The 70985-nt window shown below is 35.7% G+C and overlaps 5 protein-coding genes, 3 long non-coding RNA genes, 1 other non-coding gene and 1 pseudogene across 16 annotated transcripts; 6 read left to right on the top strand and 4 right to left on the bottom strand.

Moving 5' to 3' along the window:
- Window positions 1-5202: 5202 nt before the first annotated feature.
- LOC130496233 (uncharacterized) lies at window positions 5203-6488 on the bottom strand. Its single transcript, XR_008935340.1, has 4 exons — window positions 6249-6488; window positions 5919-6134; window positions 5631-5709; window positions 5203-5537 (listed from the first exon to the last, which is right to left on the bottom strand). It is a non-coding gene; the product is annotated as an uncharacterized LOC130496233 (long non-coding RNA).
- Window positions 6489-21662: 15174 nt separating this feature from the next.
- LOC108828703 (thioredoxin X, chloroplastic) lies at window positions 21663-22525 on the top strand. The gene is made up of 2 exons (XM_018602689.2): window positions 21663-22098; window positions 22176-22525. Exons 1-2 carry the CDS (start codon window positions 21769-21771, stop codon window positions 22380-22382), a joined length of 537 nt encoding a protein of 178 aa, XP_018458191.1. The 5' UTR covers window positions 21663-21768; the 3' UTR covers window positions 22383-22525.
- A 622-nt stretch (window positions 22526-23147) lies between these two features.
- LOC108827815 (sugar transport protein 9) lies at window positions 23148-25621 on the bottom strand. The gene is made up of 4 exons (XM_018601687.2): window positions 25486-25621; window positions 24825-25147; window positions 23968-24597; window positions 23148-23886 (listed from the first exon to the last, which is right to left on the bottom strand). The coding sequence occupies exons 1-4, from the start codon at window positions 25619-25621 to the stop codon at window positions 23425-23427; spliced, it is 1551 nt and encodes a 516-aa protein (XP_018457189.1). The 3' UTR covers window positions 23148-23424.
- Window positions 25622-28227: 2606 nt separating this feature from the next.
- Window positions 28228-29722, top strand: LOC108857375 (uncharacterized). The gene is made up of 4 exons (XR_001950346.2): window positions 28228-28413; window positions 28497-28591; window positions 28926-29188; window positions 29388-29722. It is a non-coding gene; the product is annotated as an uncharacterized LOC108857375 (long non-coding RNA).
- A 791-nt stretch (window positions 29723-30513) lies between these two features.
- On the top strand, window positions 30514-33653 carry LOC108814989 (uncharacterized). 7 transcript variants are annotated; one of them, XR_001943738.2, is made up of 10 exons: window positions 30514-30871; window positions 31063-31723; window positions 31829-31914; window positions 32049-32288; window positions 32352-32444; window positions 32547-32671; window positions 32768-32850; window positions 32918-33035; window positions 33116-33231; window positions 33362-33653. It is a non-coding gene; the product is annotated as an uncharacterized LOC108814989 (long non-coding RNA). The 7 variants fall into 7 exon arrangements; XR_001943739.2 differs by having other exon boundaries at window positions 32049-32444; window positions 33351-33653; XR_001943737.2 differs by having other exon boundaries at window positions 32049-32444; window positions 33340-33653.
- A 5572-nt stretch (window positions 33654-39225) lies between these two features.
- Window positions 39226-41979, top strand: LOC108839245 (uncharacterized; annotated as a pseudogene).
- A 2512-nt stretch (window positions 41980-44491) lies between these two features.
- LOC130497942 (small nucleolar RNA R71) lies at window positions 44492-44599 on the bottom strand. Its single transcript, XR_008936984.1, has one exon. It is a non-coding gene; the product is annotated as a small nucleolar RNA R71 (small nucleolar RNA).
- A 5617-nt stretch (window positions 44600-50216) lies between these two features.
- LOC108848836 (uncharacterized) lies at window positions 50217-51022 on the top strand. Its single transcript, XM_018622289.2, has 2 exons — window positions 50217-50580; window positions 50652-51022. The coding sequence occupies exons 1-2, from the start codon at window positions 50217-50219 to the stop codon at window positions 51020-51022; spliced, it is 735 nt and encodes a 244-aa protein (XP_018477791.2).
- Window positions 51023-52319: 1297 nt separating this feature from the next.
- On the bottom strand, window positions 52320-55045 carry LOC108858074 (probable delta-aminolevulinic acid dehydratase 2, chloroplastic). The gene is made up of 9 exons (XM_018632058.2): window positions 54767-55045; window positions 54380-54491; window positions 54189-54262; window positions 53996-54064; window positions 53832-53915; window positions 53671-53740; window positions 53367-53544; window positions 53231-53284; window positions 52320-52763 (listed from the first exon to the last, which is right to left on the bottom strand). The coding sequence occupies exons 1-9, from the start codon at window positions 55004-55006 to the stop codon at window positions 52421-52423; spliced, it is 1224 nt and encodes a 407-aa protein (XP_018487560.1). The 5' UTR covers window positions 55007-55045; the 3' UTR covers window positions 52320-52420.
- Window positions 55046-58293: 3248 nt separating this feature from the next.
- Window positions 58294-61979, top strand: LOC108838382 (transcription initiation factor TFIID subunit 15). Of its 2 annotated transcripts, XM_018611357.2 has the most exons (8): window positions 58294-58506; window positions 58848-59006; window positions 59110-59453; window positions 59561-59752; window positions 60340-60423; window positions 60835-60916; window positions 61021-61144; window positions 61554-61979. In XM_018611357.2, exons 2-8 carry the CDS (start codon window positions 58881-58883, stop codon window positions 61769-61771), a joined length of 1170 nt encoding a protein of 389 aa, XP_018466859.1. In that variant the 5' UTR covers window positions 58294-58506; window positions 58848-58880; the 3' UTR covers window positions 61772-61979. The 2 variants fall into 2 exon arrangements, with proteins under 2 accessions (XP_018466859.1, XP_018466918.1); XM_018611416.2 differs by lacking the exon at window positions 58294-58506 and having other exon boundaries at window positions 58889-59029.
- Window positions 61980-70985: the final 9006 nt, after the last annotated feature.

Raw genomic sequence — 70985 nt, 5'->3', positions numbered from 1 at the left:
CTTTTCAAGCTATTAGTCCCAGTTTTTGTATCTAATATCTACTCAGCCATGTTTAAACCAAACTCGAGTAACTGATTCTAAAGTGGAACGAATGTAAAATGGTTGAAATGCGAATATGATTTTTCAAATCTAAATATACTATTAAATCTTAAAAACTAAAACCAAGTCTCATCCCAGCTGAAAGAAAAGAAAAACTGTAAACTGTCTTCTACTTTGAAACGTGGTCTAGGTATTAGTCTGGTTATTGTTATTTACTTTCATAAAACCAAATTAAAAGTTCCTTGAGGGTTAGCTCACTCGGAAAAGTCAAAGTCCGAGCACTGGAAACTGGCGCATTTCAAAGTGTAGCCAATCTTTCACGTCTTTTACATCACAAACACGTTAATCCAATCTTTCTCCTGAGTCAGGAGGCTGTTTCCGCAAGAAGTTAAGTCAATGTCGCAACGTACTCTCTTTTCATAACCTTTTACCTCATTGTCATGTTCCTTTTATGTTCTCAGACACCAGCTACTATAGCATAAACGGTCTGTGCTTTCTTCAGTCTCAAAGTTTTTTTAGGAGGTATGTAAAGAAGTTATCAGATTTATGAATGAAGAAGATGATTACTCTGTTTACTGTAATTTCATTACTTTCTCATTGATGTTCTCGGTTACAAGAAAAGCTTATTTATACAAGTAATGAAAACTGTAGAGGTTCTAGACAGATGGCAAGATCCTATTCTTCTTCAGAATCAATGGCTGAGAATCTGTTGTACAAACTCACGCCATTAACATCTCTGCAACCCAACGTCATCTGTCCTTTGCTTTTGACTCTCTTCTTCTCATCTTTGAAATCAGACCGTTGTTTGGTCACTTGACTGTCTGGGCTTCTCACTTCTGCATTGGGCTTAGAATACTCGAGGCCCATCTTCTCCTTCTCTTTCTCTTTACTGCAAACGGTGTCGCTTAGTGTAGTCTTCTTAATAGTCCAAACTTGGTGTAGGTGGTGAGCATACGCCAAGTTTGAATCTGAGCTTGTCAAATGCCGTGTAGGGGAGAGACTTAGTGTATATATCGGCCAGTTGGTGAGAAGCAGGGACATGCTTGACTATGAGAGCTTTCAAAGCAACCCTCTCGCACACACATAGTGATAGTCAAGTTCAAAGTGCTTGGACCTCTCGTGAAACCGAGGATTAGCAGTCAAGTGAACCGCTGATAAGTTGTCACAGTATAGTTCAGGAGTTTTAAACACAGGAATCCCCATCTCCCTCATGATGGAGCACAACCAACTGAGCTCTGACGCTGTCTCAGATAATGACCGATACTCTGCCTCTGTCGAGCTTTTAGACACAGTCGACTGCTTCTTTGAGGACCAGGAGATGATGTTGTTGCCAAGGAAGGTGCAGAAGCCTCCCGTTGATCTCCTGGTTTTCGAACATCCGGCCCAGTCACTGTCGTTGTAGGCACGGAGAGTGAAGTCTGTCTGTTTACTGAAGTTGATGCCCAGTTGAGAGGTTCCTTTCACATAACGCAACAGACGCTTCAGGTTGTTGAAGTCAGCAACAGACGGAGGATGCATCTGTTGACATATATAGTTGACGGAGAACTGTATATCAGGTCTGGTTAGAGTGAGATACTACAGTTTTCCCGCGAGACTTCGAAAGTAGCCTGGATTCTCGAAGGGACGATCTTGGTGAGGCACTTTGTTCAGTTGGATAGGTAATGGTGTGGCCACTGCATTGCAGTCGCTCATCCCTGCAGCTTCCAAAATGTCGAGGGCATATCTTTCTTGAGATAGGAATAGTCCGCCATCATGAAACTTGGCTTGAATTCCCAAGAAGTAGCTCATCTGACCAAGATCCTTCATGCGGAACTGAGTGTGGATGTCTTTGAGAAACCTCTGCTGAACTTCAGAGTTGTTTCCTGTCACCAACATATCATCAACATATAGTAGAAGCATGATAACATCTTTACCCTTTGAGTACACAAATAGAGACGCATCTTTGATGCAGCAACTGAATCCAAAATCCAACAGATAGTTGCTGAACTGAGATACTTGACGAGGTTGGACTGGGTGGGCTTTGTGTTGGGTGACTTTGCGTAGGAGCTTGTGGCTTGTGACGCAGTCGAGTAGTTGCAACTGGACCCACTGGTGGTGTCAGATCATTGCTGTCTTGATGAGACTGAGTAGAGGCAGTCTGACTTTTGTACCAAGCTTCCATCAATGCAGTATTAGCAGGTGTTTGAAGATGTTTGTATGAATTTGAGTAGGGGAAGTCACTTTCATCAAATGTGACATGCCTACTAAGGTAGACTCTTCCGGTTGAGGGTAGTAGGCACCTGTAGCCTTTGAACTTATCACTGTAACCCAAGAAAACACACTTTAGTGACCTGGGATCAAACTTGTTCTTTGAGTAGTCTCTGAGTGTAGGATAACAGGCGCAGCCAAATACTTTCAAAGCAGAGTAAGCTGGAGCTCTTTTGTACAGGATCTCATGCGGGCTCAGTGTCTTGTCCAAAGCACTGTGAGGTAACCTGTTGCTCAGATAGTTTGCTGTAAAGAAAGCCTCTACCCAAAACTTATGAGGCACTCGACTTTGAAACAGCAGTGACAGTCCAAACTCAACAATTTGTCTGTGTTTCCGTTCTGCCAAGCCATTTTGTTGTGGCGTATGAAGACAGGAAATAAGCTGTTGTATCCCATTTTGTTGCAGATGAAGAAGGAATTGATTACTAATAAATTCTCCACCACCATCACATTGAAATGATCCAATCTTAGTACAAAGGAGATTCTGAACCAACGCTTGGAAAGCAACAAAAACAGAGAAGAAATCCGACTTCTGTTTTAAAGGAAACAACCAGCTATTTCTAGAGTAGTTATCAACGAAGACTACATAGTATCTAAACCCTTGGACAGAGGTAACAGGAGCTGGACCCCAGAGGTCGCAGTGGATCCGTTCAAGAGGTCTTGAGGCAACAAACGTCGAAGCTTCAAACGGTAGTCTTGCACTCTTGCCCATCTTGCACGCTTCACAATGAGACTTAGAGCTTTTATTGATCAAGATTGTCCTAGTAGATGATAGTTGTTGGAGAGTATGAGGATTGGGATGCCCCAGCCGCTGATGCCACACTTCGTCACTCGCAGCAACTTGTCTAGTTGTGAAGAATGCTTGAAGCGCTGGAGTCCGCAACCTATACAGTCCATTAGTGTTTCTTCCCCTGAGTAGAACCTTCTTGGTTCCCTTATCATAGACAAAAACGTTGTCACAATCAAAGTTAAAGCCACAAGGGTAATCCTTTGTGAACTTTGACACAGAGAGAAGTGGTTTGGCGATATTAGGACAGACCAAGACATCTTTGATAGGAATCTTACCAGAGGTTGAAGCTATGCTTGTCGAACCAGTGTGAGTGATTGGTAAGAACTCCCCATTTCCTACCATAACAGAGTCGGACCCAAGATACGGCTGAGCATTCTGAAGATGAAGCGGTGAGTTGGTGATGTGCGCCGAAGCGCCAGTGTCTGGGAACCACTCATGACCCGCCACTTCAGCGAAGTCAGACATCCTTAGAGCAGCAAGAGCGTTGTGGATCTCATCACTCTGAAAGGAGTTGTCGAAGCGGTGACATCATCTCATCGCAACATGACCAGGTTTACCACATATTTGACACACTGGTCTAGCTTCACTATCAGCCGAAACAGAGGATCTTGAGGAAACAGAGGAGGCTGAGGAGAGATGCTGAGGAAAGCCTCTACCTCTAGTGGTGAAGAAGTTGTTTCTTCTACCACGCCCGCCTCTGTTCCTTCCAAAATAGGGTCTTCCTCTGGTGGTGTTGAAGGCTAGGTGCGGTGTTACTCCTGGTTCCACAGCGTAGCTCTGAAGTCTAACGTCAAATGCTGTGAGTCTAGGAATGATGTGTTCAAACGTAGGAGTCACGGCAGCATCCATTGTCCCCTCAATACTTGTCTTGATGGGTTCATATTCTTTTCCCAGACCCAACAGAGCAGCAAAGATCTTCATGCGTTCAGGTACTGGACTTCCAATAGAAGCAAGTTGGTCACAAATGGTTTTAATCTCTCGAAGATAGTCAGCCATGGACTTCTGTTGCTTGGAAGTGGTTTGAAGTTTGCGCTGTAACTCAAAGAGACGAGAGGAAGTTGCTCTGTTGTAGTGGGTAGCCAAGGACGTCCAGATCTGCTTCGATGTAGTGCAGTCAATGACCACACTTTGTATTTCTTCAGCTAGAGATCCGAGGAGCCATGACTGCACCACTTGGTCTGTTTGAAACCATAGCGCATAGTCAGGGTTTGGGACTGGAGTTGTGATGCCGTTGATTCCAGGTATGTTGAGAGTTGTAACCGGTGGTGGCATGGAACCAGTGACAAACCCTAGAAGACCTTGGCCGTTGAGGAAAGCCTCAAACTGCCGCTTCCAGAGAATGTAGTTCTTGTCTGTAAGTTTAAGAGAAACTGAGTGGACTATGTCCAGAGTCGGAGGCGTGTAGGGTTCCATCGCCATAGCTCTGATACCATAAAGAAGTTATCAGATTTATGAATGAAGAAGATGATTACTCTGTTTACTGTAATTTCATTACTTTCTCATTGATGTTCTCGGTTACAAGAAGAGCTTATTTATACAAGTAATGAAAACCCTAGAGGTTCTAGACAGATGGCAAGATCCTATTCTTCTTCAGAATCAATGGCTGAGAATCTGTTGTACAAACTCACGCCATTATCATCTCTACAACCCAACGTCATCTGTCTTTTGCTTTTGACTCTCTTCTTCTCATCTTTGAAATCAGACCGTTGCTTGGTCACTTGACTGTCTGGGCTTCTCACTTCTGCATTGGGTTTAGAATACTCGAGGCCCACCTTCTCCTTCTCTTTCTCCTTACTGCAAACGGTGTCGCTTAGTGTAGTCTTCTTAATAGTATGAAAGCCAAGAAATTCGACCAAAGTCAAAAACTGTTCACTGGAACAGATTAAAAGCACACGTCTGACGTCTGATATGTTTAAGCTTCCTCAGCCCTTGGGTTTACATTATTAGATTCAGATTCTCAACCTTTTCGTTTAACTTGTTAAAAAAGTAGGAAAGTATTCTTCATCAGTGTCCATCAAACCTTGAAGCTTTACAGGCAAGGGATGGTAGCTAGGCATCGACCAGTCTCTATACCTCTTTCTTCTAAAAGTCTGACTATTGTTTTTGGGTACTGAATCATGAAAGATGGGGAGGAGATTATTAGTATTGTTTATCAACAGAACCGCATGAAACGTGTGTACAGAAATATAAAAATTAGGAAAGTCTTTCGTGAAATATATATATTTGTACTACTTGTTGCCTGCCTCAGTATCTATATCAGTACTATTTGGTTTCTCTAAAGTACATAAATACGTACGTGATACGTGTAAGAGAGTGATCTGTATTCTTTGACGTTGAGATTTAATAATTTGATATTTTTCTCAGTATAAACAACTATCACAATCTAAAGACTGTAAGATTCTTTACCGTGTCTTCTTCTCAATTCCCACTCCAACCTCTCCAAGCATCCAGCTTTAGTTATCTGTCAACACCAATCCCATGATTTTAAATTAAAAAAAAAAAAACAAAACTGAAAATGCGAATTGACAAAGAAACAAAAAAAAAAGGCTTCCACCTTTGAAACGGGCTTGAGTTTGAGGCAAGGGCTATCAGTGTGAGCACCAATAACATGGAATCCGTTTCCAGCTACATATCTGTTCACAAAGATAGAAACTTTAGATAAATCGATCTCACAAAATCATTCATGAGTTTGGTTACAAAAACAACAATGGTGGAGTAGTTTCTTGTGAAGAAATACTTTTTGCCGGCTTCGAGTTTCCAGTCATCTACAACCGCTAGATCAAAGATTTAAAAAGGAGGTAAAAAAAAAGAATCAAAAGCTACGATTGATTAAGAGCCCTACGATTTTAACATCTGTGAATCTCACAGTTTTGATCCCCTACCAAAACAGACTTGTTGGAGCTTGAAGTTTTTTATTTTATTTCACCAGCAACTCTCTCTCCGCTAGAGACTCTCTGGTGATTGTGAATCTTGTCACTAAAGATGACGCCGTGACAAATCTCTCCGTAACTGTTTACCGAAAAAAATCTCCGCTAAACTTCTGGCATCGAACGGAAACCTGAAACATGTTCAGAAAACAGCTCAAAGGACGCGATTGTAGACCAACAAATGGATTTTCTGGTTGATTTGAGTCAATGAATATCTGAGAAATTGGATTGAAGGAGATACGTACCACTGTAAGTTCGAGATACAGCTAGAACAGACGGCACAAAATAATTCTAAGAACAATTATCTCTTGAATCACTGAAACAATCTTTTACAAAGACTTGTCAAATCCGAAATACTCAACGCCACACACGGCTTGACACGGATCAATTCTTAATATACCCTTATGAGGAACCAACTCCTGTTGATCACCTCTATAAATCACTCACTGTCTGAAATTCCAAAGCTGCTGCTATGTTTCCGTGAGAATTACAACTTCAAAAGCTCTAACCCTAATTCTAGGAAAAAGTACAATATATATTAAATAATATTTTCCTATTATCTAATATAATATTTCCTGTATTTTAGCATCACCAAATCTTCAAATTTGTGATCTAATCACGCTCCTTTAATGCATATTTCGTCAACCAAGTATATAGAAATATTCCATATCATCACATCTTGATATTTCATTTTTATTCTTCGAAGCGTGTGTCACACACCATCCTGTGTGTGTAACACAAGTACACGAACCAAAACTCCACCACTGCAACAGCTTTCCAAGCTCCAAGTTCTTGAGCTTACATTCTCCCTCTTTTTCACTGAGTTTTACAACTCAAGCCTAAGAACAATATGCATCATACATACCACCAAAGTACTAACTTAAACTTCCCCTGAATTAAGTATCATCTCCCCCTGCTTGAGTGAAAAACTCTTTGAACAACTTCATGATACTTGTGGGGCCATCAAAAACTCTCAGTACCTTCTAGGCCATCGAACTGGTTCTTCAAACTCAGTATATTGATCACCCATTCGATTGTATGACACACTAGTATGCTCGTGTGACACACATTTCGTAAACTTAGGATACATATCATTCTTAGCTATCCAAACATGTCCATATCTTCTAGGTTCCACATAACAAAAGTTCATCCTCCAAGCTCGCTCAGTCTGGTTTCTCCTAGAATAACAGAAAGCAACAGTATGTCCGGTCTTACCACAAAAGAGACAGCCATTCATTCGCTTAGCAACAATTTTTCTGTCTTGTATCTTTGGAACCACAGTCTTTGCTTGAGTTTCATCCCTTCGTTCAGCTGAAACAACTGGGATTGAGCGTTTTACAAACTTGATTCCTTCATTCTTGTCAACCTCTTGTGAAGTCGTCCCTTTATAACCCAAACCCCAACTGATTTTTGGAGACTGCCCAATTGACAAGATATGATCCAGACTTGCTGATCCAATGTTTAATATTCTCACTTTCTTGTAGTTCTCAGCAAGTTGTCTTTCCAGAAGCTGACTCTTCTCAAGTTCTTGATTCAACAGTTGTTTCATCTGATGAAAATTTATTCCAGACTCTTGTTGAACTTGATTCTGCTCTGCAATAACTCTCTTAAGAGACTGAAGCTCGTCTTCATTATCATCCTCTCTCACCCTACACTTTGATTCACCCTTCGCATCAGTCCGTTTCATCTCTAGGGTGTTGACTTGATCTTTCAAGACAGCTTTATCCTTGATGAGCTGTAGGTTTTCGTGACTGAGTTCTGCAAATTTACCAAAGAGAACCTTATACTCGGCTAGAAAATCTGCATCTATATCACTTTCTGTATCACTGTGTGACGCAACTGAATTGGTGTGTGACACACCCGACATACGAATTTCACTCTTAGTGATGTCTTTTTCAGATCCTATAACTCCATGAAGAGACACGAAATTGAGAGCATCTTCTTTTCTCTCTGGTACTTTATCATTGCAACTTCTCTTCATCTTCATCTTTTTGGTGTTCACACAATCTGATTTTATGTGCCCATAACCATTACATCCATTACACTTGATTTCTTTTCTCTTGAATGATGGACACTCTGTTTTGACATGCCCAATACCATGACAATTAAACACACACCACTGCCTGCCATTTATGTCTTTCTTCTTCTCTAGGCAGTCTGTCGCTGGACATCTTATTCAAAAGATTCATGGTTTCTTCAAGTTTCTGAATCACCAAGTGGATAGATTCTTCAAGCCTCTTAGCTTTCTGGATGTCTTCATCAACTGTAATTTGAGAGTCTTGAGCAGGCTTTAAACACTTAGATTCCAATTCCATCTCCTCAGCCTTTAATATCCCTACTACCTCAGCAAACTTCAGTTCATCAGTGTTCATCGTCAATGTTATCGCTGCTTTATGTGCTGCAAACTTAGTAGGCAAACATTGCAAAAACTTCTTCACTAATTTTGCATCTTCATATTTTTTACCTAAAACTTGTGCTTCATTGGCTATGGAGCTGAGCTTCGCACTGAAATCTCCGATCTTCTCATCATCCCTCATCCTTATGTCTTCAACCTGTGATGCAAGCAAGTCCAATCTTATCCTCCTAACATTCGCAGTACCCTCGAAAGCATTTTGTAGTATATCCCAAGCCTCTTTAGCTGATTCACATCCCTGAATAAGCTCAAATTGCTTTGCATCTACAGAACTGAAGATTGTATCCAGTGCTTTTGCATTAAACCTTCAAAGTTTTTTCTCTGTTGCTGTCCACTTTGTCTTCAGTTTAGGTCTCTTCAAACCATCTTCTTGCATCACAAACGGTTCTTCCCATCCAGTTTGAACAACTGTCCATATATCTTCATCAGCTCCACGTAAGTTTGCTCTCATTCTTACTTTCCAATACCCATAGTTCATATCATTCAGCAGCAACATATTTTGTGCCAAAATCGCCATATTCTCTTCTCAGGATCTCACCTTGGTTCGAAGATGTCTTCTTCGTTTAGGTGTCCTGCTCTGATACCAATTGTAAGTTCGAGATACAGCGAGAACAGACGGCACAAAATAATTCCAAGAACAATTATCTGTTTATTAAGAATCACTGAAACAATCTTTTACAAAGACTTGTCAAATCCGAATTACTCAACGCCACACACGGCTTGACACGGATCAATTCTTAATATACCCTTATGAGGAACCAACTCCTGTTGATCACCTCTATAAATCACTCACTGTCTGAAACCCCAAAGCTGCTGCTATGTTTCCGTGAGAATTACAACGTCAAAAGCTCTAACCCTAATTCTAGGAAAAAGCCACAATATATATTAAATAATATTTTCCTATTATCTAATATAATATTTCCTATATTTTAGCATCACCAAATCTTCAAATTTGTGATCTAATCACGCTCCTTTAATGCATATTTCGTCAACCAAGTATATAGAAATATTTCATATCATCACATCTTGATATTTCCTTTTTATTCTTCGAAGCGTGTGTCACACACCATCCTGTGTGTGTAACACAAGTACACGAACCAAAACTCCACCACTGCAACAGCTTCTCAAGCTCCAAGTTCTTGAGCTTACAACCACGGTACCAGAGGAGGAAGAGAATCCAAGACGAACTTCCAAGCAGCGTTATTGAATCTTACCGGGTGACAAATTAATCCACATAGACTGAAACCCTACACACGATGAGTAACAAAACATGTCGAGGAATTGAAAGCTCTATATAAAAGTGTGAAGAACATAATTGATTAATCAAAGTTGGGTCGTAACGGCGAATTACAGAGAGTCAAAACGGTGACGACCAAGTAGAAGACGATTAACCATCAACGGGTTAAAGATGGGCCATTTAGAAATGTATTGACAGCCCATAAGAATGGCCCTGATTTATGTTGTGAAATGTGAAGCCGGTTTGACGTGGCACAATAAAGCTTTACTATTGGATGATTTTTTTAAGTGACGTGGATGGCTTTAGAGTGGAGTATTAAGAGCTTTTAGTATAGTACTGATTCAGATTTAAATTGATAAACTTCCGTTTCATATACTTTCAGACAGTGTTCAAGAAAGCGCTAGGCGCTAAGCGGGTGGCGACCTAACGCCTAGCGCCTAGAACGTTTAAGCGGATGCCTAGATTATTAGTTAAGCGGTCTAAGCGTTTAAAAATAATAACAATCTATTAAATATAGGGGAAATTTCATAAATACACTTTTATTGGTACCACAATTCAACTATACCACTAATCAAATGACATTTTCAAAAATACCACATTTTTAATGTGTAAAAGACTCAACTACCCTCACTTTTCATCTTCAACAATTGGTATCCATCTCCTCGTCATCTAACCTAGCCTCCATTGAGATTCATGGATTCATCGTTGCTTCCGATGAGACAACGACGTGCCGAGATTGAGTGATGACGACGGCGACACGACGACGGCGACACGACGACGGCAAGGACGCAATCGAGCGACGACGACGAGAATGAGATTGGACGACTGCAGCGTTAGGTCCTCGACTCGTTACGGAACCGGGATGGTGGAACAGTGAGGAAGTGGAAGAAGAAGTGGGTTCACGTCTCTCCTTCCTCCAAGAAGCAAAACACCTCCTCCTTCTACTCCTCCTCCGTCGTTAACGGTGGTGGTAGTTCATTGTAAAGCTGGAATGGCAAGAACGGGACTCGTGATTTGCTGCTAAAAGAGTTTCGGAGTTGGAAAGCAAGAACCGTGATTTCACGTTTTGCCAGCTTCTGAAGTTTGAAGAATGAATGAATGATCGGTTAGTCATTTTTGAGTTGAAAAATCCACAACTTTTGTTGTTGTGATATATGATTGTGAGTTTGGTTTGATGCTTAATGTCTAAGTACACATGAAAGATTGTGAGTTTTGTTGCCCATTATCCTCTGTAATATCAGTTCCATGAATAATGAATGATTCTCATAAAAAGTTTCTGATTCGTCACCAAATACAAGGAGTCCACAACTTTGTTGAATCTTGATTTTCCCTTAAAGACAATGCTCTAATCCTATTGAAGCATTGGGCAAGCGAAGACTTTACTGGACAGAAATGTGATTATCTTGTTGCAGCTTGGGCTCTAACTGATCTATATTATCTTGCATGTTAGAAACCTCTTATAAGAGTTTATAAAACCATTTATAAGAACTTATAAATCATTTATAATTTTTTTATAAATATATTTATAAACGTTTATGAGTCGGTTTATAAAAATATTATGAGAGTTTAATATTCTTCATAGCACAATTTAAATAAAAGTTAATAAATCTTTTTCAAGAGTTATATATCTGCTTAGACAATTTATAATGGCTTATAAAGGTAAAATAAATTAGTTATAAGAACTCTAAAACATTTAAATTGTTTATAACCATTTATAAAGTCTAATAGTAGAATTTATAATGGGTATTATAAGAGTTGTATAGGTTTATTAATCAACTAAAAGAGTCTACAACCATTTATAAAGCCTTATAAAACAATTTATAATGGTTTGTATAATAATTCTATAAAGGTTTATAAGGATATGTAAATAATTTATAAGGGTATATAAAAATAATTTATAAAATTTATAAACAATTATAAAGGATTATAAAATAATTTTTAAAGGTATGTAAAATTTCTGAGCGGTAGAGCCTTGCTTGCTGTCTGTATGTGCCTCATAATCTGCCACGTATCATCATCTCTTTACAAAGCTTGCACGTGTTCTTTAGTTTTATTAATTTAATATTGTGTATCAAAGTGTTGGGCTTTAAGCAAAAAAAAAAGTCTAAAGATGTTTATAAAGATTTTATATAGAATTTATAAGAGTTTATACAGGGTTTAAATAAATTTATAAAAAAAAATATAAGATTTGTAAGGGTTTATAAAATGTTTTAATGGGGTTTAAAGAGTTTATATAGGGTTTATAAAAAATATAAAGGTTTCTAAAACCATTTAAATATTTATATAACTATTTATAAAGCCATTTATGAACCATTTATAAATTATATAAGAGCTTATAAACCCTTCTATCAACCATCTATAAAATTTATAAAACAAATATAAATATTTATATAACTATTTTAAAGGTTTATAAAACTATTTAAAAGGGTTTATAAAACTAAAATTAGTTTATAGATAATAATAATTCAACTTAAACCCCCAAATACATGGAGAAGACACTCCTTTTTTGTTTGCAAAGTAAACGGTATACCGCGATAATAGCTCATCCTCACGCCAACACTCTCTCTATTTATAAGTGTTTATAATTTCTTATAAATCTTTGTAAATAATTTATAATTATTTATGAATCATTGATAAGAAATAAAAAAGTATTTGTAATAGTTTATAAAATCATTTACAAGAGTCTGAAGCGGTGGAACCTTACTTTATAAAGAATCTGCCACGTATCATCATCTCTTTATAAAGCATGCACGTGTTTTTTAGTTTTATAAAAATATTTAAAGTTATTTATAAAGATTTATAAAATCATTTATAAAGATTTGTAGAATATCAAAAGGTAATTATTTTATGAAGTCTTATAACGTTTTATAGAGGCTTATAAATCATTTCTAAGAAATAATAGTCTGCTCTCCATAGTACACGAGCTAATTCTGAACTTAAACCTCCATGTTTTGGAATATTTTAGGAGCACAAGCTCTACAACGTCAGTAGTACAAACTCTTAGCATCTCTTCATTATCACCAAAAACGTTATCCCATCCAAAATCATTGTTGATGTCATCACAAACAAACAAAATCATTTATAAAGATTTGTAGAATTGAAGAAAGAAACAAAAGCCCTCTCACAAACTGTAGTACATTGTCTTCTAATACAGGAGCTCTCTGTTCCAAGTCTGTGCTTCGTAAATCACCCTTCATGGCGGAATCTAAGCTATTCTCCTCCAACATGCCTTGCTCTACCGTCCCTCAACGCACAAGAAGATCACACTGCTTTGCTTCTGCTAAAAACATGAGCCAAAGATGGATTAAAATAAGATGCACAGATGACAAATGAATGTGCTTTATTGTTTACAAACACTAATTAGAGGCTGAAACTTAAGCCCCTTCATCTATTAACTTATTAAAAATTACATCTTTGATCTCATCAACAACTGTATAAAATCTACGAGTTTATACTTTACTATGTTCCCTTCCCAGCTTCCTCAACGCCTTAGTTCTTATTCATGTGAAGCTTTTTTCCAACGATTGGACTCTCCAATCCCAGAGGAGACCTCCCTCTCTCTGAAAACACCTATGGCTTCACGTGCTATTGCTTCTTAACTCCATCAGCAAACTTTGCAAAAGAAGTAGGGTGAATTAGGGATTGACTTTGTCTACCACAGAGAATAGGCAGAGAAGACAAGTATTCGACTCTGTCTACATGTATAAACTGACTTAGATGAAGCTTATCGCTGAGAATCAAATCATCGTGCTCATCAGGGAGAGGAGTCAGAAACTTTGAGATAAAAGCCTTGGTTTGGGAAAAGCTCACCTCCTGCTAGAGCAGGTACGATGCTAACGGCTTGTAAGAGAGAGGACTTGTGTTCTCCGGCGATTTTGACGTTGGTGTTCATGTGCTGGAAGAGCTTGAGGAGAACGCCAGAGACTAGATTCGCCATCATCGACGGATCCGATCGTCGTCCTATACCGGAGCTCGCCGGATTCTCGCCTCACATATCCGACGTTGTTTTTTGCCGGAGCTCGCCAGAATCGTATCTGAGGAAGAAGACACAGATGCTTTAGGTTTATTAATTGAGGATATAATGGTCATTTTTCTATTAAAAATGTGGTGGTATAGTTGGTTAGTGTATAATTGAAAAATGGTATAAGAAAAATGGTATTTTTGACAATTTCTCTTAAATATATGTAATATTTTATATTTAATAATAGTAAAAACTATTATTTATATATGATAAAAATTATTTTCATAAGAATATATATTACAATATATTAATTATTATAATTTATGAATAATAAATTATATATTATTTATTATTACAATATTATAATTATCTAGGCAGTTTAAAGAGTAATCGCCACGGTCCTATAACGCCTAGCGCCTAAACGCCACCTAGGCGGCCGCCTAGACCGCTTTTTAGAACACTGCTTTCAGATAACTGAATATCTGAATTTTATTTTAAAAATTCAAAAATATGTAAAATCTTTAGCATATTTCTAGTAGTTGTTTGTCCACAATCCGATTGGTACTTAGGTTGTTGAGGCTTTGTAGTTGTGTAAAGTCATGAAAGCTAAATTTGAATTTTTAGAAATATGTAAAACCTTAAAGCCATTTTTATAAAAAAAAACTATTTTGTACATTCTTTTTAACAACCACTTCTTTAAGGTTTTAAATTTTCTTTTCTTCAATTTTTTTTTAAAAAAGTGAATGGCTTATTTTTGTATTTTGTTCATTTTTAACCAAAATAAAAGAAACAATAAGTATAATGATTAATAAATTAATTATCATTAAGTAGTTAGGTTCTTAACATCAAAAATGTCATAACTTAATATTATTAGACATTAGTTTATTAAAGCTATAAATTATTATAAAGATAACTGAAAATATTTACGAATAATTTAAAACAAAAGAAGAATAATAAAATTAATACTTTTTAAGAAGATTTCTTTAGTATAAATACAAGAAGAAAACTTATTTCATCAAACACACAAAAGCAACATGTACAACAATTTCATTTGCTTTTCTTATCAACAATCAGTATATATAGTTTTCTTATAGTTACATTAAATTAATTTTAATATTTTGTTTTTACAGATATGTCGTCATCTTCTTCTCTAAAGGTAATGTATTTATATGCTAAGCAATTTTAGTATAACTTTTATGGATTTTATGTTGTATGAATATAATGTATTTTGTTAAATATTTGTAGAAGAAGATCACATGGAATGATAACAAAACTCATACATTCCTTGAATTTTTTGTATCCGAACAAGAAGAAGAAAATTGGAAAGAGGATCTCCTAACCAAAGAAGGAAATAGTGATTAATCGATAAATTTGAGTAATCAACGGAATATAAACTGGTACGAAAAAACTTTAACAATCATTATGATAGTCTAAAAACGTTGTAACAAAAAGTTAAGCAAAAAACTCGAGTACATGTTAATCAGACTATCAATGAAATCGAGGTGGATTCAGAATGGTGGGACGATCGGTGCAATGTATGCCACATTCAATAACTAGACTATTTTCGTTATAACAATTTATCATTATTAATGGTCAAATAATTTTAATTACAGAAAATTACTGAAGCGAGTCATATAAGAAACAAGCCACTTCAAGATCTAGATTTGCTGGAAAAAATATTTTCAGATGTGTACATTGGAACTGAAGATGGATGGGTAGTTGAAAATGGTCATATGATGGATAAGTGCAAGCAGAAGATCATGTAAACGTCACCCAAACTGAAGGAGATGATCAAGAATCAATTTTTTTCTGAAACTCAAAACACCGGGTACAACATCCCCACAAATAAAATGCAACAAAGACGAAAATGTAAAGGTTCAGGGAGTAGTGAAAATTCTGAGATTTCAATGGCATATAATAGATTATCCAAAACTATTAGTGTTGCAGGAGAAGCCATGGGTTCAGATAGAGAGAGAGTAGTATGTCGTGTACACCAACTTTCTTATCTTGAATACAACTCACCATTCTATTGGGATATAGTAAGCCTAGTTGAAAATAGTGAGACAGCACGACAGATTCGGCGTCTATTATGCAAGTACATCCTAAATTTCAATCAAATAAATATTATTGGCCATATTTCAAAGGATTTATTGGCAAAATCGATGGAACTCATGTTCATATTATGGTGTCTGGGAGAGATCAACGAAGATATTGGAATAGGCACGAAAATAAATCTATGAACATCCTTGCGATATGCAACTTACACATGTTATTCACATATGTATATGTTTGAATTCCAGGATCTGATCATGATGCAAAGTTCTTTCGCTTGCTATCGAAGATGATACCAATTTTCCTCATCCACCCGATGGTAAATATTGTGATTCAGGATATGCATTACGTGGATTATTTTTCTATATATAGGAGAGAGATATCACCTAAATCGGTTCCAAAATCAAGCATAAGAAAGAAACTACAGAGAAGTCTTTAATCGTCGTCATTCATCACTCCGGTCAGTGATAAAAAGAACTTTTGGAGTATGAAAAAAAAAGTGGCGTGTTTTGAAAAAGACGAAGCAAAGTATAACATATCTACAATGCATCAAATTGTGGTGGCAACCATGGTTCTCCATAATTTTAATCGCAAGTCAAATCTTGTGGATCCTGACTTTCAGTCAGAACAAAATGAAAACGAACAAACGACAAATAAGGAAGAACTTCCAAATATGATGGAACAAGATCTTAGTTCAAGACAATACATGAAAAGTGTTCGAGATGAGATTGCAAACAACATATGGGCTAGGATCCGTTAAATTTTAATATATTTTCTGGTTCTATTTAATAAATTGTAATCTTATTTAAAATAATAAAAATAAATTTGTTGGTTAGAATAAGAAAATAAAATATATTTATTGTTAATTTTGACTGATAAATAAAAAGTAGATAGTTAGAAATAAAATAATACATTGTGGAAATGAATGTGAAATATATATTTATAACAATCACATCTTCTAAAGCTTTTGATGCTAATCAAGTTTTTAAACTTTTTAAAATAACAGCTATAGTTCTAAAGCCAAATTCCCTACATCCATATTTCTAAAGTCAAAGCTTAAAGAGAAAGTCTTTACCAATCATACCCTTGATTATGGGTCTGATTGGTATTTAGAATTTAAAGGCTTTGTATTTTTACCGTTGGATAATTATGTTATTACAAATTGTGAGAATATTATATACGGTTTTACAGCTGGCAATTCTTCTACCTGTCTTCGAGGATTCACGCCTGATTGCATCACCTGAACATTCCTATCGGATTCACGTCTGATGGTACTCCTTGCACCATGCTGCAGATCTTTTGTTAGCATTCTCTTCGATAATTTGCATAATTCGCCTTCATTGAGATTTGAAACTCAGACCTTCTGATGTAGAAACATTAATGAAACCTGAGTCAAATCACTAGACCAATGGGGCTTCCACGTATGCTTTGTACTTATGTAAAAGTAAAACAACAAAAATCAAAAATAACCAATAAATTGTTTTAGATTTTAGCAATGTGTAAAGTCTTAAAAACTCAATTTTAGAAAAACAACCACTTTAAAAAAAAAATTTAAACCTTTTTCATTTTTTTGAAAAATGTGGCTAACTAATTTTTTTTTGTCTTTTGTTCATTTCCACCAAAAAAGAAAACACAATAAGTATAATGATTGATAAATAATTATCATTAATTGGTTAGATTTTTAACATCAAGAAATGTCATAAACTACAACTATTAACATAAATTTGTTAAAACCTAAAATTTTATTATATAGGTAACTGAAAACATTTACGGTGTTTCTTATGCAATGGCCAATGATATGTTTGCTCCAGATCCGACATCTCTTATGCAAGTTCATCATAAATTGAAATCAAATAAGTATTATTGGCCATATTTCAAAAGATTTACTGACACAATCGATGGAATTTATGTTACTGTTATAGTGTCTGGAAGAGAACTCATCTATGAACATCTTTGCGATATGCAATTTAGACATGTTGTTCACATATGTTTATTCTAGAATTCCATGATCTGCTCATGATGAAAAGTTCATCTGTTTGATATCGAAGATGATACTAACTTTCCTCTTCCACTTGATGTTAAATATTATTTAGGTGATTCAGGATATACATTACGTCGTGGATTTCTTAGTCCATATAGAAGAGAGAGGTATCATGACTTAAATCGGTTCCATAATCAAGCAGAAGAAAGAAACTACAGTGAAGTGTTTAATATTTTTCATTCATCACTTCGATCAGTGATTGAAAGAACTTTTGGAGTATAAAAAAAAGTGGTGGATTATGAAAGACGAAGCAAGGTATAACATATATACAATGCGTCAAATTTTGGTGCCAACTATGGTTCTCCATAATTTTATTCGCAAGTCAAATCTTGTGGATTATGATTTTCCATAAGAAGAAAATGAAACGAACAAACGATAAATGAGGAAAACTTATAAATACGGTGTAACAAGATCTCAGTTTAAGAAAATAAATGGAAAGTGTTCGAGATGAGATTGCAAACAACATATGGGGTAAAATCCGTTAAAATTTTAATAATATTTTTGTTTTATTTAATAAATTGTAATCTTATTTAAATTTAATAAAAATAAAAAAATTCGTTACATTAAATTATTATTACAATAAATAAATAAAATTTATTTAATAATCAATTTTCTACTGATTTCCTGTTTAAAACTATCCAATATATTTTATGGACTTGCATAAATAAAAAGTAGATATACAGAAATAGTTAATACATTTAGAAAATGAATCATAAATATATAACAATAACAATCAAAGCTTCTTAAACTTTTGATGTCAATCAAGTTTTTAAGCTTTTTAAAAGTAACATCTATAGCTTTTAAAGCAAAAATAGTTACAGCCATAATTCTAAAGGCAAAGCTTAAAGCCCAAAACCTATATTAACTGAATAATATTACATAAGTAGGCGATTGAAATAATTTTGGAGGTCAAAGCTGGCAGTGACAGCCTCTAAATCATAAGCCCACATATGAAAAATCAGATGAAATAAACAAAATAAATAGAAAAGAATATAAATACCAAAAACTACAACAAGATAAAAATCACAAGAAACCTAAAAAATCTTAGAACAAATTTTGTATGTCAAGTTGAGCAAAGAACATTTGTGTAACATGAGTGATGGAGCCAATACAACCATCCACAAGACGAACTCTTATAGTAAATAGCCCAAAATTTTAAAGACCATAGCTTCAATCAACAAGTGATACATAACTTCACAAATTTCCTAAGCTTGACCGGGATAGGCGAAGTTGGATAACACAATTTGAATGACCGCAAAGAAGCAAAACGATGGAGCAAATCTCGATCAGATCTTGAGGTGGAATACAAGGAGCAAATCTAATTTAGCTCTAAGTTTAACCGATCTCGAGAAATCAAGAGAGACAGAAGATCGATCTAGATATAAAACAAAGAGAACTCAAACCTCACATGCATAATCATTCAACCCGAGTTAAATCTCGACAAAAGTGATCGCATCTATGGCATGCACCGATGAACTAATGACACTCAGAACGATCGGCACCAGCTTCACTCCTCTGAGAAAATAACCAGATCAATATCTAGAGAAGATCTACCATTCAACAGAGAGAAACAAGGGTGCGATCAAAACCGAATCATATGCTAGAGCCAACAAAAATATGAGACTTGACTCCAACTATATAGAAGTCGCTGGAGTCAAAAAGACGAGGGTCAGAGCTTTTGTACTTTTAAGAGAGAAAGAAGATGATTTTTAGATAGAGAGATCTACACTCTTTTTTTCTTTATTTTTGGTTGTTTCCATCAAATTTTTTATTTATAACAAAATTAATTCAAATATCCAAAAAAAATTAAAAGTGAATTTTAAGTAACCAAAACTGAAAACACACCAACATTTTGAGGATGATTGTTTGCAGATTCTACATTAGTTTCTGGTTTTTGATTTTCCTAAAACCATTTTTTATCAAATCATGATTTTGGCAAAGTAGATTTACTATTTTTATAGGGAAACTGGTTTTTGTTTGCTTTTACTATCTCTTTCCTAGAAACCAAAATCCCTGTTCTAGTGGATTCCCCCAAGGAAAAGCTACGACCAAAAACAAAAAAAAATGATTTATTTGTCTGTTAACTAATTTTAGCTAAATAATCCATTAGACTATATTTGAGAAGTGATTTTGCCACATGTACTCTCTACAATCATTTTACAAAAATAATATGACATGACTACTAAAATTGATGACATGTCTTATAGATTAATATGACATGGACAATTACATTTAATGTTAATTTATATTTTTGGTAAACTTTTTAAAATTTGGTAATAACTCATATATTACCTTTATTGTCGATTTAAATTTTTTAGATTTTTTTAGAATATGATAATAACTCATAAATCATCATTAAAATAAATATATTCAGCTATGGCATTTCAAATTTCGAAATATCATTTAAATTATAAAATTTTCAAAAATGTATATATTTTCAGAAAATTATAAAAATTAAATTGTAAAATCAAATTAAATCGTAAAATCATTAGTTTCTGATATATATCTACAATTTTATAAATATTGTTTAATCTTAAATTTTGTCAACTATGAAATTTTTACATATTTATTTAATATACTTAATTAAAATGAATAGATAGAAAAATCTACCTAAGATTATAATTTTAAATATATACATGCACATTATTAAATATAATTGAAAATAAACAAAATTATTTTTATTTTAATTCTAATATTTATTTAAATAAAATTTATATTAAAATAGTGATAAGAAAACGAAAATTTACAATATTAATTAAAAAATAAATATAATTGATATTTATTTATTAAAAATATTTTAAAATTTTTTACTGCACATGGTGCATGAAAACACCTAGTGTACTATATAAGACATAGAATTACTACACTACAACAAACAAAAGCAAAGCAAAGGTAAACGCATTACAAGAAATATGTACATTGTTAGCGCGGATTATATGTTAATATTAGATGTTTGATAGCGAAGTCACAAATGCTATGTATACGGCAGCCATCATAGGTATCTTTTTTACGATAGCATTTTTTGACTCTACGAAATGTGAAAATAGTTTTGGTGTGTGGAAAGGAAAATAGCAGGTTTTAAGAGAGAAGCCAAAATACAACATACATGTTCAAATAAGAGTTGTTGCACCTACAATGGTGCTATATAATTTTATTAGGCTAGCAAATTTAAGAGATGTTGATTTTGATTCAGACTACACAACTGGTAATGGACCACCTGAAAACTCGGATTCAGATGAAGACGAAGAACACAATAAAACTCATGTGCACTATATGGAAATCATTCGAGATCAAATTTCTGCATCTTTATCTTTATGGGATTCAAGATATTTTTTTATTTTATATTTGATGTTTTTGTTTTAAATAATTTTATTTAATAGTTTTTGATAATAGTATTTTATTTTTTATTTTCCATAATAAACATTTTACTGTTAATAATATTTTTATTTTTTAGTTTTAAAAGCAAAAAACCAAAAAACTGAAAACGAAAAATCTAAAATCACCAATCAAGTTTTTCAAAAAATTAAAAATTTACTGCAAAATCAAAAAGTAAAAACCAAAAACGAAAAATCAAAAACCAAAAACCAAAATCTAAAAACCAACTAAACAATCGTCACCATTGTGTGGTTTTAGATACTTTGAATTAATTTTAAATATCAGTTATTATCCAATCGAGATTTGGATATCCAAATTGATTCAGATATCTTCTCTAACTAAAAACTCATTTAGGATATTCCTATAAATCGAGATATTGGTTTTCTTAGATCCGTTTTTGAATTCGGATCTCGGATTTGAATATTCCGCTCAGCCCTACTCGTTGGAGTCATGGGCTACAGCCTACAAGGCTTGGTCAGGTAAGGTTTGTAGTTATCAAGGTGTTTAAACATTTCTAATAGTACGAGGCTAAAATTGAAAGAATCGAAAAGTAGTGGACATTTAAGGAAAAAAAGTCATCACCTAGCTTTCATTCCTATGGCCACACAATCGTTTTTATTCTGCATCAAGTGGTGAACCATCATCCCACATCATCATCGTCCACTAAGGAAAAGGAGGAGGAAGCAATGGATTGTATCGTCTCCAGCTCGACGGTTCTTATCCGATCACATCTCGCTCCAATTCGCTCAGCTTCCATCAAACCTCTGAGCTCAGCACAGGTCGCATCCTCCGCGTCTAACCGCCACATACTCTCGTTCAATTCCAGTGGTAAAAGAACCAGAACACTCTCCACTAACGCTTCTACGATAAGATGCGGAGGAGGAATCAAGGAGATCGGAGAGAGTGAGTTCACCAGCACGGTTCTCGAATCGGACCGGCCGGTTCTGGTTAATTTCGTGGCCACGTGGTGCGGTCCCTGCAAGCTGGTCTATCCAGCTACGGAAGCTTTATCTCAGGTTAGCTCTTCTTCTTCTCGAATTATGCTCTTCTTCTTTTGGAGGTTTCTTGAAAATCTTGTTTGGGCGGCTTGCAGGAATATGATGACAGGTTGACGATTGTGAAGATCGATCACGACGCGAATCCTAAGTTAATAGCAGAGTACAAGGTTTATGGTTTACCGCATTTTATACTGTTCAAGGATGGTAAGGAAGTGCCAGGTAGCAGAAGGGAAGGTGCTATTACAAAGGCCAAGCTTAAGGAGTACATTGATGGTCTCTTGACCTCTATTTCTGTTGCTTAATGGTCTCTCTCTCTCTGTTTCTCTCTCCACTGGTATTTTCTCATTCCTCAACCACACTGTTTGTCTTGTAAACACACTCTCTTGAGTAAATGTGTAAATCTAGCAACAGATTTTTACTAATACAAGACTTTGAGCTTTGTGCATTGGTGAACTCGTTTACTAATACAAAAAGACTGATAAGGTTGTAAGACAAAATAATCAAATACAACATAGAAAATCTTATTGGTCATTTCACTTGCAAACTAATTTTTGGGTGGGTTCTATCTTTGTACTTAATAGAGTTTTGATTATGAGCTAATTGTGGGGCAACAGATTTTTAGTTTTACTAATACAAAAGATTTTTATATTGGTGAACTCGTTTACTAATACAAAAGACTGATAAGTATAGAATCTCTCAGTTACAAACTAATTATTAATAGAGTTTGATTATGAGCTAATTGTGGGCCAAATTATACTACTTGATATCATTTGATATTTTATATATATATCAAATGATATCAGAGCAGTTCCATCCTTGTTGACGTTCAGTTGGTGATATGGGAGAGACTCAGAGTATGCTTGTAGCCGTGATTGATTGATTACCTTTCACCAGCACCGAAGACGTCAACAAGGACCAATATCATGTAAAGTTACATTGGTATTATACTGATTGTGACTAAAAATTGTACCAATGTGAATCAGAAGGCTTTTGAGTTAGATTTTGATACATTCTTCACTAAAAGCATGATTAGTCATTGCATTGGTGAACTTGTTTATGACATTTTGTTTGCATCTTAAGTTCATTTGGCATTTAAAAGGAATATAGAAAAAAAACAAACTCCACTTGATGAAAATTAGAAAACTCTGCTTGGATTTATTGGAAATGAATCAATTAAAAAAAAAGAAATCAACATTAAAGACTCTTTTTTTGTTACAGTTTCCATTCTTCATTCTTCTTCTCCTCTTCTCGCCTGCAGATTCTCACATCTTGTTGGCTTATTCCCTTCAAAAAAGCAACCAAGCACCAACACCTAAGCAAAACCCAATGCCTAGACTTTTCTTCTTAAACCTCCTTGACATAGGTCTCTCCACTTCCTCCAATAACAGCATCATCTGGGATGTAACGTTTCCAGAACGGATGAGCCTTCCACACCCTTCCCATCTCTTCAATAGGAACCCCTCTCGTCTCCGGCAACAAGAAGTAGATGAAGATGGTCATGATCAGAACCATTCCTCCAAAGAAGTAGAAGAGTCCAAATTTCATGTGGCAAAGCATCGTCAGGAAGAACTGTCCAATGAGGAACGTGAAGAACATGTTGACAGAAACATTGATGGCTTGTCCCGCTGGTCTTACTTCCAATGGACATATCTCACTTGGTACTAACCATCCTAATGGACCCCATGACCATGCAAACCCTGCAACATATATGCATATGAAAGCTAGGACCCAATCTGCTGTTGCAGGTGTCAAGGTCCCTGATCCTGTGGTTCCAAACTTCGCACCGATCAAGCTACCAACAATGATCTACAAAATGATCCATCAAACAACACATGTAAAATGTAAGCAAACATCATTACAGAACCCGAAGATGTTTCGTTTATTTACCTGGCAGATGATCATTTGGATGCCACCTTCAAGGAAGAGGATCCTTCTTCCGTACCTATCAACCGCATAGATGGAGACAAGAGTAGAGACAACATTGACCACACCGGTAATAACCGCGGAGATGAGCGAGGCATCATCTGCGAAACCGAGAGTTTTGAACAGAACAGGAGCGTAGAACATGATCACATTGATACCAGTGAACTGTTGGAAGAAAGGAATCATTGAACAGAACACAAGCGCTGGTCTGTATTTAGCTTCTTGGAAGATGTTCTTCCATGGATGCTCCACTTTTTTAGCAGCCTCGCAAGCATCACAAAGATCTTGAAACTCCTCGTCTACGTTATCAGCTCCACGAATCTTCTGCAACATCTCTCTAGCCTGTTCGTACTTGCCTCTCTCGAGCATTGAGTTTGGTGTGTCAGGCAATACAAAAGATCCGATAACCATTACAATTGCTGGAACAGCTGCTAGACCTAAAGACACTCTCCATCCGTTTTTAGCCATTTGAGATGTTCCGTAGTTGATTAGGTTTGCTATCAAGATTCCAATAGTAATCGCCATTTGAAAACCGATGTTGAGCGCTCCTCTGATCTTGGCAGGAGCCATCTCTGAGAGGTAAACCGGTGTAGACTGGAAAAAGAACCGGAAGATCAGCCATGCAAAAATCAAATCAAAACCGGAAAATACTGCATATTCCTTAGTTATTTTCCTAAATATAATTTTTTTACCAAAAATTCTTTTACAAAATTATTATACCGAAGACTCTTTAATATTTACTTATTTATTTCAAAATCTATTTATTATATTTTTAACTTGTATTTATAATTCTAAACCACATATGAACAATGTTGAGTCACCTGATTAGCGAACCCAACACCGACTCCAAGCAACAATCTACCGATGATGAGCATTGCGACGTTCGTCGCGAATGCGTTGAATAGAGCACCTATGAGGAAAGCAACACCACCAACAAACATGGAGATTTTGCGTCCGTGCTTCCTTGTGACAGCTGAAGCTGCAAAGGAAGAGACGAGAGCCGCGAGGTAGAGTGAGGAAGTGAACAACTGGAGTAACTGGTTGTCGAATTTGCAGTATGCCGTCTCGCCCTTAGCCTTGTGCATTTGCCTATCAACCTCCGGGAAAAACTTGCTCAGAAACTCCTCCATTGATGTTACTCCTCCTGCAAAATAAAGTACATTTCATTGCTTGAAGATTTTGAACCAAACCGCACCAACAAAAAGTTTCAAACCGGTCCATGATCAGCAATATTAATGACATATATTAAAAGTAATTCAACCCATCATAAAAATGTAATATATAATTAGTTAAATATTATTCAATAAAATTAAAGTTAATATAAAAATATTTTACATAATGAAATAACAATCCTTTTTTCTAAATATTATAAATCTGAGGGAGTACTAAAACTTGCATGTCGAAAATGAACTATAAAACTGAAAAGAAAAAGAACGAGTGTCTACGCTAGAAAAGATGATGATGAATATTGAATTTACAAACCTGAGATTCCAAGGTCGTAACCGAAGAGGAGACCTCCCATGGCAGCCACGATACATGTCATGATGACGAAACCGGTTACTCCACCTTCATAGCTTCCTCCTCCACTACCCTCTGATACAAATGCTCCTCCAGCCATTATTACGTTATTCTTGACTTATTAGTTAGTCGTTAGTTATTACTTATTGCCTTTCGCTTTGTTATTCAAACAAAAACTTGAGAGCGTTTGATCTAAAACTTGAGAGCTTGTGACCTTCTTATATACAAGATTTTTCGAGGTCTATTATTAGGTATGGATGTGAAATGAGGTGTTTGAGATTTAACTTGGCTTACGAATAGGGGAAGTGGTTTTGTTTTGTTTTTTTAATTATGTTCTTTAAACCCTACTTTAGTGGATACTTGACTGTCTCTTTTAGACTGTTTCTTTTGTTTTTTACAGACAATTTGTGCTCTTATTTCTTTAATTTTGTTTTATTACAAAAGACTGTAAGAGGTAAGTAGAAAACAGTGCCTAACTAAAAATAGAATCTTCTAATAACAATTTGATAATTGAATTTGAATGTGATAAATATTTGGATTACTTTATGTAAAGTTTTTTAAACTCTTCGTATTAAAATATTTTTGGGATTTTTCTTATTCGGCTCTATGATGGAGTTGGTTATCTCAGGTCGAATGTTATATATTGACTGACCGTTTTTTTTTTACATACAATTTCTGCTCTTATTTCATTAATTTTGTTTTATTACATTAGACTGTAAGAGACAAGTAGAAAAACAATACCTACAAGAAAATAGAATCTCGTAGTTACAATGTTGTTCCAAAATAGTCAGTTTTTTAGGAAATATGGATTATTTGTATCAGAGAATCAATAATGCTGTTGCTGGAGATATTTTCCAATAAATGATGTGGTACATTTAAATTTGATTAATAAATTTGATATTTAATCAAAACAAAAAAAATGATGTTGTACATTTGAAAAAAGGTTGGAATGATAAAACAGGGATCTGACATATTCTCAGATTAGCAGAGATGGAATCGGTTCTATATGATCGTATGCGCATTTGGAAATTAACTTGCATACGAGACAAGTGGAATCTCCGTCTCTATTTATGTCACAGCCGAATACATAATTGCCCTGGTGTAAAGTACATGGATCATAGCAAAATTGGGAAATTTGGTGAGACAAGGTGATAGGTTCAACCCTTTACATGTAGCTTCATGAGGTTGTTGGGTTCTCTGTCTTTTCCAGGAGCTACCGATATTTGCCAATGGAGACGAACAAGCAACAGCAGGAGGATCAACAACATCAACACAAAAGTTGTTTTTAACTTATATATAGAATAACACCATGTTGTATACAAGGATGAATGCTTGGAAGCTCAAGTTTAGTCTCTAAACTACGGGAGGATGTCAATGTGCATACCTAAACAGGATGGTATGGGCTTGTCCGCATTAAACCTCTTGCAGATTAAAAAAACTTAAGCTTAACATACACATACTATTTGCTTATTAACAAAAGCTCTCGTTAACGAACCGGAATAATTTTCACATACAAAAAACATCAACACACCTTCAGTTTCCATTACAGGCACAGCATCCACACAGTAAAAATGAAACCATTAACCATACCAAAATGCCCACTTCGCTTCCTTTTCTCAGCTCTTCTTGTTACCATGTCTTAGAAGTTGTTTTGCGTTGGACCTTATATGTTACGCAAGGTGGAGGTGGTAGTGGCAGCGCTGGAATGGCTGGAGGAAACAATCTCGGAACTCCGGAATCTTCCGGCCAAGCTGATAACATTGGAACAGGAGAAAAAGCGGCAATAAAAATTTTGTAATACCGATCGCAAGTGTAACAGTCATCTACATACTGCAAAGGGTTGATTTTCAGCTTCTAGCAGACAGCTAGAGCGTGTAGACATGGAAACTTAAACCTCTGGAGACCCCCCCCCCTACACACATGTGCAGGTGCAGTCGCTCAGCTGAACATTCCATTTGTCGTTTTCTGACGGTGGTGCTGCCACCTGAAACGCGTTAATTCAGTGCCGGTCTAACGGTTTATAATGCCCCAAACTAAATTTAAAATTTATACCTCTATACATATTTGATCAAGATCACAAAATAATATCAAGAACAAAAAATCAAATTTCATAAACAGTTTATAAGAACTTTTATTCTTGAAATATAAACCTTTTTTTTTACATTTTCACCGTAAAATCATATACTATATCTATATAGTTAAGTCTTTCAATCATAGTTGTTTCAATAGAGAATATAAAAAGTCCATTTAACATCTTTTGTAAAATGGTAAAACACAATTTCTATCAGTTTTAATTTTGGAAAACTTTTTTTAGTTGTGATAAATACCATAATGGTTAATAATATATAATAAGTAATTTATGTGTTTTGATTTTTTTTTTCAAAACTTAAACACTTTGATGGCTTTCGAACCTCAAAGATCTTGATTTTTGAAGAAAGTTCAATTCTATAAATAAGTCATTGCCAGTTATGTGTGAATCCATACCATTCCATAAATCTTTATATATAAAGAAACCTTTTCATCCCTTCCGTGATGTCCACGTCGGATTCCACCTAGATAATTCATGCTCTTTAGCGTCGACACGTGTTACGTTCGGTGAAACTCGCCGTTTCATTAACGTTGGCGTCATGGGCTTTTGCATTTGAGCTGGGCCTTTTGTTTCTACGATTATGCCAACCCATCAAGTGTTTTTACGTATTAGGTTTTTTCTCTCCTCATCTCCGCCATTAGAATGAGACAGAACCAGAGTTCCGAGAGATGTTTCATCTTCTTACTATCAATCTATACCAGTTACAAATTCCTCATCTTAAATTCCTTCTTAAATGATCGCTCACGATTTACCTTGAATGCGAGTTTCTTCATGCAAGGCGGTTGGATTTTGATTATAAAAAGGTAAGCTTTTTCTGCTACGAATAAGATAGTAGACTTATATCCAGAAAATTTCTAACGCATCGATATTTCTTTTCGACCTGAAGACCGACGATGCTCCTCCCCGTTCAAGTCCGGTTGTTCAGCTTCTGGGAGGCCAGGAACGTACATGGGAGTGGATATGCTTCTACTGAATTCTCAGGTTACTTTTAAATCTCAGCTTCAGTTCATTTTTTTTTAATTTTATAATTCTAATTTTTACGATTCCGTTGTGTTGAATCCTTATTACCAATTTTTCCTGTTTAGATCTTTGTCTGACATAGATTTTTTTCTTGATTAAGTCTCTGTCTGCTTCTCTTAATAGGTTTTATGAAATTAAAACTAAAGTGAAGAATATTCATTCTAATCAAAGTTCTCCCAGTTAACTAATTCTCTTTTGAGCTTCTGATATAAAACAAAAGTTGTATTATTATTGTCAATGTGAGGTCCTTTGGTAACTCGAGGTTTAATTGAGAACGTGTGTGGTATGTCACTAGGAGCGAGATGGAGGGCTACGAGCAAGCGGCGGAGAGCAAGTCAGCACTCGGCAAGGCAGCTCTCGGCGGAGAGAAAAAAAGAAAAAGCGGCAGAGAGCGATGGAGCCAGTAGTGGAGAGCAAGAGCGGAGAGCGGTGAACAAACAGTGTTGAGATGGATCAGCTGACGGAAAGAGTGAGATAGTAGCCATGGAACAAGCCACATAGAGTGTGACGAGAGATAGGCTCTCGGATTACATGGGAGTTTGATAGGCTCTCGGACAGGTAAATTAATCACTCTTTTGTGGGAAAACAGATTACAAAGGCCATGTCTAATTGTGCTTCTTTCTTTCAAAGTAGATACTAATGATAAGAAGATGACACCTAACAACATATCGAATCTGTAATCTTTGTATTTGTTCAAATTTGATGATTCTTATAGGACTATTAACTCATATGTTTAATTATGTTGCCACTTTAACAGGAGTGCTGAGATCACATAAGCTCTAATGATACAGATGGAAGTTCAGAAACATCTCCCTAAGCACACAGTGTGTATAGCTTGCGATTGAATGGGAGTAAGTGGACAGACTTCGGCCAGTGGAAAACCGAAGAACTATCAAAAGAAAACTTTGCATTTGTAAATAATGATAATTTCAGCTTAAGCACGTATTAGATATACCTCTGTAACTTTCAGTTTGTTTAAACTTAGAAGTAATTGTCTCTCTTTGTATATCACAGTTACCGAATATTGATGGAAGTTTGGTGTTTGTTGATTAAAAAAATTATTGACCAGGCTAGGTATTATATTCTTAAAGCGTGGATGCAAGTAATGTTTGCTTCTCTACCATCCATCTGAATTTATCTAATACTAAAATATTTATTGTTTAATATTTATTGTTTTGGAAATGAACGCATAATAATTGTTGTATTGCAGCTGAGTTTTACAATTATATAAAATAGAGATCCTAAAGATATCGTCACCATCTGTGGAAATTAATAGTGTCAGAATTGTGCAACAATAGTATTCTCCAGTTTAAAAAGAGAGTGTAAGTTCTCTTTCGAATATTGAATTTTTAGACTCTAACTTAATATATGTATGGTTATATATACCACGGAGTTGAATCTTATCATATAATCTCTCAACACCCGATCTTCTTGAAAGAAATTTAGTATTCTTTATTTGAACTTTATGTTTTTATTATGTAAAACTGAAATATAAATAATAATAGTTTATATATTATTACATTTTATGAATTATGTTTGCTAATTTTGCATTCTCAAAAAAATAAAAAATAATGAAAATTACTGTCATTTTAATTCAAATCAAAAATATTTATCAAAAATAACAATACGATTTCAGAATTATTTTCATTATTTGTTTGTCTATATCATCATCTATTATAATGATTTTAAATGCTTCATAAGTTAATATTAAATATTTTTTATTTGAACTTTCTGCCCGTAGGGTGGACTGGCTCTAATCTATTTATATAAAATAGAGTTTGTTCTCTCCTGAGCCTATCCACGTATGATGCCAGGCTGGAAACTCAACCCCTGTAGCGCTGACACGTGTCCGGTTCATTAAATCATTGGACTCCTGCGATGTCCTTCCGGTTGATGTCGCCTCTAACCTCTAACCCTACTGCGACTTGATCGAAGACGGTGACCTCTGCGCTTCTTCTCACCACCAGAAACTGTTTCGTCATAAATATTTGCGAGATTCCTCTCTTTGAACTTTTCCTCTCTTCGTTTTCTATTAGGGTTCCTTCCTTCGTTCCCAGATTTTGATTTTTAACCGGAAATAGTCATTTTTTCTCTGGCGACTGTGAGGCTAATTAATCGTCTGGTGTGTGGTTTGATAAAAAAAAATGGAGGTGATCACTCATCCAACACCTCGAATTGTCGAAGAGGTCTTTACTGACTTCAGAGGTCGCTGAGCTGGTCTTATCAAGGCTCTCACCACCGGTCAGTTTTTTTCTTCTCTCTCTCTCTCTTCTTTCCCGTGCTTTTTTTTCAGATTCTTGCATGTTTTGTTTTTTTTCTCCAACAAGTCCAGTGCCGGCAAATCAGAAGGATATTTGTACTAAGAAAAATATCCAATTTTTTTCTGGTGAGATTTGATGTTTTTATTGGTTTTATTGTTGTTGATGTTGCAGATAATATATGGTGAAGTTTTACCAAACGTGCGATCCTGGTGAGTTATTTTCTTCTTCTTCTTTTAGTATTTTAATTAATTAATTAATTAGTCTTTGCTTGGCTTCAGATTTTATTCAGACATGTTTCATTATTATTCACAGTTCAATAATTTTTGTTACGTTTATTGATGTAAGATGATCTGGGTATCTTTTATTAATTTAGGGCATCTCCAATGGAGCACTATTTTCTCCTCTATAATTCACTCTATTTTAGAGTAACTCTATTATAGAGTTGATTTTGCTCCAATGGTTAACTCTATAATAGAGTGACTCTATAATAGAGTGACTCTATAATAGAGTAGAAAATAGATGGATTCAACTATTTCACTCCAAATATAGAGTAAAATGGTTGCATCCCTCTATTTTTCACTCTATAATAGAGTCACTCTTATTATAGAGTTAACCATTGGAGTAAAACCAACTCTATAATAGAGTTACTCTATGGAGTGAATTATAGAGGAGAAAATAGTGTCCCATTGGAGATGGTCTTAGAAACTTAAGTTTAGATGATTTTGATGTTTAGATTTTGGTTTAATTTTTAAAAAAAATTTGTTGATGTAAGATGATTTTTGTTGATGTGAGATTTGCTCTTGCAAGACTGTGGGATCTCCAGTATAAAAAGGTAAGCATCCTTACTCTCGAATTCATCCTAGCAATCTATTCAAACATCTAAATCCACATATTTTCTAGACAATCGCTTACTCTCAAGTTTTTTTCCGGTTTGAAGTCCGGTAGATGTTCGGGAGGCGAGGAATATTAGGCGCGGTGAAGAACTCATGTCTGTCGACATGCTAGCTGTTGCTTGATTCGAAGGTTAGTCTGTTCTTAAACTTCCGATGGAAGTGATCGTGTGACATTCTCTGACCTTTACGAAGCTGTTCCACAGTAATTCCATTAAGGGTATCTGATTCGTTTATTGATTATGACGATTTTAAATTATGTTTCAGGTGACCAATGCCAGCCACCGTGACTGCTAGCCGGGTTCCAACCTCCGGGATTCATCTCAGGGCGGGGTTGATGTATTCTATCACCGGCTTTGATGTGGCTCGGTGTAATCCAAACTTCAGGTTCTCTGACTCCTCTCTTTCAATCCGGTTCAGTGATGCAGCCTCCTCTCCTTGAATTTGTTAACTGAACTGAGTTCTCCACTGCGAGTTCTCCACTGCCCGAAGAATGTTTCCGGTTTGGTAATCCTCTTTCCAGTTGTCATAATCATTACCGGAAATTGAATTTAATATTCAGCCTTCCAGAGACATCATTGGGGAGATCACCGTGGTGAAGACTACTGTCAGTGACCCACAGGAAGCAAAAAAACACTTGATGGCGACCATCAAAGTGGACAAGTAATTATTCATATTAAACTCTGTGATTTATGAAAATTGGATGTATCATGTTTATAGCAAATTACAAAGACACCGCCATAACTATCTGTATTATATTGGCAGCGATGTGTCTGTGACTCTGAGTTTGTTCGACTCCCACGCTGTTTCGTTACACAGCAGACTGGAAGCTATGTGTGTTGATCCAAGGGTTATTATTGCTACAAGCTTGAATCCGAAGATGGTTGGAGGTATGTAGTGTAACCGTTTTATTTTAAAGCTTCTCTCATCTGATTCAAATAAGAGTTCCAGAGTTTGTTAATACCTTCAACAATTTTGTCATGCAGGCCGTTTGTTTTTTTTGTTGAACTTCATGAACGCACATTTATTTCCATAAGGAGACTAATGTGGGGGACATCTGCTTTTACAAGTAATAGGGTGATTATATAGATACACTTATATACTAAGCTTACCAAAAACATTGTAAATTTACACAGGTTGGTCCCCACAAACACTGGGCTTCCATCAGCAGCTTCACTTCTGAGAGGACGTGCCAAGGTTGAGTATATGACCATATCTGAGCTTAAGGAGTTTGTTATAACTGCTCCATCTCAGGTAGTCCCTCAAACCTTAGACTTTCTTTTTAAATTACATGGTTGATAACATTGCTTTGATTCTGGATTCCCAACATCTAGGATATTGACTTCTTATGGAAAAATGGTGGTGTTATGTTGTTTGCTCTAAGTGCACCAAAAAGCTTCAACGCACCGTCTCCGCACTGCGACAATACACATGCTGTTGGTGCCCTCCAGTATGTAACATATTGTACTATACTATTCCTGTGCGTTTTAGTATGTGTCGAGCACCATATTAGCAGCTGACTCCATTCTAACTCTCAGAATCTTTTTCACCGTGTAAGTCCTAACACAGTTCTTGCTAAGGTTGAAACTGGGGGTAGCAGTCAGGCAGCACCGAATGTGGGGGCAGCTCCAGATGGTGACGAATCAAAGATGGCTTCCACTGAAGCAAGCATCCAAGGTGGTCAAGAATAATGCTTTGCCATCGATGAGGTTTCTTTTTTAATAATTTAGAAGTGGTGTCTGTTTCTGGTTTGTTTAACTTCCTAAACAATCTGCATTTTCTGAAATTTCTTTTACATTGTGTTTGGCTTGAATGTTCATAGTTTGTACGCTTGGTTTAAGTTAATGCAACCCTTCAATGTTTGCTCAAATATACCAAGATCCAGTAGCCATAAACATTAATAATCACCTCTGTCATTTTATATAATACTATCAAGCCTAAAACATTATTATGCCGGCTCTGAGTTTATATAGGCCTATGCCTAAATGTACATAAATCTCAAGTTATTTTAATAACCAGGAAAAATGGGCCACAAAATCTTAATGCTGCGAAAAACTAATTACGTAAATAGTTTCCATACAAGTTTTTAAAACATTAACCTAACAATGCATAACATTTGTGTAAAATAAATTTGTTCTGAGTTCCGAACATTATATAGCAAAGTATTTTCCCAAGTTTCTTAAAACTTTTAACGACCTATTCTGTCATTTAGATTAAAAAAAGTCCTGAACTTTTGACAAAAATCAAATTGCTGGATGACGTGGTATTTTAAAATGACAATAACACAAAAATAGAAAATGTAACATATAATTAACACCAACCAAAGCCTATTAAATACTCCATCCATTTCAATATAGATGATATTTTAGAAAATAGTATTTTTGGCAATTTCCCTACATTAAATACATCACAGAATCAAGATGGACAGAGGCTGGTGTTACATTTCCCGCTCCAGGTGTATAAAAAGCTCCAAAAAACTATCTCATTTTTTCCGGTATATTGGATCACGTGTTTTTTTCCATTTTAAAAATCTTCACATATAATCAACATATTTTACATCCCGCCCGTAGGACGGGCCGATCCTAGTAATTTATATAAAAAACTTAAATTCATATATTAAAACTTATAAAACCATAACAAAGGTTTATAAAGTCATTTTGACTTACAAAATTATATTATAAAATTTTATAAATCTTTTACGAAGGTTTCTAAATCATACTTAATATTTTTATAGTTGATACAATATCAACTCCAATTCTTCCAAAATAATCATTTAAACTTTGCTAAATAACCCCCCAAAAATAAATATTTAGCTAAAAAAACCTGTATAAATTTTATTTGTTTAAAAATATTAATAAGACTTCTTTTTTAATATGCTCCCATAATTCAATAATTCGATGTCTTAGTCGATGACTTGAGTAGCTTATCCCTGCGCGTTATTCTCTAACGACATTACAAGGTAAGCAACAAAAGCTTTCCTGAACTCTTCAACCGTATCTGCGACAGGTTTGGTGTACACGTCACCGCAGTTAAGAGAATAACAGCTAAAAAGAGAACATTCGTTAAAACTGTTTCTCAGCTCATCAAACAGAAGCAGAAGAGAACTTGTGAGTACATGATCAGGCAGCTCAAAGCCTCTACAGTCTGAAAAACATATATATATATATATATATATTTTCTCTTTCAAAAAGATATTTATTCTAGACTTTTCACATATATTAAGAACACACATTAAAAATGTATTAATTTTTGCGGATAACAGTTTTTCATAAATTTTAACCAATAGAAATCTAATAAACATAATTAATTTTTTTGAAGTTAACAATTGTTTTATTAAATAATATATTGAAAAGGTAAAAAATGCATCTTTGTGAAACGGAAAGAATAGATAACATCATCATCATTTTTACCTTATATTTAGTTTATGATTTTTGAACATATTTTCTTTACTAAGATCATAAAATAAATTGTAAATTCATGTAATTCTTATAAGTGTTGTGGCTCGTATTCATTATTTATACTAGTGACGTTTATTTCGATAATCTATCACTGGTCTGCCTCGTCCACGATTCGGTTTCACGGTAGAATGAAAATCATCATAGAGTGATTTACACTTAAAGGCAATTTCTGAGTTTTTATTTCATATTGAGACAGTTTCAACTACTAAGACACTTTATCTTAGAAATAATTACATCCTAAGGCAGTTTACAAGTTTTTATTACACTGCAGAACAGTTTGTGCTACTAAGACAGTTTTTTTTCACCAAACCACTTTATAGTTATAAACAAACTGAACAAGGTTGTAACTAAATGATATTTAACCTAATTAAATATTATATTTGATTTTTAGATAATTGAATCACGTTTTTCCTAACAAACAAAATGAAGTGGGGTCCATATTTCTCTTTCTTTTTTATTTTCTCCATTTTTTCTTCTTTGGTTCTTAATTTTCTTTGTAAAATGTATGTTGTTTCTTCAGATTTTTTTAAAAGAAAACATGTGTTTAATCAGTATTTTTATTATTCAATCTATCTTTTAAGATGTGTGAAGCTATATCTCTGATGCTGATGTAATTGTAATGTATATGGTGATGTCAACGACCATGGTTGCGGCGAGTTCAAATTTCTGTTTTCTGAGGTTCTGTAAGACTTCTCATATAGTAGATTTTAAAAATAAATTCTAAATTTTATAAAAATTATTTTGATGTGGGAAAAATGAATTTATGTAACTATAAACATTTGTAAATGATATAAATTAAGATCTATTAAAATTGAATTGTTTAAAACATAGATGAGTAAGTAAATGTAAGTGTGTCATGGTATTCTTTGGTTAAGAGTTTGGTAACAAATGTTGTAGTATTGTATGTATTCTTAGTGTTAGATTCTGGAAGCTTAACTTTCTTTTTGAAAAATAAAATTTTGACTTTTTGTGTGTTTAGTTTTGTGTATATTAAACACTTCTAAAGTTGATTTCATGTTTAATGGAGTATTTGTTTTAGTTAGTTAGTTATTTTAAGTTTATGGTTTAGGTGACTTAAAAATACAAGACTTTTGAGTCTAGGTAAATAGTAAATTTTGAGTCTAGCAGACTTTCAAGTCTTCTAGAAGGTTTTCTATTAGAAGATTAATTTGCAAGTCTTCTAAATCAAAATATTTAATTTTATTGGAATTTTTGTCTTTCTAAATAAAGAAAAATTTACACATTTTCTCTCTTCCTCTCAAATTGTTGCACCAAATATGTAATGTTTCTCATTGTAAACTCTCCAACTTTTTTCTAATCTCTTTGAACTTAAAAGCACTAAACTTTATATCAATTTCTCAATTTTTATCTCATGTCATATTTCTCACTGATTTATTTTGTTTTTGCAGGTTTTTCATTATATGGTTCTTATCTTCCACTTCTTTAAATTTAGATCTATAAATCAGATTTTTTCACTTGGTAACCTCCTGTTGCTTAAAAAAAATTACATTTTGAAAACTCTTTTTGTTGTTTTAAGTTTTTACCTTATTTTGAAGTTTTTCAATGTTTTGAAGTCATTTAAATGCTTTTGGATATACAGATTTTTCCAGATCTGAAACAGACTTGGAAGACTTCTCTGAAAATCTTCTAACATTTAATGCACTAGATGGCTTCCTCGAAGTCTCTTGGCAAAGTTTTCTCTCATGTCTCCTTTTTATGACAGATCTAAGAATTTTGGTAAGTTTTTATGTCTGATTTTTTTCATAATCTTTTGTTGCTTAAAATTATTATATTATGAAAAAGAAAAATTTGTTGCTTAAAGCTTTTATCTTATTTTGAAGTTTTTCTCTTTCTTTTAAGTCATTTGTTTTTGAATATGTAGATTTTCAGATCTGAGCCAAGCTTGGAAGAACTTCTCGGAAGTCTTCTAACGTATAATGCACTAGAAGCCTTCTTGGAAGCCTTCTCACAAAAATTTCTCCCATGTCTCCTTTTTTAATAACAAATCTGAATGTTTTGGTAAGTTTTTATGTCTGTTTTTTTTCATCTGGTAACCTCTCATTGCTTAAAGTTTTTACTTTTTCCCAAAATAAAACTCTCCAACCTCTCTTAGAACTTGAAAACACCAAAATTTATATCAATTAATCATTTTTAATCTCATGTATTTCTTACTAATTCATCTTATTTTGCACATGGTTTCACATCTTCTACTCCTTTAAATGTAGACCTAATTTTTTTTGGATATGTATTTTTGTGTGTTCTTTAAAGATAGATTTATCTCATCTTCTATTTATTTTCTCTATTTTGAAATTTGAACATTTTTGGATTTGCAGGTTTTTCAAATCTGAATCAGACTTTGATTGACTTTTATGAAGTCTCCTAACATATAATGCGCTAAAAGACTTCCATCGAAGTCTTCTGACAGAGTCTTCTCCATGTCAAGTGGAATCCAAATTTGTCTTTGTGCATGAATGATCTATAATGATTTTGTTTATTGTCTGTTTTTCTGATTTGTATGTGTATTCTTTTAATGTGTATTCTTTTAATTGTTAATTCTTTTGTTAATAAAAAAATTGGTAAATATGTTTATGTCTACAATATTACCTTGTCAAAAATACTTGACATTATTGAAGTTATTGATACAACTTCAATAACAAAACACAATAACACATAAAAATTAGTCAAATTTATTACAACTAAGGGGAAAGACTTCTCAAGAAAACTTAGCCAAATTCACAAAATATTAAACATTACATAAGTTTAAACATATAACAGTTTAACTAGAAGACTTCCCGGAAGACTTAAATTTAAAGCGAGGATTTTAAAATGGGAAATTGAAATATAAGCGGAAAAATTAAGCAAAAATTAAAATTTAAGCAGGAAATTCAAATTTTAAGTGAAAATTAAAATTTCATGAAAGTTAAAAAAGTATATATTATGATCTAAGAAAATACATTAAACCATATGACTTTATATTCTTGAAGTTATTTAACACTTTTGAAGTTAAAAAACATATCTTAAAGTTACTTAAAAAGTTTACAAAAACTAACGTAGAAGTCTTCTCAAATTAACTAGAAACATTAATAGACATGAATTTTGGTAACCACATAATTAAAACCAGTTAAATTATGAATTTCATTCAGGATCCCCAAATATCGACTAATATACATGAATTAACAAGAAAACATTAAAAAATCTTGAAGTTTTTTAAGAAAATAAAAATTTATTAAACTTTGACGTATAAGACTTCCATGAAAGTCGTTCAAAAGACTTCTATGAAGTCTTCCATTTATGTCATTTTTGAAATTAAAATTTTACAAAGTAAGACTTTCAGCGAAGTCTATTATAGAGTGGACTTCTTTGGAAGTCTTCCTTTGTAAATATGAGCTTACTTTTGTTTTTGAAAAAAAAATCAAAATACCCAACAAAAATTTTCGGTAAATCTTCTAGGATAAACATGTTAGTTTTGCAATTGACAGAATTTTGTTAGAAATTTGATTTTTTTCTAAAATACTTACATGGAAGTCTTCCACTAAAAAAATAAAACTTAAATATTACATTTAACTAGGCAATTGTAAGTCATCTCAGGTTACTTTTGTAATTAAAAAAAAATAAAATTTAAATATTTAATTTTAATTATATGATTTCCATGTAAGTCTTCCAGAAAATGACTTACATGGACTCTTCTGTGATAACCAAGGTTTGATCATAATTTCAGAATAATTTTTTTGAAGACTTCTGTGTAAGTCATCTCCCGAAAGACTTAAGAAATGTTTCATCTTAAGAAATGTTTTATCTTAGTAGCACAAACTGCTCTGCAGTGTAATAAAAACTTGTAAACTGCCTTAGAATGTAATTATTTCATCATGATATGATGTTAGAATCACTGGTTTCATCACATTAGTGGGCCTTTTGCAGCCCATTAGTCTTTTGTTGCTGACTCTTTTAAGACCTTTTTTGTTATCTTCGTCCTGTAAGTAGTTTAGGTGGCTTCGACTGAAAATCTTATTAGTTACAGAGTGTGCGAGTCTGCTTTCTGAGCACATTGCCGGTGAAATTCTTAAATTGCTTCAATTCTCTGTAAAATCCAAGCTTCCTTGCAACTACCAAGCCAAGAATCTCATTTTTCTTAGGTATCTACACATCTTCGATTACATATATACTTTAGGGTTTTTATGTTTTTTTTTGTATTGCTTGATTTATCATATAGTGTTGCTGATATTAATTTCTCCGTGTTGTTGTGTTAGAGATATGAATCGTTTATGTTTTTTATAGGGCTTAAAGACACATGGGTCTGAGTTTTAGGGTTTTGTCCTAAAAATGACTTTTTTACTTTTGGGTTTCCACCAGGTTTTTGTTGTGCTCATGTCTGAAACAGAGGTTCCAGTGAACTGTTACTGGAACGGTTGCATCAAGTATGGCACAGAAGGCGTTTACTATGAAGGTTCAACTCCCAAAAGGATCATAGTTAACCCAAAGATTGCACTAAACAGGCTGTTGGATGAGATGTATGTGCTTGCTGGAGTAGATATTGATAAGGAGAGATCTAAAGTTAAAATATTTGGTAGGTATCCTTCAGTTGTTGGAGGACAGTCGGCATTTCAGTATCTGCTTCTGCCTGTGGTGAACAACCAAAGTTTAGAGACAATGCTTGAGGTTCCGAGCAAACACCCTTGTATTAAACATGTGGAGTTGTATCTGGAAGTGATTGATCATCCTGGTAGATCCTCGAAAAGACAGAGAACTGATGTAGCTGTTAAGCTAGAGAGGGGTTGCAGTAACGGGTTGCCTGAAGATGGCGGTGACATGACAAACAAAAATTCAAGGTCAGAGGAGGCTGCGGAGGTGATCAACTTACAGGGGATAAAGATTCAGACCCGTGCAAGTCTGGTTTGTGGCTTGAAGACCACGACTTGCGAGTGGGACTGTGCTTTAGAGATGTTGATGAGCTGAAGAAGGCAGTAGACTGGTGTTCCATCAAAGGGATGCAAAAGTCTGTAGTGAGAGAGACTGGGACGGACAAGTTGATGTTTGAGTGCATCAGATGGAATTGCAAGTGGTCACTTGTGGCTGCTAAATTGGAAAAGCACAATCTTTTTGAGGTAATCAAGTATACTGGTCCACACACTTGTCGTCCCTTTGAGCCAGAAAATTTTGATTCAGAGTTCAAAACAGATGAGATTGAACCTGCGGTCAGGGTACATCCAACGCTCTCATTTGCAGAGTTGAGTGAGTGGTGGCAAAACAAAACTGGCTATAGGCTTGAAACTGAGGACGCGCGGGCTGCTAAAGAGGAAGCTGTTAAAAGAGTTTTTGGAGACTGGGAACAGAGTTTTGAAGATTTGCCCAAGTTAATCTCTGCCCTTCGTTCATCTAATGGACTGCTTGTGGATTGGAAGTATTATCTTTTTCCTAATCCTAAATTTGCATCCTTCTCTGGAGTGTTCTGGGCGTTTTCACAGTTCATCCAAGGGTTTCAACACTGTAGACCTTTGATCTTAGTGGACACCAAAGAGTTGAATGGTAAGTATCAGTTGAATATGATGATTGCCTCAGGGTTAGATGCAGCCAACATATTTTTCCCTATTGCCTTTGCGGTGACTAAAGAAGTGTCCTCAGATAGTTGGCGTTGGTTTCTCACTAATATAAGAGAGAAAGTTACACAAAGGAAAGGTCTTTGCCTCATCTCTAGTCCCCACCCGGACATACTCGCTGTCATTAATGAACCCGGGTCTCAATGGCAAGAACCCTGGGCTTATCACAGATTCTGTCTCAAACAGTTCTGGTCCCATTTTCCAGCTCACCAAGGTCTGATGGGTCGCTTGTGGCGAGCGGGAATGACAAGTCAGAGGGAAGAATTCGAGAAAATCATAGAGACCATTGAAAAAGATAACCCTGAAGCTCGGAGATGGTTAGACCAGACCCCACAGAGTCATTGGGCGCTGCCTCATGACGGTGGTCGGAGATACGGGATCATGGAGATATATACTGCAGCTTTGTTTTCAGAGTGTAGAGGCTTTGAGTTGGCTGATCATGTACTCACAGGTTCTCTTCTGCTTCTCTTTGATGAGCTGAGAAACAGTTTTAACGAATCTTCTCTTTTTAGCCGCTATTCTCTTAACTGCGGCGACGTGTACACCAAACCTGTCACGGATAAGCTAGAAAATTTCAGGAAAGCTTCTGTTGCTTACGTTGTAACGCCGTTAGAGAATGACGCGTTTTAGGTGGCAGCACCGTCAGAAAACGGTAAATGGATTGTTCAGCTGAGCGACTGCACCTGCACATGTGGGGGATTTCCAGAGGTTTAAGTTTCCATGTCTACACGCTCTAGCTGTCTGCAAGAAGCTGAAAATCAACCCTTTGCAGTATGTAGATGACTGTTACACTTGTGAACGGTATTACAAAACTTATACTGCTGCTTTTTCTCCTGTTCCAAAGTTATCAGCTTGGCCAGAAGATTCCGGAGTTCCGAGATTGTTTCCTCCAGTCATTCCAGCGCCGCCACTACCACCTCCACCTCCACTTTGCGAAGCATATAAGGCCCAACGCAAAACAACTCCTAAGACTGGTAACAAGAAGAGCTGAGAAAGGAAGCGAAGTGGGCATTTTGGTATGGTTAATGGTTTCATTTTTACTGTGTGGAAGCTGTGCCTGTAATGGAAACTGAAGGTGGGTTGATGTTTTTTGTATGTGAAAATTATTCCGGTTCGTTAACGAGAGCTTTTGGTAATAAACAAATATATAGTACGTGTATGTTAAGCTTAAGTTTTGCAAGAGGTTTAAAGCGGACAAACCCATCCAAAAAAAAACGAAAAGAAAATAATATAGAGTTGAAATGAAGATCTAGATTTACTGAAGCTGTAAAACCATCTAGTTTAAGTAAATGGGTAGGCACATCCTCCCGTAGTTTAGAGACTTGAGCTCCACGCATTCATCTTTGTATATAACATGGTGGAATTCTATTTGGAAGTTAAAAACAACTTTTGTGTTGATGTTATTGATTTTCCTCCTGCTTATTCGAAAGAGAACTCAGCAACCTTATGAAGCTAATGGTTATTATGCAGAGAGGGGGAAATGGGTTAGTGTTGGATTGAAGATGAAGCAAATGCTGACTTTGGATGTTGAGATAAGTTTGAAGACTAAAGAAACTTCAAGTGCAAGTAAAATGATTTAATCCTATTGTGTTTGAGAATTATAATATATTTAGGAGTTATCTAGATATGTTTATCTAATAGGGTTTGATGTCTTGCACATTTGCATTGTTTTAACCATTCATTCATAAGCATTTTCATCATATAGAATAGGATTTAGACATGTTTAGGTTGCATTTTGCATGCATAAGTCTCTATTAGGTACTGGAGTGCCAAATGAGGTTACTGGAGACATTTGGATGCATTTGGAGCTCAAAAGATGTGAAAAAGAGGATGATTGGACGAGAGGAGACTGGAGCGACCTGCAGAGGTCGCTGTGAGACCTCGCTCCAGCCGGAGCGATCTTGACAATCAAAGCTGGAGCGACCACTCCAAGTCGCTCGGCTTTACACGGCTCGAAAACGAAGAAAATGCCTCCGGAGCGACCCCTCGCAGCGACCACCCGAGATCGCTCCCGAAGCCCAGAGCGACCTCTCGGAGCGACTGGCCGAGGTCGCTCCGCGTTATCAGTGCACGATTTTTATTATTTTCAAGGATCTTTTTGCAATTTATTGTGCACGTTTTTGCACTGAAAAACCTAATGTTTAAGTATTCTTTGTAGCCACCATTGGCAGATTTTTATCCTTTATCTATTGAATACACAAAACTCTCTCAAGAAAAGTTCTCTTTTGGCTTTGATTGTTCTTGTGTTCTTGTGAGTTTCTCTTCTATTTCTCTATATGATTCATCTGAAATCCACCATGGGTTTAAGAGGAATCATGGAGATTAGTGAGTAATCACCTTTTGGATTCATGGGTTAGGGTGATTAAGGGTGATTAGGCTAGTTCTAGGATGTTTTAGGTATAGATCATACTTGTTCCTTGCATAGTAGAGTGATCTTAATGCATCATTTGAGTAGGCCACTCAAAGGGTGATCTCTAGGCACTTCTCACCCGACAGGTGTTTGATGAAATGCCTGAGTCAACTCCCCTAGGCTCTTAGTGTACTTTGCCAAAGATATTTGTTGTTAAAGATGCTAAGATAGCTAATAGACTTGTTAGTAATGATTGCTTGCATGTTATTCAACCAAAGACATTTGATGTTTGAGACATGTTAGCAAATGAGCATTCATCTAGACATAGAGCTTGCTTAGAATTGTGTCTAGGTTTAAGGTTAATAGTTTGATTGATTCATTTGTCGTCCTTAGTTCGAAACTTGATCACCCAAGGTCTGAAATCCCTATACCCATGAGTTCTCCTTTCCAATAGCTTAAAAGTATCATTTCTGTTACTTGCATTCTAGTTTTAGTTTAAAAACCATCCAATTCACTGATTGCACTTAAATTAGGTAAATACTTGCATTCTCTCTGCATTTGAATCCCTCAGAACTGGTTCGACAACTTACTTCCACTTTACTATCATTTGACTTAGGAGCCTCAAAACTCCTAACATCAAATTGGCGCCGTCGCCAAATTCTGAGTAAATTTGAACATTGAGATTTATTAGCTTGCTTGAGACTAAATCATTTTTTATTTTGCTGATTACTGATTCTCCTTCTTCAATTCCCTTTTGATCTGCAGGTGTATGAACTTGAGGAGCAGGGGTCCAACAAACCTAGTTCCAAGAGCAGCAGACATCCGAGCTTAGAGAGGGAGTATGCTAGAAAAAGGAGAGAAGAGGAGCAACAGGCTCACATACAGGATCCGAACATTGAAATGGCTGACCCACAAGCGAATGGCGATGGCAACGCCCCACCAGCTCGACCTATTGGTGCCTATGACCGCCCAACTAACCATGGCCACCTGTTAGGAATCAGAGCACTAGCTCTTGGCAGCAAACAACTTTGAGATCAAGTCAGGATTGCTGAACCAGATTGAGAACAACAAGTTTCATGGCCTGGCTGCAGAGAATCCATTCGACCACTTGGACAGTTTTGATAGATACTGTGGTCTCTCCAAAACCAATGGTGTATCAGAGGATGCTTTCAAGCTCAAGCTTTTCCCTTTTTCTTTGGGGGATAAGGCACGTCAGTGGGAGAAGTCTCTGCCAAGCAGCTCCATCACCACTTGGGATGACTGCAAGAAAGCTTTCCTAGAGAAATTCTTCTCTACTTCCAAGACAGCTGACTACATGAATGAGATATCCAGATTCAAGCAGAAGAACTTGGAAGGATTCAGTGAAGCATGGGAAATGTTCAATGGCTACCTAGCTCAATGCCCACACCATGGTTTCAACAAGGGAAGCTTGCTTAGCACATTCTAGAGAGGTGCCTTACCTGAGTACAGAGCAAGATTGGATACTGCAAGTAATGGGAACTTCTTGGACAGAACAGAAGAAGAGGCAGGGAAACTTGTTGAAAACATGGTCAAGAGTGATGCTGTCTACAGTGGGGATCATGACAGAGCTGATAGGTCAGCAGACAAGCAGACAAGAAAAAAGATAAAGGCTTTGCAGGATAAGATTGACATCCTCATTGCTGATAAAGCTTCTCAAGCTCAGATGAACTTTGTTGGTAACCCACAGCACGAGATACCATTTGCTGTCAATGAGGTTGAAGGTCTGGAAGGTCAGGAAGAGCTGTGTTTTATCAACAACAATGGTACTTGGTACAAGAAGGAGCCAAACTTTCAGTACAACAACTATCAGCAGAGACCTTATTCTAACAACCAGCAGAATGGATATCAGCCTAGGAACAACCAGCAAGGTGGCTATCAGCAAAAGCAAAACCCTCATCCTGGTTTTTCCAACCAAGGTCAGAACTCTTCTCAACAGCAGCCTGCTCCATCTAGCTCTACACCCCAAGAGAGCAGCACTGATGCACTTCTGAAAAAAATCTTGGAGTCACAGACTAGAAGTGAGAAGCATGTTAGTTATGAGCTGAAAAACCTTCACTCCAAGATTGATGGGAGCTACAATGAGCTCAACAACAAATTCTCCCACCTTGCTTCTTCTGTCAAGAATTTGGAGAATCAGTTTGCTTCCATGAGCTCCCACCAGAACCGCCAGCAAGGATCTCTACCTGGAAAGTCAGATCAAAACCCCAAGGAAGCAAAAGCTGTCACACTTAGGAGTGGTAAGCAGTTGACTCCTGTAACCCTCACCAAGGATGCTGAGAAACAAGGTGAGGAGGTGGCCATCAACCTAGATGATGAAGTGGTCATTGTTGATGAGAAGACAGATGCTGAGATCTTGGAGAAGATTGTGAAAGCCAAGGGTAAAGGAAAGGTTGGAGAAGAGAAGAAAACAACAAAAGATGGTGAATCTGCTGCTCCAGCAAGTGAGAGCTCTCCTGTCCCCCCTCCCTATGAACCAAAGCTTCCATTCCCTGGTAGATTCAAGAAGCAGCTGCTACAGAAGTACAAGGCTTTGTTTGAGAAGCAGATGAGTGAAGCTCAGGTTACAATGCCCATCATTGATGCTTTCATGCTGATTCCTCAATACAACAAACTCCTGAAAGATGTTGTAGCTGCTAAGAAGAAGGAGATGGAGGGCATGATGGTTCTGAGTCATGAGTGCAATGCCATCATTCAGAGGCTAGATGCTCCAGAGAAGCTAGAGGATCCAGGATGCTTCACACTCCCTTGTGCTCTTGGACCTATGGTATTTGAGAAATGTCTCTGCGATTTGGGAGCTAGTGTCAGCTTGATGCCTTTGTCTGTGGCAAAGAAGCTTGGCTTCACTCAATACAAGAAGTGTAGACTCTCTCTGGTGTTGGCTGATCATTCAGTGAAGTACCCTGTGGGCATCCTAGAGAACCTCTCTGTGAAGATTGGAAGGTATGAGATACCTACAGATTTTGTGGTGCTTGAAATGGGTGAGGAGGCTCAAGACCCATTGATTCTTGGAAGGCTATTCTTAGCTACAGCAGGAGCTATTGTGAATGTGAAGGAAGGGAAGATTGACCTCCATTTGGGCAAGGAGAACATCCTCCACTTTGACATCAAGGAGAAGATGAGGAACCCCACTGTATTTGGACAAGCCTTCACCATTGAAGAGATGAATCCTTCTCCTGCTGATTATCACTTTGATGAGCTACCACCTGAGGAAGATGGGGTGTCAACTCCACTTTCTGCACCTAGTCCAGCCTGATCCAAAGGAGGCAAAGTCAAGCTAGAGACTTAAAACAAGCTCACTTGGGAGGAAGTCCCATGAGTATCCTTGTATATATTGCATTAGTGTTTACATTTTCATCTTACTGCATAAAACAATGGGAAAATGAAGTTGTGTGCAGGTGTGGAGCAGAAAATCGGAAATCAGACCGAGGTCATGGAGCGAGGGAGAGAAGTCGCTCCAGCTGGGAGCGACTTGCCCACAGCGACCCCCAGAGGTCGCTCGTGTCCTCCGGAGCGGAACTGACCGTGGAGCGAGGTATCCGCAGCGACGTCATGAGGTCGCTCCAGCTGGGAGCGACCTGCCACAGCGACCCTTACACCTCGCTCCCGTCTCAGCTAACTGGAAACTTCCCTTCTCCCATCTTTTCTTTGTATTTCACATTTTCATTGGGTACCTCACTCACACATAGACTGTGTGATTTAAGTGTGGGGGAGGTACCAAGTATTTGATCATGTTTGTTTTCATGATTTTGAGTCTCATGCATTGCATATTACATTCTTATTTGCATAGAAAAGTCCAAAAAAATAAAAAAAAATTTGAAAAACACAAAAAGAATCATTTAGTTGCATCATTTGCATTTTTAGGATTGAGTCTAGAAGCATATAGGTTGCATTCATGCATTAGGGGGATTTCAACCTTGTAAAGAGCTCATGCTAAGTAATGAATTTGTTGACTTTTGTAATCATGACAAGTAGCTTGAGCACCCTTTGGAAAGCTTGTATACTTCGCGCCTTGAATGCTCCTCTTGAAACTCATTTGACTGTTGATACTCTCTCTTTGAAGCAAGCTCCTGTTTTAATGTCTCTTGCATATGGTCCCTTGTGTACTAAGTCATGGATATACACACTTGAGTTGTCCCATCTGTTTTACCAATCTTTTTGACAAACTCAAGTGGTACTCCACTCCAAAAACCCATACCTTTTTTTTAAACCATCATTATTTGTTGAGTGAGGCCTCTTTGGAAAGCTTTACATGTGCATAATGTTGAGAGTATTGGGAACGACAATGGTTAGTCTCCATTCTTGCTAGATTAGTCACTCTATTGTCTAGCTATAGGAAGGGGGTGAGTGTTGTGATTGTGATTTGGGAATATGAAAGGTTTGACTCTTTGTGCTTAAATGATTATTCTTTATGGGATAAGTGGAGAAATATCTAGCTCTTATTGTGAAAAGTCTTGGCCCCCAAAAATATAAAAAAAAAAAAGGGAATGAAAAAGGGAGCTAGCAAAGTTGTTAGGAGCTAAGATTTGTTTTAAAATTGTGAAAAATCCTTTATTGATTTCAAAAAGAAAGAGTCTGATGTGAAAAATGTTCTTGGGATCTTTTGGTGAGAGATGTGAGTTGGGTTTGACATTGAGGAATAATTGAATATCTTGTGTGTTTGGGAAAGGGTAGAACAATGGAGATTGAGCATTGTATGCATGAGTTGATCCCTTTCTTAGATATATTATGTGTAATGTCAAAGCTACTTTGTTTGAGAGTAAGCCACCTTAAAAGATCATTTTGAACCTCTGATTTCACTTGCATTAAAACCTTTGTCTTACCAAACCAAATGACTTGGACCAGTTGACCATTTGTGAGATGTCTATTGAGTTTGCTTCGTAAATGTTAGAGAGATGTGGATTTGTGGTTTGTAGATACATTATTAATGAGTGTAGAGATCAAAGGAGCTGAGATAGGCCTAGAGAAGTTAGAGATGGATAAAATCCTTGCTCTTGCTATTTGGTATGATTATGCAAGGTTGTTAGGTTGAGAACTAAGAAGAGTTTCTTTTGGTTATGAGTCCCCATTTTCAAACGTTTTCTCCTTGGTTCTTGAAAGTTTACTTGTGGACAAGTAAAGGACTAGTGTGGGGGAGTTGATGTCTTGCACATTTGCATTGTTTTAACCATTCATTCATAAGCATTTTCATCATATAGAATAGGATTTAGACATGTTTAGGTTGCATTTTGCATGCATAAGTCTCTATTAGGTACTGGAGTGCCAAGTGAGGTTACTGGAGACATTTGGATGCACTTGGAGCTCAAAAGATGTGAAAAAGAGGATGATTGGACGAGAGGAGACTGGAGCGACCTGCAGAGGTCGTTGTGAGACCTCGCTCCAGCCGGAGCGACCTTGACGATCAAAGCTGGAGCGACCACTCCAAGTCGCTCGGCTTTACACGGCTCGAAAACGAAGAAAATACCTCCGGAGCAACCCCTCGCAGCGACCACCCGAGGTCGCTCCCGAAGCCCAGAGCGACCTCTCGGAGCGACTGGCCGAGGTCGCTCCGCATTATCAGTGCATGATTTTTATTATTTTCAAGGACCTTTTTGCAATTTATTGTGCACGTTTTTGCACTGAAAAACCTAATGTTTAAGTATTCTTTGTAGCCACCATTGGCAGATTTTTATCTTTTATCTATTGAATACATAAAATTCTCTCAAGAAAAGTTCTCTTTTGGCTTTGATTGTTCTTGTGTTCTTGTGAGTTTCTCTTCTATTTCTCTATATGATTCATCTGAATATGGGTTTAAGAGGAATCATGGAGATTAGTGAGTAATCACCTTTTGGATTCATGGGTTAGGGTGATTAAGGGTGATTAGGCTAGTTCTAGGATGTTTTAGGTATATATCATACTTGTTCATTGCATAGTAGAGTGATCTTAATGCATCATTTGAGTAGGCCACTCAAATGGTGATCTCTAGGCATTTCTCACCCGACAGGTGTTTGATGAAATGCCTGAGTCAACTCCCCTAGGCTCTTAGTGTACTTTGCCAAAGATATTTGTTGTTAAAGATGCTAAGATAGCTAATAGACTTGTTAGTAATGATTGCTTGCATGTTATTCAACCAAAGACATTTGATGTTTGAGACATGTTAGCAAATGAGCATTCATCAAGACATAGAGCTTGCTTAGAATTGTGTCTAGGTTTAAGGTTAATAGTTTGATTGATTCATTTGTCGTCCTTAGTTCGAAACTTGATCACCCAATGTCTGAAATCCCTATACCCATGAGTTCTCTTTTCCAATAGCTTAAAAGTATCATTTCTGTTACTTGCATTCTAGTTTTAGTTTAAAAACCATCCAATTCACTGATTGCACTTAGATTAGGCAAATACTTGCATTCTCTCTGCATTTGAATCCCTCAGAACTGGTTCGACAACTTACTTCCACTTTACTATCATTTGACTTAGGAGCCTCAAAACTCCTAACATTAGGGTTAGGAGTTTATAATCTCTATATACGAATATGTCAAAGTGTGACATAGATTAAGTTATTAGAGATTGAGAGTTTTGAGTGCTTTAGTTTTTGACTTAGTTTTCTAAAGCTTAATAAAGAATAGTAAGTTTTTTTTATAATCAAGTTACTTTCAATTGTTGATAACAATATCTGGTATCAGAGCAAGAGAAGAGATGAGCAGCAAGATAATAGCAGTGTCTACAAAACCGAGAGAAGGAGGAGGATCTTCTATCCAATGTCTGATGCTCAATTCTACAAATTACACCGTATGGGCAATGAGAATGAAGGTTGCCTTGAAAGTACATAAATTCTGGGAAGCTTTGAACGAAGAAACTCTTGAAGGCGACAAGAATAACATGGCTATAGCCCTTTTATTTCAGCCCATACCGGAAGTACTTGTTCTACAAGTTTGTGAACTAACAACAGTAAAGAAAGTATGGAAGCTAGGCACGTGGGTCAGAACGAGTCAGGGAAGCAAGGCTACAGACATTGATGAATGAGTTTGAGAGATTAAAGATGAAGGATGCAGAGAAGATCGATGACTTTAGTGGCAAGTTAGCAGAGATAGCTTCCAAATCTGCGGCCCTAGGTGTAAGTATAGAAGAATCGAAGCTAGTAAAGAAGTTCTTAACAAGCCTTCCACGAAGAAAATACATACACATCGTCGCTTCTCTCGAGCAAGTGTTAGATCTCAATAAAACCAGATTTGAAGACATCACAGGCAGGTTGAAAGCATACGAAGAGTGGGTTTTCGAGGAAGAAGAGCCACAAGAAGATCCAACGAAGATGATGTATACAAACACTGAAGCACAACCAAATCAATATAACGAGACTATAATAGAGATTATAGAGGCAGAGGAGGACGATCATACTACAAAGGGCGAGGCAGAGGACGCTATAATGGAGTTAGAGATGTGTTACGAGTTACATGTTACATGTGTGACAAAGTAGGACACTACGTCACTGATTGTCCTGACTGGATCCTCAAACTACAAGAAGCTCAGGAGAATGATAACATCGAGACTCAAGATGCTGATGAGTTAATGATGCATGAGATCGTCTATCTAAACGAAAAGAACTGCAGACCTGATAAGTATGAGACAAACACTAATGCAGACGATATATGGTATTTGGATAACAGAGCTAGCAACCACATGACTAGAGATAGAAGGTACTTCTCGCAAATTGATACAGCGATCACCGGGAAGGTGAGACTTGGAAATGATTCTCGAATAGATATCAAAGGAAAGAGAACCATATCTTTTGTTGACATGAATGGAGAATCAAAAAAGATGATGGATGTGTACTTCACCTCAACTTAAAAGCAACACTATAAGCCTTGGACAGGCAACCGAGTCGGGTATTGATATTAGAATGAAAAGAGAGTACTTAACTATGCATGATCAACACGGCAAGCTTCTGGTCAAGACAAATAGGTCGAAAAATAGACTGTACAAAGTAAGAATGGGAATCAAAGATGCAGCACAGCAATACCTAAACGAGATCAGCAAATCAAATAGGTGGCATGCAAGATTGGGACACATCAACAACATCACGATGAAAGCAATGACGCAAAATTAAATTTCACTCTTTAGCTAGGACGACAAGATCTTTCCACACAGAATTTTATTTTATTGGTTACTTTATTCCGGTCTACTTATCAAAACACTTCAAATTTGAGTAATAGATAGCTTTTTGTTTGTTTTAAAAAAAAGTTTTCAGATTTATTCTGTTTTCTTTTTCTTGTCCAATATTATTTTACTTTCTTTTGTTAAATACGAAGTTCCAAATCAATGACTCTATTTTCTTTTGGTTTACGTAACAGAGCAAGTTTGATTATACTTGTGTAATCTAAGTTCTCTCGTGAACTTTCTGGATGAAAATAAGTTCTAACAATTTCGATCAACTTTTTGGGATTTTATATGGGATATATTGGAATGTGTATATGCTAATTTGGTAGGTTAAACTCACCACGATCAGTTAAGATTTATGCTACTCACAACAGATCATTCATATTTGATTCCTTGCTTGCAAATGAAACAAAGAGCAGTAACGTCAACTGAAGATAACTGCAAAGGTTGACAATTCTCAAAATTCAAGAAGAAAAATGCGGAATTCGAAAGCATATAGACGAGGAAGATTACTTAGTTTTTTGGGTCAATATTTGTCTTGGACTGCGTGAGATATATTAATCTCTTTTTTTCCGCCACATACATAAGAGTTTGTAGCAGTTTAAGGATTGATCTAAGATTTAATCTTGGTATTTTCCACTTCCATATTTAATTCTTAGCTTGCAAATGAAGTTACGAATCACAAGTAACGTCAAATGAATGTCATTTAAACGTTGAAATTGTCGATAAATTAAGGTTTTGGGGGAAGAAACTGCATTTAAAATATTTGAAAAGATACCACAGTAATTCGCAAGCATGCATACGTAGTCGGTAGGCCCGCCTCTGCGTAGCCAGCTTTACGTAAAGACGAAAAACATAGAAAACATATTGTTTGTTCGAATTGGGATATTGCTGTGTCCTTAAGGAATATGTTGTAAAGATACATGAGAATATCAATAGTACAAGATAAATCTCAATGAATGGAAGATATTTAAGAAGTTTAGTCAATTTCTGAGTTTGCGTATATGTGTAACAAGTACATTTTTATTCTAACAAAAGTTTTTCAAGCTGTATAATTCTGGTAGTGGAAAAAACGCAAATAATGGAAGACTAGTTGAAATAATTTCTTTTATTTTCGCCGCATAGTATTGTAGCAGCTTGAAGGGCAAAGTAAGTAAGAATGAGATCGGCACCAGCTCGGCGTAAGCAGATCAATGATTCCATCATAACTTTTTCCTCATCTATCATCTTTAGAAGTCCTGCGGCTTTTATCATTGAGTACTCACCAGAAACCTGGCAAGCTCCAATGGGTAACAGAGTTTGATCCTTCAACAAACGTATGATATCGAGAGAAGGAAGCGCTGGCTTCACCATTAGGATGTCTGCTCCTTCAGCTTCGTCTTCTCGTGCTTCTAACAATGCCTCTCTTGAATTTGCTGGGTTTAGCTGATAACTGGTTACTCAAAGTTAACAACCATTACGAATCAATTAGTAGGGCAAGCAAACCAAAGTACTGTAACATAATAAATACACACACAAGACGAAATTATCCATTTAGGTTGGTACTGGTTTCAACCGCCCTTAATTTGAGTAAACTGATTTACATGTAAAAATAATAATTTATAACATTTTCAGATTCTTAAACACAAATCGTTTTGGCGAAAACACAAATCTTGTTATGTTTTTTCATTGAAACATTTTGGCAAAGTGTAAACGAAAATACTAAACGCAAACAAAGTTTACATTTGGTGTGAGTTTTTATGATTATTAATATTTTAAAATAATATTTGACCAAAAAAAATATTTTTAAATAATAAATATTTTGGTTTCAATAGGAAATAGATACTAATTACATGTTAAGGCAAACCCTTTTTCAAAAAAGAAAAAATGTCAAGGCAAACATCAATATAGTGGTTTTACGTTTTCTTGTCCAATTGCACTTTGCGGAAACGGCCATACAATGAACTAGTATACCTGTTGGTAGAGTCACTACAATTAATTAGGTTGGAATTAATAAAGAAAACAAAGTAAGATGAAATTTTAACTAGTATTTTACTTGACAGAGTAAGACATGATGGAAACATGGTGAAACCCCTTAGCATCCAGAGCTGCACGAACCGCACCAACACGACCATCTAACATCTCACTGGTACAAACAACATCTGCTCCAGCTCGAGCCTGAGAAACTGCTTGTTTGCGCAGTTGGTGAATTGTTTCATCGTTCATTATCACACCTGTAAGACCCATAAATGTTTCGGAAATTTTTTAACATTTGCACCAAAAAAAAATGTTTCGGAAATTACACTACGGAAAATATCTTGTTTTATTTAAAATATAAAAATACATAAAACATTAATTACCATCTTCTCTTATGATCCCACCATGGCCACTAGAAGAGTACTCGTCAAAATTGACATCAGTGTAAATAACCTTTTGAAATTAGAAGAAAAAAGATCAAAATCATGTTAGGACCACTTCCTCTACCTAGTGAGCTAAGAGGACATAACTACATGTATCTTACGAGATCAGGGAATCTATCTTTGAGAAGACGAACTGTTTGTTGCACCAGACCATTGTCGTTGAAAGCCTCTTCTCCTGTTGGAGACTATTATAGAGGTTAATTTATTATTAAATGTATGGGAACTTCAGGCGGGTTGATTATAAAGAAGAAGAAAGTGTTGAAACCTTTAACGTATCAGGAACTTTAGGATACAACATTATGCTATTCACACCAACATCTCTTGCCCTTGCAACCTATATTCCTCCCAAAATACACACAGGAAGGGTTGTTAGAAAAATCGTGATCAAAATGATATGCAAGTAAAATGAGAAGACATCAGTTGTACAGTCTAATTTTTTGAAAAGACACAATACTCACTTCTTCCATGAGGCCGTGTCTCCAGCCAAGCATGTAACGTCCGGGCATTGTTTTTATCGGAATGTCTACCTCACCTGCGAGACTCCAATGTATATAGTCACGTAAAACAAAAGGAGAGATGTTAATGCACAAAAACTATTAATGTTTTCTTTTTGTAACCGTATTAGTTCTCAACGAAAACTCAAACTCACCTTGATGAATGAAGACCGGGTATATGAAATTATCAGGAGAGATATTAGTTTCTTGAAAGGCAGCTCTCTGAGTAGGGGACTTGCGGTTACGACGTGCGCGTCGGCTTAGGTGCTAAACAACAGTTAAACTCGCATTAAATTGTGAAGAACAAAACAAATTTAAAGCCAAAAGGAGAACGTGTTTTTCTTTTTGCTTGTTAGTGTAATCTAAGGTATTATAGGGCGAGGCATTTCTTCGGACCAAAAAAATCATTGCTAAATTGGATATTTCAGTCCACTCTCCGTTTTGACAATGTTTGGACTGGGAAATGAAAGTCACTTTTATTCGGATTGTCAACTAATACGCCCCTTCAGCTACAACATTGTTAGAGAAAAATGTTTACGTACAAGATGCTGATGAATCTCAGGCTCCGCTGGTTTACTCTTTACCAGAACCTCCTCGTGGGCAATTACCGGCCATGTCATGGAGGAGGAGTCGATCCTTTGCAGTTGACAAGAAACTTCTGTTCGTCGGAAAGGATTGATTCTCACGTTAGACGATGCTGCTTTCAGGCCCAAGTAGCTCTTATGTTCAAACCCTTTCATCGTCGGAATTTTGCCAGGAGATCTAAACATAGACGACGTCATGTATATATGCTGAAAAATGTGAAAAAACAAACTCTTATATGAAGCAAGATGTAATACTCAGGGAGTAATATGTCTGATTTATAGTCCTTTTTGCTTTGCTCTGCGAGTGAAATCTTTGAAGGTTATATTATTCTTTATTTTAGGTCGCTAATATCAATGATTACACGTAACATGACAAAAGTAAAAATATCCTATTCAAAGTTCATTGTGAATTTGACTTATATGCATATCTTATCGTAATCTACGATATATTTTTGTGTCGACAGATCTTGTAGTTGACAAAATTTTATATGAACTTCGATATTAGTATTTTTAATCCAAGCCTTATGACATAAATAATAAATAATAATAAAACACTAAGTACAAATTAATATTAATCGTGTTAACCCAGATTAGTCGTTTTTTTATCCAAGCATTAGAGAGAGGAGTGGTCATATTTTCCTATGTGATGTACCTATCCACATGTGTTGTACCTATTCATATGTAATGTACCTACCCACATGTGATGTACCTATTCGCATATATACCCAACCAACAGTTGACCAAAAAAAAAAATACCCAACCAACAGTGTTTACTGTTTTGTTAATTACTGGATTACTAGGTATTTTTCCGTACTTATAAATATTTTTTTGCATTTTGAATTTTTAAAATATAAAATCAAATCAGTTTTGTTAATTGCATTTAGTTCAATTTATTATAATTTGTGAATATATTTTGGTACTTTTTATAATTAGTTATATGTTGTTTTAGAAAAATAAAGTGGTATCTCTTTGAATCTCGGTCGAAATGTCTTTTGTTTCATCTCAATCGGAGTTTTTGTTATTTTCTCGTAAAATTTCAAATCAAACGTCAAGGCGACACTGGCTAACTTAACACCATCATACCCTCAACTTAGTAAATTAATGTTTATCAGTTCATAAGACCAACGACACAGAAAAAATAACTCATTGCACTTAGAAACCTTAGACATTATTTTCGACATGCTTTATTTCTACCACTTGCACTCGACGAACTCGCAAAGGCAGTTCGATCTTTTGTTCAAACTATTTTCAAATTGAACTATATTCGGCTTGATCTTTAGAAGGGGTATGTAGGCAGCCATTCGTAAGGTCCAATCCAAAATCATTGAAGCCTTTTTCATCTTTTTCGTCTTTTTCTAAGCGAACTGCGGTTCACATAGGTCTTTCACGACATAGGTGGTTATGCTAGCTAACATAGTTAGGTTTTATTGCTCATGTTATTTGATTTCCTTCGTCGTAATCTCGTTTCCAGACAAACTTCCTGTATGTTTTTGTCTATGAAACGCTCATACGCATATTCGAAATATGATCCATTTTTCTTAAATTTTTAATATTTTTTTGTATTTTCCACGTTTATTTGATCACTTGTCGGTGGTCCTTGAAGAGAATCCGGATCCTCAGAAAAAAATTGAGAACCTCTATTTGGCAGTGTGAATTTTGGTTCATACAGTTTGGCATTAGAAGGAGGAGGGCGGATTACTCTAATTTACAGCCGCAAAATGCTTGATCGAAATAATGTCTAGAAATATGAAAGATAAACTCACAGCTCGTTAGGGATGGCAATCAAGGACCTGGACCGCGGGTCTGGCCCGTAAAGGCTTGCTGCGGGGCGGGATTGGGCCTCCATTTGATAGGCCCGCAAAATTGCGGGCCTTGTGGGACGGGCTCAAAGCGGGACGGGTTCAAAGCGGGATGGGCTCAAAATGGGACGGGTCGAAAGCGGGATGGGTTAAACCGCGGGATTTTGCGGCAATCCTAAGTCTCCATTTATGCTTTCACATGAGAGAAAGAGAGAGAGAGAGAGAGAGAGTGAGAGAGAAAGATAGAGAGAGAGAGAGATTAGACACTATGGAACTCCATTGATGGTGGTTTCAGTGTCAATGATGCTTCCGGTCTCCCAAGAGCCTCTAATCTGCACTGGTAGAGCTTCTTCAAACCATCATAAATGATAATAAATACATTTGTTTTGTATAAGCTTAATGTATTGATCTTGTAAGAGTATACTCGATCATGTGCAAGATGAAAATCAATTCATGTCTATGTTTGTTTGTGCATGTATAAATAAGCAATGTAATATTCGATGTCCCGCGGGACGGCCCGCGAAGGCCTGCATATTTCGCGGTACGGGATTGGGCAGCTAGTTTGAGGACCGCATCCCGCACGGGACAGGCCCGCCGTATACCACCAGAAGTCGAACCCGCAGCGGTTCGGGACGGGACCGGACGAGAGAACCTAATTGCCATCTCTACAGCTCGTGTTGAAAACATCAACAACGCTGGTAACACAGTACAACAGCGACCGCTCTTATGGCCAACGCTAAGCCAAGTGCCACAGCGCTTCACGAAATCGAAAACCTAATCGCGATTTTTTTGCCCCCAAAAAGGACACCAAAATGAGTTGTGATTTCTTTGTCTAAACATAAATGGCAACAATAAAATCTATCAAACTTTGTAAGATTCGTCTCTTCATTTAGTTGGAGAAATCTCGACGTATAGGATGTTCACTAATTTTTTTTTAACGAAATCTTCGAAAAATAAAACTTCCATTTCCCAAAATTGCGGAAAATTCTAGATTACTAGCGGAAAAGAAGCACAACAAACCTGGTTACCAATAACACCTCACTGTTGTACTTCTTCAGAATAACTTTCGGAGAAACGAAATTGATTTCTGCAGAATCACCTAAAAACTAAAACGGCTGACAGAGAGTAGACATAGGAAAATTGGAAACCGTATCCATTACTGCTAAAATATTTTCTGAAACATAATATATCGGAAAAAATTAAGCATTGCTTATTTAGCAACATATGCTGTGAATTCACAGTATTTTCTACTAAGCTTACTTCGAAAAAATTATATATATCCAAAACTCTCCTGGATCAATCCTACGAAAACAAGAAAATTTCCAGTTAAGTTTGCTCATGATAATAAAGCTCTTGCAGCTTCAATTTTTGATAAAAAAACTCGGAAACTAAGTCCGAAAATAGCAGCAAAATGTGAGTTTTCCAAACACAATTCTTGTGCAGCCGAAATAACTTTCATAAACTTAAGCTCGACAACATTTCATAAAACGACTTTCGCAAAATTAAATTTGGAATTATTTTTTGAAATATTTTTTTTGTAAAATTAAACTTGATAACATTTTATGAAACAAAATTTATATAATTAAACATGATAGTATTTTACAATTAAACAAACGCTTTTTTCAAAAAAAAAATTCGACAACCTTTTAAGCCTTTAAGATCGTATGAAACAATCAACCAAAAGAAAAAATGAGCTAGGAGAGAACCAGTTCGCTCAAAAAAAAAACATACACCATAATTTAAAAGAGAAAAGAAAAATCGAATTTCAAATAACCACAAAGCAATTGAAGTTACCCTTATGGAAATGTAAGTGCTTTCTTTATTCGCGAGATATCTCGGTGAGTCGACTGCAAACCCTAATCCGACGAACTCTCCATCGCCGCCTCATCCTAATCGCTGGTTAGATTCTTCTCCCGCTCTATTCATCCTTTCTCGTACTGGATCGAACATTGTATCTCTCTCGTTTTTTCTTTCTCTTTCTAATGATTTTTGAGAGCTCAAGTTTCGAGGTTCTTCGATCCTTAGTGTTAAATCTACTCCTATGGCTCACTCGTTGACGTCGATGCATATATAAAATTGTTTTTACTCGTTTACACGCTTTCAAGTTTCGTATCGATCTCTCCGTCTTGAATGTCTATATAGCTCTTCTAGATGAGGCGTCAGTCTATATCAGTCTCTCTATGTATATTGCTTGGTATGATCAAACAGTTGTGAACTTTTGTGTGTGTTATCGTCTACAGATTCGTGAATTTTGATGAAATTGGATTAAAAGGATGGCAGCTGGATATTCAACGAAAGGAGGAGCTCCTACGAATGGATCAGTCTACGTGTCGAATCTCCCATTAGGAACCGATGAGAATATGTTAGCTGAGTATTTTGGAACCATTGGGTTACTAAAGGTATGGTATTATTAGCCTGCCAGGTACTCACTCATTGGTTTGCTTCTGTTTTTTTTTTTTTTATCCACAACATGTCAGAGATTCTTACTCTTTGGTTTTGTAGAGAGATAAGCGGACTGGTACTCCCAAGGTGTGGCTGTACCGAGACAAAGAGACTGATGAGCCGAAAGGAGATGCTACTGTTACCTATGAGGACCCGCATGCTGCTTTGGCTGCTGTTGACTGGTTCAACAACAAAGACTTCCATGGAAGCCTTATTGGAGTCTTTATGGCTGAGTCCAAGAGCAAAAGTGGAGGAGGAGGAGGAGATTATCCGAGTGAGGGTTTTGGATTCGATGGAGGTGCTATTGCTAGTAGTAAGGAAACTAATGGAGGTGGGAGAGGTCAGGGTGATACTTCTGCCAAGCCGTGGCAGCAAGATGGTGACTGGATGTGCCCAAATACCAGGTCTGTGATGATGTCATATATCGGTGAGGAGCTTCGTCTAGCTCTTTGTTTCTTTTGTTAAGCTCTTTATTTCCTAGTGTTTTTAGCCCTCGTTCTTCTATTGGCAGTTGTACAAACGTGAATTTTGCGTTCCGTGGGGTTTGTAACCGCTGTGGAACTGCTAGACCAGCTGGAGCTTCTGGTGGCAGCATGGGTGGTGGGGGCCGTGGAAGGGGTCGAGGTGGAGGTGCTGATGGTGGGCCACCGGGGAAGGGTGCTTCTACTGGTCTTTTTGGTCCTAATGATTGGTCTTGTCCAATGTAAGCAATCTGATTATGTCTGAAATAAATAGTTGGTTCACTTTGAGCGTTTAACACTTGATTAAAATCCATGGCAATAGATAGTTTGTATTTCATTGCAAAAGAGGACATTCCATTGGCATATGGTGCTACCAGATATAAAATTAATTAGTTGGATGTATGTATGGAAATAAATAATATTAGTTTGTATCCCCATGTTTTTGATGCTCTTCTTTTGAATGTTGATTGTAGTGTCGAAAATTGTCTGCAGATGGTTGTCATACTGAAAAAGCTGATTGTTAGACATGGGTGGGCTGTTTTTTGAGTCTAGTAACTTGAATTTTAGATTCTTTTGAGGAAGTTATTCGTGAAGAGTCTGCATTCAATTTTTTTGTGTCAAATACAAAGTAAGACTTTAGGTTAAATAGAAGTTTATGCTATTTTTCTACTAGTTTAGCTAATAGACTGTTTTCATTGGGTTCTTATGCATAATGCGTACTTGTGCTGTGGGTATATATGATGCTTTGGTTCCGGTCTTTAGTGGCATAGAATTTGGTTTTCAAAGCTAGAGCAATCCGTTCCTTTTGTTCTAATATTTTAATTATCAGGTGCGGCAATGTCAACTGGGCTAAGCGTTTAAAGTGTAATGTCTGCAACACCAATAAACCTGGTCAGAATGAAGGTGGTGTGAGGTATGACTCAATGTCAATGACAAGCTTGCCTTTGTATTGTTCTTTTGTAGTATTCAGGTTGAGGATTGGTATTATAGATACTTTTGCGGGGAATTTAGGATACACATATAAGATTATTGTTCGATAATAGTATAGTCTTCTTGTCAGCTTATTCATCTTTAGACATGGCCTCGAAGATAACTCGAAAAGGGGACACAAGATTCTCTTCTGAAATTTGACCGAGTGCTATCTTTGTTAATTTGTTCAGTATGAGAAAGCTCCTGCTACATCAAAATGTGGTTGCTCATTTGAAATGTTTTATGGTTGCCAAATTAGTGTTGCATTAAGAAACGTTGTGTTTTCAGCTTGGTTGGCTGTTGTTCTCTTGAGAGACCTCAGACCCGTGCTTATTCATTTGTTTTCTCTATATAGGGGAGGTCGTGGTGGTGGCTACAAGGAGTTGGATGAACAAGAATTAGAAGAAACGAAGAGACGTAGGCGTGAGGCTGAAGAAGTAAAATATGCTTTTACTTAAGAGTTCTTTGTCACTACTTCTGTTGCATTGAGTTCTCAGCTTTTGTTAATAGCATTTAACTTATGATGTCATAAAAAATTCAGGATGATGGTGAAATGTATGATGAGTTTGGCAATCTGAAGAAGAAGTACCGTGTTAAAACAAACCAGGCTGACGCCAGACCTGCTGTTGCTGCTGGTCGTGCTGGGTGGGAAGTCGAGGAATTAGGTAATTTCTTTTCAACTTCAACTCATAGAACTACTCTATGCAAGCAATCTGCCACAACATTGTTTAGTAAAGACTAAAGATAGTCCTCAAAGAATTTTCCTGGTAGTCATCTAGAGAACACTCTAGTAAAATAAATATATTTGAAAGGATTTACTTGAAATCGCACATTAAACTTGCTGCGATATACCTAGCCCAATCCTTGAGGGACTCTCCAGTGAATCCTTGAAGAGCTCTCTTCTCTTAACTGAATATATATAAAAAAGAAGACAACAAAGATGAAAAAGTTATGCTAAGGTCTTAAACTTAGTGATGTAGTTCTCCCAAGATGTTTGTTTGCCGCTTTTCACAAAAAAAAACCATGATCCAATGTGTTTATTCGGTGTTGACAATTTGTATCTATCTGTGGCAGGTGTTGAAAGAGATGGAAGAGAGGGGAGCAGGGACAGGCAAAGAGACCGTAGAGATAAGCATAGAGATCATCATAACTACGATAAGGATAGACGGAGAAGCAGAAGCAGAAGTCGAGAGAGGGAAAGAGGAGGCAAGGATCGTGACTATGACTATGACCATGATCGGAACAGAGACCGAGACAGAGACTACAGTCGTGGAAGCAGGTACCGTAATTGAGAGATATTGCTCACAAGTGTTAGGTTTCATTAGTCTATCATATTTTCCAATGTTTCTATCGACTTAATCTACATTTCAGTTCTCTGCCTTTTTCTCTTCTTCTTTTGATTGTGTGATGTAAAACACTGTTGGTGCTTCCAGTGGTCGGATTATGGTATTGACATGACATCATTTTAAGAAAGGATAAGCAATGCTTACTTTACTAAAACATCTATATCATATACTATTTTACCAGAAGAAAATAGTACAAGGGATGTTATTTTCAAAATTAGCCGCATGTTATTTAATTGTACGTTTCTCAATTACAATTAAACTTTCATGCATAATTCAAAAAGATGAGTTCAGGATAATCTACAAACCAAGAAACATGTGCAAAAGCTCGTCGCATACCGTGAAAGAGTATGAGTAAGCAAAGAACAACTGAACCTTTGATTCATTCGGTTCTTACACAAAAATTTAAAGATGACAGACTACGAACTATTGTTTGGTCTCCCTGGCCCTGACCATTGTTTTTCTGTTCGGTTGGAGTTTAGTTCTTTGGTTTTAAAGGTTTAGGATTTGTCGAAATATAAATTTGTTCAGTTTTCAGTTAGATTCGAGTGATAAAATTAGGAATTGGTTTTTGATCAAAAAAAGAAAAAAAATTTAGGAATTGGCTAGTATCCAAAATAATTTCGTATCACATTCGATTTTGGGTTGCTTCTGTTTTGTCGGTTATCTCAGATTAAAAAGTAAGAAAATTTGGTCTCGTCTGCGTAATGTGGTCTGGTTCTGCCAAGGCGTCTTGTGGTTTGTGATAGGGATGGACGTTCGGATAGCCGTTCGGATTCGAATCGAGTATTTTGGATTTCCGGGTATTTCGGTATACAGATATATAATCCGTTCGGGTATTTCTTTATTTCTGGTCGGGTTCGGGTATTTTTAGTTCGGGTTCGGTTATTTTGGATCGGGTTCGGATATTTAGATTTTAATAGAAAAAAAAATCATTTTTTAAGTTTCTTGTATTTAAAAATATAGATTTTACTTAACTGATTTATTTATTTATTTATATATTAAATGACTAATAGATTTGGAGATAACATTTCAAAAAAAATTTGGCTATTATTTTTAAATTTTAGATGTAACTTTTGTTAATACATGAAACAAAAAGTTTGACATGCATTTTAAATGAATATCGAATTATTTTCTTTATAATTATAAATATACTATATGATCTTAAAGTATGTGTAGTATCAATATAAATATTTAAATAAAATAAAAGATGTAAACTAGAAATATAAAGGTAAATATACATATGTTCGGTTATCTTCGGAATCCATTCGGATTCGGATATCTAATCTTTTCTAACTTTTGCTACTTCGGTTCGGATTTCGGTTTGAATTTTTCGGATCGGATTCGAATGCGGCTTCGGGTATCGAGTAAATACCCATACCACACTTCGTGATCTCACATGTAAAGCTTAACTAGAACTTGTTACCCTCGTTCATGCGGATTTTAATTTTTTTAAATAAATTATTGGGAAAATTTGGAAAAATACATTCAAATGAGTTTATATTTTGAAAAATACAATATTTATTATTATTTTTGAAAACTACACTTATTTATAAGTGAAATAACATAAATACCCTAATTAGATATTTATAATAATTTTAGTTTAGATTGAATTTTATATGTTTTCTGAACTAAGATTGAAATTTATATTTAAAATCAAATATCTATTGACCGCCATGAATGGACTCGAAACTCACAACACGAAGCTCTGCATCATAGGAAGCCCCGCCCGCACACACGGGGGCGATCTACGCGGCCAGGGCGGAGCTAAAGCCTCTCCCTCTTCGAAGGATGGATGGTCAATGACATCGCTCCGGGAGGCCAGCTAACAACCACCACCGACGTCGAGAACTTCTCCGGTTTCCCGGAAGGCATCCTCGGTTCCGACCTAACCGACAACTTCTGCCGCCAATTGGAGCGATTCGGCTCCAAAATCTTCACCGAGACGGTGAGGAGAGTCGACTTCTCCTCGAAGCCGTTCAAGCTCTTCACGGACTCTAGAGCTGTGATCGCTGTAGCGAAACACCTCGCCTTCCCCGGCTCCAGCAAAGGTCTGGAGGTTTCTGGAACCGTGGGATCTCGGCGTGCGCAGTCTGAAGAATTTGGTTGAAGAATTTGCTTGAGCTGGAAGCAAGGAGAGCTGTGCCTTAAACTGTTGCCATGTGTTGGATGTTGAGACTTGGGTTGGAAGTGCTAGTGCTGTATACTTCTCATATGTTACCTTTTTTATCTCCGTGGTTTTATTTCCATTGTCGGTTGTCTTTTCTTCTGCGTCATCTTGCCTTTTGGTAAGAAACAATGGCGTCTTTGGCTTTTTTTGTTTTCACCAACAAGTTATAAACTCAATGTTATAAAAAAATTAGAAGCTTCATACAAACGAATAGACTAAGTACATTATTAAATACTTCCCATCCCATAATTAAGAGTTATGTACATATATTAAATATTTTATTTCTTAAATATTTATTTATTTATTACAACGTGGGCAAAAAAGTCTTACAAAATATGAATAAGTGTATTTTTCAAAAAAAAATTGAGAGCAGTATATTTTTCAAATTTCAAATCCTAAATAAGGTATTTTGCAAATTATCCCTAAATTATTTAATAATATTTTAAATATACATGTTAATCGGATATATTTAGGTTCCTATGAACCTATCTAGATACAGAAGGATACTAACCAAATCTTATCCATTAATTTATAATATCAAAATTTTAGTTTAATTTTAAAACCAAAAAACATCCTTCCCAAATCCTATCTATAAATTTATAATATCTAAATTTTATTTTAATTTTAAAACCAAAAACTGATATGAAAAACCGATTAGTAGTCGAATATATATTTGGATTCCTAAGTCTTAACTGATTTTGAGAATAAATAATTTTTTTAATCATTTTAAATTTTTGTCACGAATGATATTTTTTTATTTAAACCTATGAAATTATTATTGTTACCATATATAATAAATTATGTGAATTATTATAGTAAATACGATTAATAAAATAATTAGGAAGAACGAAAAAAATAAAGATATAATAAAATTATAAAATAAATAATTTATGTTTAATGATATTTTATAATAAATACTGTCGAATTAATTAAAATACAATAAATAAAATTGTTTGAATTAGTTAAAACGAAATAAAAATCTGTAAAATAGATTAATATGCTCTAAAGAAACTGAAAATATTGACAAAAGATAGCGGAAATTAATTTCATTCACATCAACGCTAGTGTCTACAAAATTGCATCAGTTGAATCACATTTTGAGAAACAGGAGATATCTATTTTTATTTAGTAATTGAAAATGTTTATTCCTATATGGTTTTGAAAGCCCATATGCAATATTGTAGATTTTGAATTGGGAAAACGCTAAACAAATTCTGAATTTTCAAATTTTAACAAAAAAATCTCAACTTTCAAGTGTACCCTTTTAAACACCAACTTTTTATCAAACCCAAATAAATCATCCCCTATATATTATTTGAGGATCTTTTGAAAAGATTTAACTTCAATTTTATAAGAATTAAAAAAATGATCTCATCCTATATGGCACTTATGTATGCCTTCCAAATTCTATTTCAAAGAATTCTAAAGCATCTTATATAAACTATAGTCTAAAAATTATACTCTCTAGCATTACATTGGTGGCATATCTCTTTCTTTAAATAAAACCTACGGAATTACCAAATGTGACTAAAATATATATACGACAATTAATAATCTTAAATAATAAAGAATTTGATAACAATTTTTATACTTTCTATCATTTTGTTTAATTCTTTATTATTTAAATAAATTACACAATTACATTAATAATATAATAAAAAATTAGATTTTTTTTGTATATGTTGTATTTTGAATTTTTCAAAACGAGTATAGATTACTAAAACTGTTAAAAGTCTCATATAAACTTTTGTGATCAATTTTAAAATATTTTTCTATATTAGAATAAAATGATTATAAGACCTTATGAATAAATAGTTTCATTTTAATATATATATATATATATATATGTATTTTATACCGTTTAAATAAACTATACATCGTATGAAAATATATACTAATATTTTGATATTTTCATTGAACATATATTGAAAAGTTAATATTTTAATTTTGAAATCTTCATTGTTTTTAAATGATTATAAATAACTAAAACTACTAAACATCCCACATTAAAAAAATAGTTGGTATAAAATTTTGTTTCACAAATATGCAAATAATCATAAATCATATGAGTAGAAACCTCATTTAATAAAATCAATATTAAAAGTAATTATATGTTAATATCATTAAAATTTAATTACATATTATATACGGCAGATAAGAGTGATTGTTTTGATTCTATTGCCCTAAAATGATTGAAAAAAAACAAGAGTGATCGTTTGATTTATATGCGCACACTAATTTATTACATAATACTAATTGATTTCTTAGTTATTTAATATATATAATTATTATTTTATAATTTCATAATTTGCAGAAAAACAGAAAATAATTAGTAAATATAAAATATTGCACAATATGAAGCGTACAATTGATATATGTACTATATAATTTTCATAAGTTTCAGTAAAAAGACTGTTTGTATTATTTAGAAAGACCGGTGAATAAGCGAAGAAGGTATAAGATAATTAAAATTAAAATTTAAATCATGCAATTAATTTATTAATATCTGAATTATTCGAAGGTTCCACTAAAAATGTATACTAATATTAATGAAGAAAATAATGTCTTAGTGTCAAATGATGATCTGTTTATGTTCTTATAAATTATATTTTGTAACTAAAACAATACTAGAAAAATAAATTCGATTGAATTAAACAAACACAAACAAAACCAAATTAAAACGAACAAACACAAACCAAACTAAATTAAAACTGAATCGAACACAATCCAAACCGAAATAAAACTGAACACAAATCAAACCAAACTAATTTGAATTGACTTTGATTAAGGATCTCTTAGACCTTAATAAACCAAACCGAACCTAAACCCGTAGTTTATTTATTTTTGAACAAAACCTAAAATTGTAGTTAAACCGACAAGTTTACCCCTAATAAAACCGAGTTATTGCTGACTTGACATCATTTGTCAATACTATATATTTTAAATATTTATTATAAAATTCAAGGCGCATGTCTTATCCTAGTTTACTTTTATTGACCAAGCTATTTTAGACCCGTTAAAAATCAACAATTAAATCTATTAACAAATATTTGGATGATTAATTTTTGATGGGTCTAAAATTGCTTGGTCAACAAAACATAAGAAATTTTATTGGTTTCTGTTTAAAAGTTTAAGATTAAAATGGTTTATCTGAATTTAAAAATTTAATATGTTTAAAAGGTTAAATAAATTAAATAAAATGTTATAACTGATCTATCCAAAAAATAATAGTTATATTTACAAATAAATTATTGTATTATTATATGTCTTGGATTCGAAATAAATCCTTTACGCGAAGATGATGATTAATCTGAATCCTAGATTCTAGATTCTGCCACTGAAATTTACTATGACTTATCTAGGGTTTAAATTCATCATTGTCTTTGCATAAGAACTTCATCGTTGTCAAATTCATGTGATCATACTGGTGAAATTCAACAACTAAAATAAAGATCGAGTCTTTGGGATCCTTCCTTTATTGAAACTGATTGTTTTAAAATTGTTTTGAATTAGTTGATACCATTAAGGATGAGATGTAATTTGTCATTTGATACAACTTCCTTCTTTATCCATCATTTAGTTTCTTTATTTTCTCTATATCTTTATAAAAGATATCTAGTACCGGGATTTTGCCACTGAATATTACTAGAGTTTAGATTAATAGTTGTCTTCAGGCAATGGATTTATCGTTGCTTCCAATCCAAAGCATGTAATAACATAATATTTGCTCATAAATATAACTGATTATGTTTTGGATTATCAACTATAACCTTCAATTTCATTTATTTAACCTCTTAAACATATTAACTTTTCAAATTTATGTAAGACATTTTAATATTCTTACTTTTAAATGGAAACCAAGAAAATCTAATACCCTTTTGATCAAGCCATTTTAGATAATAGAAGAGAAACCATGAAAATGAAATGTATTTGTTATTCTCGTTAATCAGTTACAGAGTCTGTTACAGAGCTTTATAGTAGCTACTGAACCGGAAGTCAATGTAAACCGAATACAATACTGAACCGATATAAACCAACACTCTAATAGCCCCTCTCAAGATGGCGAGAAGACTGAATTCAAAGCCATCTTGCAAATGATAGATTGAAAGTGACCAGGTTGGAGCGGTTTAGTAAAGACGTCTGCAAGTTGATTGTCTGTGCGGACATGTAAGGTCTTGATCAGGCCTTTGATGATGAGCTCCTTGACTTTGTGACAATCAAACTCAAGATGTTTAGTTCTTTCATGAAACACTGCATTATTTGCAATGTGAATTGTTGCAGTTGAATCACAAAAGAACGCCACTGGTTGACTCTGAAACACCTGAAAGTCTGTTAACAGATTGATCAACCATTGAATCTCACGCACTGCAAACCCCATAGCACGATACTCGGACTCCGCTGAAGAATGTGAAACGGTATCTTGTTTCTTGGACTTCCATGATATTAGTGAGTTACCAAGAAACATACAATAACCCGTTGTTGATCTTCGTGAATCCAAGAAAGAACCCCAGTCTGCGTCAGTGAAACCTTTGAGCACCAAATCACAGTCTGACAAGTAGAAAATGCCCATACCAACTGTTCCTTTTAGGTAGTGAAGAACCTTCAAGGCAGCTTGGTAATGTGACTTGCGTGGAGCTGAAGCAAACTGGCAAAGCTTGTTTACAGCGAAGGTAATGCCAGGCCGTGTGATTGTAAGATACATCATCTTGCCAACAAGTCTCCTGAAACTCAATGGATCATCGAGGAGATCATCTTGACAATGTATCAAAGGTTCACTACGCAGTTTAACATTTGGATCCATCGGAACAGAGACAGGTTTGCACGCAAGAAGACCTGAATCTTCAAGTAACTCCAGAGTGTATTTCCGTTGAGAAACGAAGATTCCAGAAGCCGAGCGAGTAATTTCTAGTCCAAGAAAATACCGTAATGGACTAAGGTCTCTGAGTTTAAAGAAGGATTTCATGTCTGTTTTGAGTTGAAGAACATCATCATCATTTTTTGAGGCGTTAATAATGTCATCAACGTACACCAAAACAACTATGTATCTCATGGAATCACGGCGAATGAAGAGTGTGTGATCAATGTGAGACTGCTGAAACCCTAGAGCCAGTAGCGTAGTACTGAACTTTAAGAACCATTGCCTTGATGCCTGCTTTAAACTATATAAGGATTTCTTTAGTTTGCAGACATCATTTGGAGGCATAACAGTTCCTTCCTTAGGTGTGTAAACAAGAGGCAAATGCATATAGATCTCCTCATGTAACTTGCCATTTAAGAAAGCATTAGAGATCTCTAACTGCGTTAAACTCCACTTCTTAGCCGCAGCAACAGATAACAGAGTTTTAACTGTTGTCATCTTTGCCACATGAGAAAACGTATCAACAAAGTTGATGCCTTCTTGTTGTGTATACCCTTTGGCCACAAGCCTTGCTTTATATCGTTCTAGAGTTCCATCTGCATTAAGCTTCACTTTATAAACCCACTTACATCCAATCGCATGTTTGCCCGGAGGAAGAGAACAAACATCCCAAGTATCAGTCTGTTCCAAAGCTATTAGTTCCTCATTCATCGCCTTTAGCCATTCATCAAACTTCTTGGCTTGAGTGAAAGTGGTAGGTTCTGGATGTAAACTGATAGAGCAGATGTAGTTCTTGTAGGTTTTAGATAGCTTCTTGAACGATATGTAAGATGCCAAAGGGTAAGGAACATCTATTGCAGTCATATTACAGTAATAGTCATGTAGATATGCTGGTTGTTTAGATGTTCTTGTCGGCTTAACAGCCTCTGCAGGAGTATCATCAGTATCAGGTGAAGAACTCTCCACAACTGTAGGTGGAGTCACAACTACAGGGATTTCTTCATCCGTTTCATCTGAATTACTCACAACTGCATAATCCAATAGCAACATGAAATCAGGAGATGACATCGAAGAATCCTTGAAAGGAAAGATGTCCTCATGGAAAACAAGGTTTCTAGAGATATGAATCGTGGTTCTTTCCAAGTCCAGAAGCTTGTAGCCTTTATTTTCTGCTGGGTAACCAAGAAGAACACAAGGTCTTGCTCTCGGTTGAAACTTGTGATGATCTTTAGATGATGTGGAGCAGTACACAAGACATCCAAATACTCGAAGATCATTATAACCAGGCTTGTTATGTGTTAGCATCTGGAAAGGAGACTTGTCTTTGAGTAGAGGAGAAGGCAGTGTATTTATCAGAAAGACCGCTGTGGGTATACAGTCACTCCAGTTTTCCAATGGTATATGTGCTTGAAACATCAAAGCTCTTGCCACATTTAATATGTACTGATGCTTCCTCTCGACTACAGAGTTTTGCTCAGGAGTCTCAGGTCAAGAGTGATATGCTTGTATGCCCTTACTCTTGTATAGTTCTGTAAATCTCAGCTCAGGAGCATTATCTGAACGCACGCCTTTGACTTGTGCATTGTACTGCTTCTCTATCATCGTCAAGAACTCAGGGAAGACTTTGAGAACCTCTGCTTTTGTTCTCAGAAGATAGACCCATGTCACACGAGTATGATCATCGACGATGGTTAAGAAATGCTTGTACCCTTCAGCTGTTGTAACAGAGAAAAGTCCCCAGAGGTCAATGTGAAGCATATCAAAGGCGTTTGAGCACATGTTGTTGTTTGCAGGATAAGATAGGTGCTTTTGTTTTGCAAGAGGGCATATAGGACAATGCAATTTTCCTTTATTTCTCTGTGAAATGCCAAGTACATCAGTTATGGAATCGACTTTAGCAATAGAAGGATGCCCTAGTCTATTATGCCATAACGATGTATCAACAACAACATTTATTGAAGAATTTGCAGGAACATGTGCAGAAGCAGTAAGACGCTCTCCTTCAATAACATATAGGTTTGCAATCCTTTCACCCTGACCAATCATCAATCCTTTGGTAGTGTCCTGTATCACACAAGAACCTTGGTCAAATGCAACTCGACAACCCAAATCATGTGTAAGCTGACTGATGCTGA

This window comes from Raphanus sativus, chromosome 1, assembly GCF_000801105.2.
Source record: "Raphanus sativus cultivar WK10039 chromosome 1, ASM80110v3, whole genome shotgun sequence".
Classification (NCBI taxonomy): Eukaryota; Viridiplantae; Streptophyta; class Magnoliopsida; order Brassicales; family Brassicaceae; genus Raphanus; species Raphanus sativus.
The sequence above is the reverse complement of the archived record's forward strand: the minus strand, read 5'-3'. Positions and strand labels throughout refer to the sequence as shown.

Bases quoted from the DNA above. Each gene is read 5' to 3' on its own strand.
- LOC108848836 (XM_018622289.2), top strand. From the start codon at position 50,217: ATGAAGGATGCAGAGAAGATCGATGACTTTAGTGGCAAGTTAGCAGAG. The intron at 50,581-50,651 runs GCGAGGCAGAGG...GTGACAAAGTAG, and splicing joins GGACGATCATACTACAAAGG to GACACTACGTCACTGATTGT.
- LOC108858074 (XM_018632058.2), bottom strand. From the start codon at position 55,006: ATGACGTCGTCTATGTTTAGATCTCCTGGCAAAATTCCGACGATGAAA. The intron at 54,492-54,766 runs GTACGTAAACAT...ACTGTTGTTTAG, and splicing joins CTGAGATTCATCAGCATCTT to CACCTAAGCCGACGCGCACG. The intron at 54,263-54,379 runs GTGAGTTTGAGT...GGAGTCTCGCAG, and splicing joins CCCGGTCTTCATTCATCAAG to GTGAGGTAGACATTCCGATA.
- LOC108838382 (XM_018611357.2), top strand. From the start codon at position 58,881: ATGGCAGCTGGATATTCAACGAAAGGAGGAGCTCCTACGAATGGATCA. The intron at 59,007-59,109 runs GTATGGTATTAT...TTGGTTTTGTAG, and splicing joins GAACCATTGGGTTACTAAAG to AGAGATAAGCGGACTGGTAC. The intron at 59,753-60,339 runs GTAAGCAATCTG...TTTAATTATCAG, and splicing joins AATGATTGGTCTTGTCCAAT to GTGCGGCAATGTCAACTGGG.
- LOC108828703 (XM_018602689.2), top strand. From the start codon at position 21,769: ATGGATTGTATCGTCTCCAGCTCGACGGTTCTTATCCGATCACATCTC. The intron at 22,099-22,175 runs GTTAGCTCTTCT...GGCGGCTTGCAG, and splicing joins CTACGGAAGCTTTATCTCAG to GAATATGATGACAGGTTGAC.
- LOC108827815 (XM_018601687.2), bottom strand. From the start codon at position 25,621: ATGGCTGGAGGAGCATTTGTATCAGAGGGTAGTGGAGGAGGAAGCTAT. The intron at 25,148-25,485 runs GTTTGTAAATTC...TTTATTTTGCAG, and splicing joins TTACGACCTTGGAATCTCAG to GAGGAGTAACATCAATGGAG. The intron at 23,887-23,967 runs GTAAATAAACGA...ATCATTTTGTAG, and splicing joins TCCAAATGATCATCTGCCAG to ATCATTGTTGGTAGCTTGAT.